General features: G+C 34.3%; 1 protein-coding gene across 1 annotated transcript; it reads right to left on the bottom strand.

Annotated features, from left to right (window-relative positions):
* Nucleotides 1-11,656: 11,656 nt before the first annotated feature.
* LOC137400825 (E3 ubiquitin-protein ligase TRIM71-like) lies at nucleotides 11,657-31,036 on the bottom strand. The gene is made up of 6 exons (XM_068087165.1): nucleotides 30,873-31,036; nucleotides 28,631-28,799; nucleotides 27,800-27,980; nucleotides 16,801-17,003; nucleotides 16,445-16,718; nucleotides 11,657-11,985 (listed from the first exon to the last, which is right to left on the bottom strand). Exons 1-6 carry the CDS (start codon nucleotides 31,034-31,036, stop codon nucleotides 11,657-11,659), a joined length of 1,320 nt encoding a protein of 439 aa, XP_067943266.1.
* Nucleotides 31,037-72,089: the final 41,053 nt, after the last annotated feature.

Below are 72,089 nucleotides of genomic sequence, written 5' to 3' on the forward strand. Positions count from 1 at the left end.
CTTTAGAGAAACAAACCTTCAGGAGAAATGATGTAGATAGTGTTTCTTGTAGAACTGACATAAATGAATCCATCTGCGTCAGAGGTAACAGTGCGAGGATATAATCCTTCACAAGTCCAGATGGTGATAAGCTGATCATCTTCTATTCTGTATCTAGTAAGAGTACCTAAACTCCAGACCGGTGCTAGCAGGTCTCCATCTGGTAAAAAGTGCACGTCAAATGGCGATATACTAGGGGTTAGAAGTCTTGTTGATTTAGTAGAGAAGTTGTAGACTACTAGTTTCTTCTCATCAGGGTTAGTAGCAGCTAAGTAGTCTTTACTAACAGCAGCTAATGGTGGTGTATTACCCGAATAGTTAAAAGAAAACAGTCTCTCTCTCTTGCTAACATCAGAAAGGCATTGATAAAGAGTCCTTGTATGCCCGTTACGCTCCAGAATGTAAAGGCTGTTATTGTATGTCTGAACAGATGCTACTAGTAAGCTTACACCTCTGGTACTAAGCTTGATCATCTCTGAAGAGCCTTCATTCAGACATTTCACACCATCAGAACATCCCAGAAGAAGTTTTTCATTTCCTAGATAAGCAGCTGAGTAACATCTACTGTTAGTAGAGTGTTCAGATATAAAAGTCAGTGATGTGGGAGTAGCAACTAACTTTGGCTGCTGAACAGGTTGTTTACCTATAAAAATAAATAAATCAATGGTATCAGAGGTATCCTTATATCATGAGTCTATTGCTTTTTTTAATCTGTAGCTTGAATGAGAAGTATTTTCAGTGCTATATAGTACTATGAATTCGAAAAATCAAACTCACGGTATAAGATTTAAATATAACTCTACTTTGATTTTTAACTTTTATGTTAGGGCAGACATTTTTTTTGGATAAATTCAATTAATTAAAAGTCTTGCAAGTTTAAAATGGCCATTTTCTATCATATGTAGGCCCTAATATGTAATGTGTGTGTATGTAAGTGTGTGTGCATGTGTGCAAGAGTGTGTGTGAGTGTGTGCGTGTGGTTGTGCGCGTGCGTTTGTCTGTGTAAACTTGTAAATGCATGCAATTGGGGACTCACACCAGAATTTAACAGACAAATTGGAGACGTTCGGAAATTGGGGATGTCCCCAATCTTTTAAACCCTTTTTTCCTATAGAAAACTAAAAAATAAATAGTTTAATCCAACTCCCGACAAAATCTGAGCATTGTCCCCAATTGCCTGCATTTGTACGAGAACATCTGTGAGTGTGGGTGTGTGAAAAAATATGTAAGCTCCCAAAAAGTTTGGTAAATTCTCACACACATTTGACCTGTTTCCATTTGTTAGTGGGCAACTATTTGCGGAGTTTTCTTCTCATAGAAACCTTTTACCTAACAATTGGGGACATATATTTTATTGGGGAGCTAATTTCTATCTTATAAAGACTCACAATATTTGTGAGTTTCTACAAGAATGAAATTACAAGAGATGAAAACTCACATTATTTGTGAGTGAAAACTCACAATACTTGTGAGTTTTTATCTATACTGTAGCTTCGGAAGCAAATTGAGAGTTTATACTATTTTTGAACTTGTGTTTAGCTAATGGCTATATCTGCTCTTCTGCATTACAAATGTATTTTATAGTTTAGTATTTGCAAAGTTTTTTTACAATATGTCTTTGGTCAGCAGTTATACAAGCTCAGCAGACACTTGAAAGTGTGTTTCGTTTGCTTCCTTCAATAGTTCAGGCCTTTAATAATCCTTGAGAACTCTTGTACTTTTTCAAATATTTTCACATATGCATTCTTCTTTACTTACTGGCTTTTATTTTTAGTATGGTTGTAGTTTATTTGTAATTAAAAAAAATTGCGCTTTATTATTCAAAAGATTTGTGTGAATTCATTATGTAAATTTGTTACATAAGTTATAGCTGCATAAAACTTCAGGTTAATTTCACATAGTCTTAAGCATAAGATCTCTGTACATGTACTTTATTGACTTCAAATCTTGATCCACTGAATGTCTTTGCAAGAACTTTACTACATCATCCTTCCTTGATATTTTTAGACCAAAAAAAATATAAAAATAAAGCATGTAGCTTCCAATGCTTTTTCTAACTCGTCTACATTTTCTTATATTTATGAACAATAATGGTTGAAATTCTGATTTAAAATATATTTAAAAAGTTAACTTGAATGTTTGATAGTTTTGGTTCAAAACATTTAAAACAAAAATTATTAAACCAAGTTCAAGTGTCTCTGCAAATTTCTAATCTGAGATCTGTATATTGTTAGAATTCAATCAAATCTTCTGTTCTTTTTTTTCAGACCAGCTGTCCACCATTGAACTCTTTTACTATGTAATATTCTTTCATAAGCTCCACTAAAAAACTTTAGTTTGACAAAGATTGACAAAGTAGTATATTTTTAGAGGATGAAATAGCTAGATGGAAAATTCTGCCATACATTTATCGCTCCTCATTGAAAATAGTTAGAGTATTTTTTAGAAAATATATATATTTCATCAAGTTTATATTGAGTATGTTGACAATACCAATCTTTTTATCTAAAGCTTGATCGTAATTTATCTCCTATGTCTCTATGCTTGCTTTTCATGTGTGGCTTGAAAACAATGGACTTCAAGTTTAATCAATTCAGACTTCAGTTAACCAGTTTCTAGTTTAATCAATTGCGGTTATCAATGTGTAAAACTAAGCAGCAGTGTCAACATATAATGAATATATTTAATTTTTCTGGCTTTTGGATTTTTTAAAAAGTGCTTGTCATCACCTCACTCATTCTTTTTACTTTTGTTTATAATAGTTAACTCATGTTTACACAATGTAAATATGCTGATGACTGGCATTGCTAGTGGTATAAAATGATATATGGCAACAAAATTAATTCAGTAACGTAACTAAATTTGATGATGGTTTATGCCAATAGCTTGGCATGAATGCAAAACAACCTTACATTCAGCTGTATTCTCAGTTCTGCAAAGTGGAAGGACTTGAGAGTTAATAGAAAACTCTGTGGAAATTTTTACCTTGGTGATAAAAGCATTACTGGTTGGAAAATCAAAAATGTAGATAAGACATCAGTTTGCCACTAATGCTGTTTACAACTTACAAACTATACTCGCAAAGATCAGCATTGATCCTCGGAAGCAATTGGCTCTATTGTATTTATATCCAAATATAATCACCTAACACCGAGTTATCCCACGAACACACGAGCGGAGCGGAAGTGTGGGAGTTTTTATGATAAATGCATGCGCAGACAACTTACGAAAATTATTCATCAACAATGAGACGAACCCTCGTCAAGAAATTTCATCAACAAATTTAAGCATCGGAATGTAAAGTCGTTAAAGTATAATAACGATACAAAACACATTTAAACCTATTTAAATATGTTACCAAGGCTTTGTAAACCTTCGATAATATCTTAAAACTTACCCATCTGATCGGATTATACACAAATAGACAGATTAATTTCAACGAAAATCACCACAAAACACTTGAAAAGCTTGATTTAATAAAAGTTAAGACCGGAAATTAAAACGCCGAGGGACAGATAATAGAACGATGAAGTATGAAGATGTCTTGCGCATTTCACGAAAAAATAACGTGCACTTTTCACCAGTCTATAGCATTGTCGAATTGCCGAAGGTTTTGGCCATTAACATAGGAGTACAGAAATCGTTTCATTTTTGCTGATTTCAATTTTTTCATTTTCATTTGCCAACACATTTAAATACTTTCCTATTCTAACTGATGTCCAACGCAGTATAAGTAAAGGCAAGCAAATGACGATGATATTTTTTAACGTTTCTTATGAGATTATTACAATAATTAACTATAAGTTTGGATGACTACAGAACAATGACTACGTAGTACAGACTTTCTAAAGATCTAACGCAGTGTAAGTAAAGGCATGACGATGATATTTTTTTAACGGTTCTAATGAGATTATTGCAATTATTAATTATAAGTTTGGATGACTACAGGACAATGACTACGTAGTACAGATTTTCTAAAAATCTATATAAATATCACAACTTCGTGATATTGTTAGCTATGCCGTTTTGAAATGTAAACAAAATTGTGCATTGGTTTTTTATTATTACTATATAAATAATATTGGTTATTCTAATAATATCAATGCATTTTACTTCTAATATTGGCCAATATTGCATTTCTTTTTTTGCAGGAGGAGAGATATAAACATATAATCTTTTCCTTTCATTATTACTATTTGTTGTATATAATAACACCCAGTACATTACAGCTACCATTGCAGTTATCCTATTTGACTGCTAATATTGCATTTCTCAACCATCAGTACCCTTTCTTTTTTCCAATATCACTTTGGTCGTGGGCTGTATGACAGAGGAATTTCTAGTCTTTTGTACATCATACACGTGTAGAATTAATAGTTTCTAAAAGTAAATTAAAAAAATGTCATAATATGTATGTTTATTACTCAACAGAGAATTCATAGACAACTATGGAACTTTTGAATTGAGTTTGAAGTAGAAATGAAGTCATGCATAACTTTTACTAGCATAATTATGAAAGTGTGCACATGAGATTGAACATGAAATTGTCCACCGAGCACATGAAATTGGCAAAAAATTAAGTATACAAAAAAGCAAAGTGTTTTTGCATACTCGCAAACAATAAAAAGAATATTTGGGGTGTAAAATGGGTGTGAAATACTGAACGTAAACAATCGCCAACATGGATGATTTTTTTAAATGTTTATTACTACTTAGTTCATGGGAGGGCAATAGATTAAAATTTTTTTAACTTTATTGTAGTATTCATCATATTCAATTTTAGCTGGATTTCAATAGTATATATATTTAAGAACCTAATACGCTTCAATGAATGCATGAAACTTCGTTTGTTATACAATACAAAACCAAATGCGCTTAGCTAACGTGTCAGCGAATAAACAATGCATAATGAAAATCTATATATCTATATATAAATCTCAGTGCCTTTTTGTCTTATTGTATGTCCATTTATAACAAGTATGCATTGTTTTAACATAACAATGCATAACTTACATGACTCTTGCATAAGCTTGATTGATATACTAAGCAAGAATATTGCAATCAGTAGAGAGCTGTAGTAGGTCTGAAACAGGCACAGTATGAATTACACAAATACATAAACAGTACACAGAAATAAATGCAGTACGCAAAAATAAAAAACACCTTCATTTAAAACCGTCATTTTTATTACCCATGCAAAATCAGGCAGTCTGCTAGTTTTATATAAAGCAGGAGAGGCTGCTACCTATTTGTAAAAAATCACAACAATAAAAAATCTAAAGAAGTTAGACCAATTTAAATAAAAAAAACTTTTTATAACTAAATCACAAAATGAAACCAAAACTCTGGATGATCACCAAAAAATTCCAAATAGTAGATCCCTGATCAAAATTTTTCAAAATCACACTGGAAAAATTGTTAGCGATTTCTTGTTAACTGTTTTTTTAATTATTCTTGACAAAGTTATTACTTGCGCTGTTTTAATTAAAAAAGTTCACAAGCAAATGTTGGTTTTTTGCTATTTTTAATTTTGTTCAATAAACTTTGCAAATATTTTTATAGATTGCATTGTAACAAACTAATTTTAGATATCAATAGCGATAGTGCATAAATTTACTTATGGTGCTATTGTTATTGTGATTGCTAATTTGGAGTAAAAAGTTTTATGAGAATTACTCTATAGCTGGCCATTGACTACTTCTGTTGGAAAGCTTACCTACAGTTTTAATGTTTGGCAAACCGTCTCATTTTACTTTTTGTTGCTCATAGTTGCTCGTTTTTTTTTCTAATTATTTTGAAAAACTCTCACAGCATTGGTAAAATTTTCGTGCAATTTGAGATTTGTTTGAGCCAACACGTTATCACTTCTCAATCTTTGCCTGTCATACATTTAGCCTGTAGTGTCTTGCTTATGATTATGTAATATCGAAGAAGCAGCAGTTAAATATGGAGAACACAGAAACTTATTCAGTACTGCTGGTCATCTGCAATAACAAGATTATAACATTTGATGCTGCATACACCAAATCAAAGACAAATAAGATGTTTACTTCCATAAAATTTGTGCTCAATAGCATATAGGGCTACAATTTACAAATATTCAATTAGTTTATTATTTTGCGTTTGATCCATTCTATAATATTCTATTTGGCACAAGGCTTTATGGTTAACTAAAAACCAAGCAGATGCAGCGAGTGAGACATGTTTTTAATAAAATGGTAGCTTGTAAATTTCAGACACTGCAAATATATTGTCAAAAATCTACCTAGGCGCGAGATTTTGAACTTCCTTTGCAATATCACCCGGTTAGCCTCAAAGAGGAAAAACTATATTTGCTTTGCATTAATGATACTCATGCTCACGTTCATTTTAAATCACATGGTTTGTACTATGCCAATCTTTTTAAGAAAATGCGTACTTATTTGCCAATCTAAATAGTTTTCGAAATGCATCAAATTACTGCTCAGTCGCCGAAGAGTAATGTCATATGTCTTAAATGGAGAAAATAAAGTGAACCACCTGTAATGATTATGACGGATCATATTTTCAAAGTATTACATCTGAATTGACGTTGCACACAAAGATCACTGTTATCATAAACCATACAGACGTAGAACAAAATTGTCAAATATTTCACATGGAAACATCCTATTTGACATTGGCAAGTACTTTTTATAGATTGCATTGTAGCAAACTAATTTTAGATATCAACAGTGATAGTGCAATAAGTTGCTTATGGTTCTATTGTTATTGTGATTGCTAATTTGAACTAAACAGTTTTATCAGAATTATTTTATAACTGGCCATTGACAACTTCTATTGTAAATCTTATCTACAGTTTCAATGTTTGGGAAACCCATCTAATTATACTTTGTGTACTCATAGTTGCTCTTTTTTTCAATAACTACGTTAAAATTTTGATGCTGTTTGTGATTTGTCTGAGTCAACATGTTATGGCTTCTCAATCTTTGCCTGTCATACATTTAGCCTGTTACAGTAGTGTCTTGCTTATGATTATGTTATATCGAAGAAGCAGGAGTTAAATATAGACAACAAAGAAATTATTCAGTACTGCTGGTCATCTGAAATAACAAAATTATAACATTTGATGCTTTATACACCAAATCAAAAAAAATTCAGATGTTTACTCCCATAAAGTTTGCGCTCGGTAGCATATACAATTTACAAATATTCGATGAATTTATTATTTTATGTCTACTTCGCTCTACAGTATTCTGTTCTGTGCAAAGCTTTATGGTTAGCTAAAATTCAAGCAGATTCAGCGAGTGAAACATGTTGTAAATACTATGGTGGCTTTCAAATTCCCCAGACACTGCAAATAATTTTCAAGAATCTACCCAGGTGCCAGGTTTTAAACTTTATTTGCAACATCACCTAGTTAGCCTCAAACAGGAAATATTACATTTGTTTTGGATTAACGATAGTCATGCTCACGTTCATTTCAGATTACATATTTTTCACTATGCCCATTTTTTAAGAAAATGCGTACATATTTGCCTATCTAAACAGCTTTCACAATGCATCAAATCACTGCACAGTTGCCAAAGAGTTATCACATGCGTCTTAAATAGAAAAAATAAAATGAACAAAAGCTAATGATCAAGACAAATCATATTTTTAAAATATTTCATCTAAATTGATGTTGTTCCCATAGACTACTATTATCATACCCTATACTGACATGAGCAATATTGTCAAATATGTTATTTGTAAACATCATGAAAGCAACACGTAATATGGAACACAAGTTAATTCTTTAATCAGACTATCGAATTTACAAAGAGTTGAACAGTTATATTTTAAAACAAATATGAAGGGTCTTCCTTATGAACTTTTTTTCAATTTCTTGAAAGAAATTTAGTATTTTGACAATTTATATGTAATTCAACCATGAGCAACTTATACCAGAAGAAAATTATGATAGACAATAGAATTATATCACCCCTAACCATGGAAGGTTTGAAGTCATGTATTTACTGATTTGCTTTAGTTTTTAATTTAAATTGCAATTGGAAAAATCTTGTAAACCCAAAATACATGATTCTCAAAGTTGATTGTTTGACTAACACACTCACAAAGTTTTTTTCTTTTGCATCACATTAGATAGTTCTGTTGATGAACCGGCTTGCACAGTAAAAGCTCTAATAGTGAGTGATTACTTATTGCAAAGTTATTTTCTAGTGCCGTTGTTTTTCTAATAATTTTTTTTAACATAAATTGTTTTGGTATACTTTCAATGTTGTTAAGAGAATCTCCTGAACCAAGTAGATATTATTCCTTTCCACTTATTTTCTGCTACACATTAAGCAGCAAGGGTCCAGGTAATCATGATGCAACATCAAACAGCCACAAGATCAATTAATAGAACAAAGGAAATTACGCAATACGGTTACTTGCAGGCAATAATAAGATTATATGGTTTGCGACTTTTACACAGTCTCTCATAAGGAGAAGAAATTTTTTCTCTTAAGATATGCACTCCATAACATACAAAATTGAAAAATATTTAATATTTTAATTACAATGCTAATTTTATATGAAGCAGGAGAGGCTGATAATTGATTATAAAATTCACAATAATAAATGATTATAAAATTCACAATAATAAAAAGTCTGAAGGCATGATACCAATTTGCAAAAATACTTTTGACAATTTAGACACAAAATTAAACAAAAACTTCTGTTGAGCACCAATAATGACCAACTGGTAGATCCATTGTTGAAAATTCGCAAAAGCACACTTGCAAAATTGCCAGCAAATCCTTGTTAACTGTTTTTTATTACTGCTGACAAATTTATTACTTTCGCTCTTTTAATTAAGGAAGGTCACGAGCCAAACTTTCTGTTTTGTCAAATTTTTAAATTTGTTTAAACACTACACAAGTATTTTTAGAAAATGCATTGTACCAAAATAATTTTAGATATCAACAGCAATAGTGCAATAACTTACTTATTGTTCTATTGTGATCGCTAATTTGAACTAAACATTTTTTTAAGAATTACTCTTTAGCTGGCCGTTGACTAATTTTGTTAGAAAGTGACCTCTAGTTTTAATGATTGGAAAACTCATCTCACTTTACTTTGCGTAACTCATAGCCACTCATTTTTATTAATAATTGCTTTGAAAAAGTCTTGCAGCATTGGTAAACTTTAGGCGTTGTTTGAGATTTTTCTGAGCCAACGTGTTTATCATTGTTGAAACTTTGCCTGTCATACATTGAGCATGTCGTGTTCTGCTTATGATTATGTAATATTGAAGAAGGACCAATTAAACTTAGGGAACAAAGAAACTTATTCAATACTGCAATCAGTAAAATTCAGCACTGCTCATGCACAGTGACAAGATTATAACATTTTCTGCTTGTACACTAAATCAAAGACAAATAAGATCCTAAACTCTCATAAAGTTTGTGCTCAATAGAATATACACTTTACAAATATTAAATGAACTTATCATTTTCTGTATACGCCGTTCTATAATATTCTATTCAGTGCGCGACTTTATGGTTAGCTAAAAACCAAGCAGACTCAGTGAGTGAGACATGTTGTTAATAAAATGGTAGCTTGTAAATCTCACAGACACTGCAAATAATTTGTCGAAAATCTACCTAGGCACAAGATTTTAAACTTTATTTGCAACATCACATGGTTAGCCTCAAACAGCAAATATTATAATTGTTTTGCGTTAATGATAGTTATGCTCACTTTAATTTTAGAGCACACGGTTTCCACTATGCCCATTTCTCTAAGGAGATGCGTACATATTTGCCTATCTAAATAGCTTTCACAGTGCGTCAAATTACTTCACAGTTGCCAAAGTGTTATGACTTATGTCTTGAATCAGAAAAATAAAGTGAACAACAGTTAACAATTGGGACGAATCACCTCTTCAAAATATTTCACATTATTTGATGTTGCTCAAAAAGATTACTATTATCATAAACTATACTGACGTAGTAAAATATTGTCGAAGGTTTCACGTTGAAACGTTAGGCTTAAAATTGAATTAAATGTGACCTCTCATGTGAAAATCAACCAAAATGAGGGATTTTCAGATTTTGAGTTAGTAATACAGCCAGATGCAGAATTTTGTGAAAAATTTAAAGCATTCTGAATTTTTGAGTTAGCTTAAGTTAGTTTATGAGATATTGCAAATTTTTGGAAGGCATGTCAGCCAAAACTCAAAATCTGAAACGGAGAAAATCGCGAATAAAGACGCGACGCACAGAAATAGGTTGTTTACGTTAGGTTCTCCTTGGATACGGCCATTTGTATTTCACTGACTGTGATGAAACTTGGTCTCTAGGGGAAGTAAGCATGTTGAAACAGCTGATGTACAACATTTTAAGGTCAGGACAACAGAAGACTGGGTAACCCTGCTCTCAAATTGAAAAAAATTAGACATTGTTACGCATCCGTACTTTACACTAACTGCACATTAGGAATAAGATGAGAAGCTCCTAGGTATATCACCACTAACTGATAGGCTTCAGGATTTAATATCACATCTGAAATCCATACTGAGGTTTATTTTGCCAAAACAGTGAGTGTAAAAACACAAGGGGTATCAGACCCAAAACCACGATTACATTCCTACACACATCTGACTCAGAAAAAGGCTAAAATTCATGTGATGGTCACATTTTACGCCTTTTGCCATAAGGCTTTGAGCAAACTAAACCCTCAGTGCCAAGACGGCAAAATTCTCGAGTGTTAGTATGCAAGTTTTCTTGGCGGTCATAGTCTAAATCTTCAGGTTTTATCACATTCGGCAGTCCTTTGATACCTTCGAGTCTTACATCATACATCATGGCAGGGGGAGTCTAGCTACGTCTGAACTTTTACTTTTCCTAAACAAAACAAAAACATGGCTGTGCATCAAAGTGACCCTGGTAGCATGGTTAGCAAACAGTACACACAACAATCTATGATAATAACCTGTCATCGTACCGGGGTAAGCTTGGCTGAATGAAAACTTGTGAAAGCTCTTAATTCCTTTAATTTAGAATTAAACTCTTCAATTTTTTAAATTAAAATTAAATTCTTTTAATTTAGAATTTCCTTCAATTCTTAATTAATTTAGAAAAAATCTATAGAGTGAGCTGATGATGTGATTGGCAACGGATTCTGACTCTGAGACACTTTTACGAGTAATAGACTTAGTGGCCTAGTGATCATGTGACGAAGAGATTGATTGCTCATGAAATAGGGTTAATGTCCGGAGGCAAAAAATAGACACACAAGCATTGACACATTGAATAAATTATGTGGCAACTGGCAATCAATTATGAGTGAAAACACACCTAACTCAGGCCAGTGAGTACGACAGATCACTGATTCATGTATTGTATGATGTGATTTTATGTGACTCAGGGAGGCATACAATGGGCCAGCAACTAGTAGGCTACTACACCTATACTATTACTACCAAAAATAAACAGGGTAGATCAGAAAAAATTCAATAAGACTCACCATGATATTTAAAGTTGCATCTTGACCTTTTTCTGATCTTCTCCTTATGCTCGAAAGGTTTTGTGGCGGTCCCAACATCCACACAAGTAGAAATTCGGCCCATGATAACCAAATCTAACTCTGTCTATGAAATTCCTTTATTGTAAGTCAGCTGACTGAAAATCAGAGTTCTATCAAATTTGTTGATGCAGTCACACTTGCAACTGAAGCTAATAGGTTCATCAGACACCATAGGATGAGTTGGTAAGCTGGCAGCAGATGATTCTGAGTCAATAACCGGAGTACTATACGAGTGAATAACAGTTAATCCTTCGGTAGGTTCAACATCGTCTTCTGCATCGTCATTTAAATCGGACATCTGAGCTTGCAGGTCATCAGTAACGTAAAAATCTGGATCTTTAGACATTGTTTCTCCATATTCAGCATCGATTTCATTGTACAATGTACCAAGTTCTTCAGATTCATCAGATTAAAAAAGTTTGTCAAAGTTTTAGAATCTTCACGAGTCGCCATTTTGGTGATGTCACGATCGCATAGCAACGACTTCGATCGCAAAATTTCGGCATAAGGAGCCAATAAAATCATTTTTTGACTTCAGAAATGAATTCCTCACACCCTGATTGGTCTAGGGTAAAATAATAAACAAAGTAGCCATGTGCTCCCCAATAAACCTACTGCAAACTTTGAAGCTCCATTACTAACGATAGTGAATGCCGACTTTTGGTCAATTTTCACACGAGAGGTCACAAATATTTAAAGAATTTAATAGTTACTGTCTGTTTAAAAACTTCAAGATGAGTTGAAGCCAAACAGGCATAGCAAGTGGAATGTGTTTGAAGTCATAGGTTGTATTCTGTCTCCCAGATCCTGCAGATAATCTGGCAAATACCTACTTACTTGTCTTTTACTGTACACAGGATATATTATATTTGTATTGCATAAATGTTATGGTCTTGTGTACATGTGCCAATTATAGGCTCAATAATTTCTATCATGCTAATATTGGAAAGAAAATAAATATATATTAATACACCTATTAATATACATACAAGAATTGGTAAAAATCCCAAACTTATGGGTTAAATGTCATACACACCCAAGTGTGTATGACATGGTAAGTGTGCACTTACAATAATTGATCAATTTTTTAAGCTAATCGTTCAAATATAACAGAAACTCGCTTTGATATTTGTGCCATCAAATTAGAAAGATTTTACCGCAGCACAGATGCTTTGAAAGCCACTAAATGATTAGTGACTGTAAGTGAACTTACAAGAATTTGTAATGTCATATGCACATGTGATATTAGTTCTGTCATCAAATTGAGACATCTTGGCACGATGGCTTTTACATGGCTAAAATCTGCACATTCTTTTATATTAATTGGTTAATGTGACCATACAAATGTTTAAAATAGCGTAAACATGTCTGAGATATTTGGCTGTCAAATAACGGCCATCTTACAGCAACGGTTTTTAGATTGTTCATGACTGTGAGTTCACATATAATAATTGTTCTATGTCCCCAAGTTAATGGTTAAAATATCATACACACCTGTGAGAATAATTTTACCATCAAATTGGGGACATATTGTTCCAATGGTGTTGGCATATTTTATGACTGACTGTGTTCTTTTGTTATAATTGGTCAATGCGCTCGGGAAACTTCTTAAGAAGCATATTCATCGGGGTGATATTTTGGCATTAAATCTGGAACATCTTGCAGCAATGGTATTAAGAATGATCATGACTGTGATGTCAAATAAAATAATCAGTCAATGTTCCCAAATCAATGGTTAAAATATCATACACACCTGTGAGAATAATTTTACCATCAAGTTGGGGACATTTTGTTGCAATGGTGTTGACATATTTTATGACGGACTGTGTTTTTTTTGTTATAATTTGTCAATGTGCTCGGGAAACTTCTTAAGAAGCATATTCATTGGGGTTGATATTTTGGCATTAAATTTGGAACATCTTGCAGCGATGGTATTAGGAATATTCATACACACCTGTGATAATTTTTCTACAACCAATATGGGGATATCTTTTCACAATAATATTCCTACTAATTGGTTAAACAAATTGGTTACAAACTTGCTGATTAAAATACCAAACATTCCTTTGTGCTCATATTGGTCTATAATATATAGTTGATGGTGAAAAGTGCAGACTCCTTATTAGACTAGCATTGAGAAAGTTTATGATATCGTGTGCACTTGTAATAGTTGGTCAATTGTACCTAAATAATGAATATACTTGTATACTAACACAAACACACTTTTCTTTAATGTTTATATCATACATCAGGAAAATTGTATGACAACATATTTGAGACTGTTTTTGACGGTTTGCAGTTCCAATAACTGGCCAATTATTTCAAAAAACATTGACTGTAGAATCATACATAATTTTGATGACAAAGGCGCCTTCAAATTGAACAGGGCTTATTTCAATGGTACTGAGATAGCTCTAATCAGTGTTTGCAGTGATAGTAATTATTTTACATTCCCAAGCTAATGGTTAAAATATTTTGCATACTTTTGGTCACATCTGCACTAAATATTGAGTCAATATTGTTATAAAACAGTTAAATAGATTACAATTGAATTTATGGTTGTTGCAAAGATGGGCAACACGATATATATTTAAGAAAATGTAATAGAAGGCAATTTTTTGGTACAGGTAACACGTTTTATTAAACATAATTATATTTTCTATAAGGTAAATGTTTTTTCAGGTTTACATTAGGCATATAAGAGATACTAATGTTTTATTTCCAAAGCTTGATTCTAATATGTCTCCGCCTATGCTTTGCTTTTTACGCATAGCTTACAAACAAAGGAATTGCGCAAAAAATTAAATCAAAAGTGGTAATCATTGTGTGCAACCAAACAGAAAAGTAGAACTACAATTAGCTATATTCAAATTTATTTGGCTTCCGGATTTAAAAAAAAATACTCACAATTGCTGGCCTGGTTCTTTTTACTTTTGTTTACAAAAGTTAACTCATGATTACGCAATGTAAATTTTCTGGTGGCTGCCCTTGGTAGTGATAAAAATGAGATAGCAAAATACTTAATCGATTATAGTAATTAACTTTGTTGCCTATTCAGGGCTTAAGAGTTCAATAAAAACTATGTTAAAATGTTTACCTTGAAGATAATCGCGTTAAATGTTGAAAAGTCGTAAATCTAGATAAGACATCAGCATGCAACCCTGGCCTGGCTGTTTGCAATTCAAAACCTTAACTTGAACAGATCACTGTAAATTATGTAAAGCAATTGGTTACACTGAATTTATTACCAAACATAAAAGTCTAAGGTCAATTTAACCTTTGCGCATTATACATGTGTAGAATTAGTACTCTACATAGGTTTGATAAAGAACTATTAAACTTTTAAGTTGATATTTGCGGAAAAATGAAGTCATGGATAACTTTTACAAGTACATTTACGAAAGTGTGGGAAAAATATCACATATCGACAACTCCAAAATGGTTGAAAAAACAAAAATAAGCCAGAGTTATCTTCTCCACCCAAAAGTCCCCGTTTATTAGGTAAAAAATTCATACATGTGTGTGAGGTGAAATCCCCAAATTTAGTGTTAAATTCTCATGAGCTATAACTGAAAAATGAATAAAGTGACAGCTCTCAAAATCAGTGCATTCGTAAACCCAACAAAAAATGTTTCAATATGCTATTTTTTAAAGCTCTTAATGACAGGTGAGAATTGTCCTCAAAGTGATGGTAAAAATATCGCGTCCCCAATTGCATGCGTTTACAAGACTGTGTGTGTGTGAGTGTGTGTGTGAGTGTGTGCGTTTGCAGGTGTTTGTGCGTGTGTGTCAGCATATGCGTCAGCATGCGTGCCACATGGATGTAAGCATGTGGGTCAGCATGTACATGCGGGTGTGTGTTTGTGCATTGTAAAGAATAATCTTAGTCACCATATTGAACTCTTAAGAATCTACTTAGTGACAGAATTAAATGATAAATTTTGCAATTTAGAGAACTCAAATATTTCTGATGTGAGTTTTACTGTATTTAATAGAAACTTAAAAATTCGTGTTTCTTGATAAACACCAATCTCTACTTCTGTTATAAATTTTTTTCAAAATTTGAGATTTTTCACTGCTTTTCTTAAATTATATTGAGAAAGTGAAATCTATGTTTTTTTACCAAATGCAGGCTGGACTAAAAATATGTTTTGCAAATCACAACTTTTGGCATTTGTGTTGTAATTTTTGTAAACTTTAAATTATAAACATTTACACCTCGCCTGACATACTATTTACTTTTTTGAAACTGTCAAGTTTATTTGCAACAATTTAAATATATTTCTGACAAAGATACTTGTTTCTCTCTCTAACATCACTGTTTTTCTTCATCTTGGATTCGTGTGAGTTTATTACAAATGTAGTTTAGTATCTAAAACTACATAGTTCATAAGTTAGTACAGTAAGATAAACTCAGATTTGCTTTTGTAAAGCATTGTATCCATAAGCTTTTAGGTTTTACATTATCAGGAATGAACTGTAACCAGTAACAAATTAAACTGTTAATAATCAGTATGTAGGTGTAGAAGTAGATTCGAGTTTTTCTGTTTTTTAAATACACAAAATTCATTAAACACTCTCAATCCAAGTTTACAAACAAAGGGTGAACATCAACTTGGAAGAAAATCTCTGAAAAATATCTAGTTTGTTGGAGCTTCCAAAAGATAATAATAGTAGCCTGATAATAATAAGAGATAATAATAATAGCTAATAATAATAGCCTGTTAAAATTTTTTAATTGTGTAGTAGAATTAAAATGTACTTTGTATATTTTTTCATTTCCATTTTTTGTCTGCCAATACTTGAGTAACTCCACCTACCAGTGCGTATGTACTCAACTAAATTTACTCACCAGTGTTTATGAGAGCTGGAGTCTTTGTAAGTGGGCAGTCAATCATTACATCTGTGTTATTCACCAGCTCAGCTGTCATCTGCTGCCTCTGCTCCACCTTCTCAATCACATGACTCTCTCTCAACCACTTCCGTACTTCTGAACATGACTTCTCCAGTCTTTCTTTCTTAGCCAACAACCCTGTGTTGTATGACTGTACTTGATCTGTCAGATCTCTCTGGTACTCATAGATCTGCTCCATTAGTTTTTCACTTTCCTCTCCAATCGCTTCGATCTGTCAACCAATCATATTCAAAACAATTTAGTATTTAAATTTTACTCTAATAATGGAGTAAACAATCGGTACCTCAAACTACCTGCTTATCACGAACTCTTTCTATCATCTGTATTCGCTTAGCACACTCAACCTCTTCCTCATCTAGAACCTTCCATATCTCTTTATCAGCCATGCAAATCTCTGTTAACTTCTCACTAGCAGACTGGAGAAGTTTGTTGAAATGAGCAGTTATTTCCTCTTTCATGGTGTTCAACGAGCTGAATGTGTGATCAGTCAAAGTGCCTGTAAAAGACAAATGGTAAAGGCGAACAGTGTTTGCATTCAAAAATGCCAGAGCATCTACAGAATAACTAGCACTGGAAAGTTCATTTGCCAAATTTTTCTGTTACAGGAAATGCCGTAAGACCTCTGCTTAAACGCCACATCTACTTGAACACCACCTCCAATTGACTGCCACCCTAAAAGAAGGGTTGAAAAATAGACCGCCAGTCTCCAATTGAACGCCACCTCCATTTGACCACCACTTTGCCATTATTTAATCTTTACGAGTCCATAAGATCAACTGATCAGTAGAAAAGTGTCTACAAAATCGTTCTACTAATCAATCGTCTATATTAATAAAAATTAATTCTTTCCTTGTCCACTTCCAAAGCTTTTTGTTCTTTTTTTGTTAAAACTTTGAAAGCAACACCTTAGCAAGAACCAATAATGATCTCAGGCTAGTAGCAGTTTTCTGTTTAATGCAGTTTTTTTATTTCAAAATAGCATACATAAAAAAACAGTTTAAATCTACAATGGTAGATGAACTTTCAAAGTAACACCATAGAAATAACTACTAACTGTCTCAGGCTAAGAGTAGTTCCTTGTTTAATGCAGTCCTAATATTCCAAAGGACATGCATAGAAAAACTGGCTCGCAAGTTTGCTAGGAAAAAACGCAGTGAGGTGAATGAGTATTTTTTTTAACTTGTGATACTTTACTACTCTAATATTTAAGGTGAGACAATGTGATTTATAATTATTCTATAAGATAATTACTATGTAATTTATTAACAAGTGGAAGAAGGAATGCTGACATTGTAATCTGTACAAACCAGTAGTTGTAGCTACTGATCTAGATGTTTGCACTGAGTTTGAAAAATAACTAAATTCCAAAACAGCCAGGCATTAACCATAAGTCTTGATCTTCTTTATCAAATAAATAAATCATGCATGTATCCACTCTAGTTTATTGATCTAAACTAACTAATTAATAATGATTTCCCTAGTAAATGTTGTCCTGGCCTTCGTTTAGCCACACGAAAAATTGGAAAACTGCTACTCACTATACACCTCGTCAAGATGAAGGTGGGCCACCACAGAAAATCACAAGATTCAATTCTGCTGTTCACTTAAACGCATCAAGACCCAAATTTAAACATGTATGCATGACTTGTGAAAAGAAAGTGCCGTACCGCTCACACAAATCAACTACTGGCAAAGCTGTCCTTCATGTGGCCAAAACTGCGTCTGCTGGTATGTTCATCTATCCTGTAAATTAACCTAAGATATGATTTCTTCAATTGCTTTGACTATGATTAAGTAATCTATAATCAGTGCCCTGTATTGTTTTGCAGTCCAACTTGCATTGGTACAGTACCGATGATAGGCATCATATCACCCTACAAGCAACTATGGCCCCTCACAACTGATTTAAACTCCTATCAACATGTTCAAGCATGGTTTCGCATAAACACTTTGCTAACTTTGTGAGCGGTGCCCACATATGCAGATGGATTGAAGAATGCTCCTACCATCAAACGGGAAGAATGTTTACTTTATAGAATTTTGATCAAGATGCGGTTGCTTTAAAGAGGCCTCTCATAACAACTGTTATGATGAGTATATCTGTGTCATGCTTGATACACAACTGCAAAAGTGATGAAAATGTTGATCAGTCTTGCCTCGACTAAATCAATTAAAAAGATTGTTCACCACTTACCTATGGTACTTCGGAAACTTTTATGTAAAGGGGCAAGCAGAGAGCTCTGTACCTCTGACTGTAGATTTTGAATATTACAGCCCTGGTTCCCAGAAAGCAACTGAGTTAGAAAGCTTTTCAGAAAACCAGTTCATATCTATGGCAGACATGATCAAACTACTGTAAATGCAGTGACTCCAAGCTATTGATGATGTGAGACCATCCTTGTGGATGCCATGGCCCTTATCCAAACCCTACCCGCCAGTGCATTCCTTCAACATTCCGTAAACTTGCTGATACCATTTTTGATGCGCTTATTGCTCATGCTAAGAAGTACAAGGCTGCTTGTGTGGATTTTGTGATTGACAACTATTGCAATAATAGAATCATGGAGAGTGAGTGAAGGAAAAGGTGATAAGAAACTACAAACTAATCTTAATTTTAGTAATAAAGCTGTGAAGGTATCAAACTAAAAAGTCTCTGTAAAGTCTCGAAACAACGAAGAGATTGTTGCATTCATTGTTTCATACTGGAAGACTACAGTCAAGCATGATACCCTGATACTTAATATTAACCCTCATGTTCAACCCACCATTATTATAAAGGCAATTACAAGGAAGCAGACAGGTCTCTCGTGCTGCATGCATTTCATGTTGCTGATGACTATAATTCACAGGCGGCGATCAAATATTTTGACATAGGCAATGCTATCATGGCACTTGCCCATGAAAAAAACATGAATTGCTGATTCCGTTTTTCTTAATGGAGGGAGAGACGAAAATTAGCTATCATATGTCAGTGCAATGGCTACTAAGTTTGGAGACCATCTACAAATGCAAAAATCTCATAGGTTTGCATGGTTTCTGTAGCTGTGATGCCGTTTCATCCAATGCAGGCCAAGAGAAAAAAAGAGTCACGGGAAACTTATCAAAACAGAAGTCGACCTTCAGCGGGCAATGAAAGGACTCTAAGAATCAGTTAAGTTTTGGGGCAACTTTATTCTCCCTGTGAGAGTTACACATGAAGACTCTATGGCCAAGAAGATAGCACCCAGGAGAATGGCACAGAACTCAACTGACTAAAGTACAGACAGGTTTTTTGTGTCCCGGTCTGGGGCAAGTCCGTCTCTCCCTCCTTGCCTTTAATAGCTAAAAAAACATGTGCCTTGTGCCAATTATGTAACAACTACCTTCATGTATATGGAAAGCGGCAACAACACAACTTGCCAATGCACCATTTCCTTCTTTATATGGGTACTTTGATACTGGGTGAGAAAAAATATGAGTATGCAGTAAGGTGTCATACCAGAATCATCGCCCCACCTGATGTTCTACAAGTAGTCTATGTGGGCATAAAAAATCCAGCTGCCGAGGGGACTGATGCACCGGTATCATGGCAAAGCTGCCTTAGACAGAGCTTTGCAAAGCTCTGCGTAAAGCAAAGCTGCCTTACAGCTTTGTACATACGTGCACTGAAACAAAACTGAAGCAGCAGTAGCAGATGATGCCGATGGTGAGGACAATGACAAAATGACTAAGAGCTCAACATATTAAACAAATAGTCAGGATATGCGATATTTTAAAATATTCCGGCTCGTTTTGTAAGACTGTTGATTTTAGTTACCAATAATACTATTGATAATAATACTAATCACTGTGTTTACAGTACTTGCAGAGTTCGCATTATTTTTTATAACTTATCAGTGTCCGGGTGCAAACACAATTATAGTATTTTGAACTTTTTGTCGTAAAATAAAGCTATTAAACCATATATATATATATATATATGTATATATATATATACATATATGTATATACCCTAGGACACTTATGTATTCGCGTCATCTAACTTTCGCATTTTCGCGGAGTCATTCATCTCGCGAAAATTTCATGAGCGAAACTAAACTATCATAACGAACGAGCGAAAACGCGAAATTAAATAGCTTTGTTCATTGATATCCACAATAACATCGTCATATTAGAAATGCAGGTAACCTTTGTGTGTGGTTGGGCTCATTGGGCAATTTCTGCTAAACTCATTATAGCTAATTCACCGACTGAGCAGCGTGGCAAAGCAAATTGAGATAACAAGTTCTTTTGGAAAAGCAGGCCTGTATTCCCTGGTTGCAAATTGGGGCAGCTATTGTTAGGCGAATAGTTATGAGCATCTCTGGGGTAGGAGGGGCGGTATCAGTCCCCTCAACAGGTTCTTTCAAGTAGGGCCTCAACCGGGCATCTCACGTAAAATTTTAAAAGATTTTATCGAAAAATATAAATTTTTTTTCTATTATTTGATATTTTTTTGTTTTAGGTGATGTGACTGCTAGGACGTTTTCAGATTAAAATAGGCTAAACTTAACCGCAGTTGAAACGCTCAGAAAAAAGACAACTTTTTTGCTTTTGAGCGTTTCAACAAAGATCAATTTTGCCGATTTTATTTTTAGTTCATCCTAAGGTTTTTACGCTTTCGTTGGGCCATTGCCAAACAGATGTTTGGTAAAACTTGACCTTTTGCAAACCTTTATAAAAGTCGTTAACAAAAATATTTTGCCAGTCATGACAATAATGACGTCCAAGAACTATTAAAAGTTAACGTTTATCTCTATGGCTTGGAATAAAGTGATATTCTACAGCGATAAAAACCGATCCCGTAGCCGTTAGGCAAATAACTGTTTGAGTTAATGATGTTGAGGTCGAGTTATCTAAAGCACTTTATCATTATGTGGGAACGGACCAAACAAATCCGTTTGAGTTAACCAAGTGTTTGTGATAAAATTTTACATTTTATCCGAGGGCGAGTTCTTAGAGTTTGACTATACTTGGCCGCCAAAAATTTCCTAAAAATTTGGGGCGGTTCACCCGGCCAGCCGCCCCGGAGAATACTGACCTGCGGAAAAGCCAAGACAAATGAGGAAGATGATGATATTAGTTTAGTCACTGAATTTGTAACTGATGAGGGTGAAAATCTGGTAATGAAAGTCATAAAATTAAATAATTATTGTAGCGATGAATTTTATTATCAACCAAAAACAATAACAACCTTGAGCCATGGCCACCGCGTGCTATAAATACTTGAGATATAATATTGGTGCCACATTAGTCACGGCAGCAAGGGCAAGGACCTAGACGTCATTGATAGTCCAAGAAACAAATAGCAGCAAGCGATCAAGTTGCATTGTCGATCTCGCCCACAAATTTCTACCCGCGGTTCACAAATACAAACTGGTCCGAAATGGAAAATGTTTTTTACTATAGAGCTGGACCTGAGAAATCCAGTTATGTTTGTTCTATTGCATTTATTTTCACATCACTATATTTTCGCACTCATCAGATCCGCGAAATTAAGTTGCAGCGAAATTTTACTCTGTGTGCTACTCACGAAACTAAATACTAGCGAAATATAAGTGTCCTAGGGTATATATATTCTATTATATATATATATTCTAACTTTCAAACTACGTATGATGAGATAATTGTTTTGTGCAGCTGAAATAAATAAAAATAAAAAATAAAAACAACTAAAGGTTTTCAAACTTTGTTGAACAGCTGTAAATTTAAAACTTCATATCATGAGGAAAAGGTTTTGCGCAGGATAACTAAAATAAAAATAAATAAAACAACTGTAAATGTTTTCAAACCACTGTAAATTTAAAATTTCATAACTTTCCGTGACGTATATATTTTAATAACGTACAGAAGAACCTCAATTCTTGAACAGAATCCCTTCCAGCAGGTTGTTTGAAAATCGAGTTGTTCGAGATCCCAACCAATATTTTCCTATTACGATGAATGTAAGTAAATTTTAATCCATTCCACGACAAATAAAAAATATAAAATTCTTTGGACCGAAGATTGATTTGTATTTAACATATATATATAACAAAATTTTCCATACTAACTTTCAAACTGCATATCATGAGAGAAGAGTATTGTGTAGTTGAAATAAATTAAAAGAGAAAATAAAAACAACTGTAAAGGTTTTCAAACTTTGTCAAACAACTGTAACTTTCAAACTTCATATCAAGAGGAAAAAGGTTTTGTGTGGGACAACTAAATTGAAAATAAATAAAACAACTAAAAGTTTTCAAACTACTGTGAATTTAAAATTTCATAACTTTCAACGACGTATATCTTTTAATAACGAACAGTGAAACTTCGGTTCGAAAATCGAGTTGTTCGAAATGCGAAACAATTTTTCCCATTAGAACCAGTGTAAGAAAATTTTTATCCATTCCAATGCGAGAAAACAACTTCGGTAGAGTATTTTACATTTTACACTATGAACTGTATAACTGTATACTGCAAACTATAAATAAAAGCGGGTAGCTATAGATCGTGTTCAATTTTAATAAAAGGTTTTCTATTTATGATGATGGAAAAAAAAACAAAAGTAAACATTCCTATGTTTGCTCTTAAAACATCAAAAACATGAAAGGTTAAGATGCAATGACAAAAATTTAAATTTCAAAAATTGATAATGAAACAGCAAAAAATTGCAACAGATCAGCTACATAAAAAATCGTAGAAAAAGGAAAACATGAACAGCAACGGCACGTTTACTTCACCTCTTTGAAGAAGAATCCTCCTCCAAAACAATTCAGGGTAACTCGACTGGAGGGGTTATCTCTCTAGCAAATTTCTTTGGTAAATCTCTTTGTCCCAGATGGTTCGTCCCTTTTTGTAAACGATTTATGAAGGGTAAATTGCTTCTCCGTTTGTTAACAAATGTTTCCATGCTGTTTTCAAAGCTGTTCCAACTCCAATGTGCATGCTCTAAAATTTATGTTCGAGGCCCGAGACGATCAAATCTCAAAATCTTTGGTTGAAAACTGAGTTGGTTGAGAACCGAATCGTCTAAGAGCCAAGGTTCCACTGTATATAATCAGTGCACAAATCGCCAAATTTTAAGTTTGAGATAATGTATTGTCGACATCGTGGAGTCGAATAGATAAAAAAACGAATAAGCATCGCGTCGCATATACTTACATCCCAAAATATTTCTGAACAGAAGCATCATAACTCGTGGACGCAAGGCTAAAATACGGTAAATCCTCATGCTCAAGCCACAAACAGATGACTCACAAAGAAAAAATAACCCTCCAACCAGCCGTCTGTGGTATCTAGCCGCCCTTATTAACAAGCTGCATATGCCTACCGACCGCGGCTAATGACTGAGGTTTTGTCGTCCTTGACCCCTTCAGGAGTGAGAGTGTTGAGACAGGTTTTGCTATACCCTGTCCTCTTGAATAAGAAAACAGGCTACATCAGTACATATGAAAATAATTTTCTTTTACTTCCAAGTTCGAATTAAAATTCCTGAACCCTTGCATCAAGAACTTACTTGCCATGTCTCAGCTAAATTTTTATTGTGTTGTTAGAGGGCTTATAGGCTACACTGCAGGTTTTTTCTGAAGGTTTAGCACTAGTGGACATGATTGTATCAAGGTAATGAGTTCAGTCTTGCTGCTGACAACGATGTGAAATAACTGAACGCCTGTGGCTTGCTGCAATTTGTTTGATGTGGTGAGTTTTGCACTCAGTTTGGTCCATAGTTTTTGCTTCGATGTCAGCAGGTATTAATAAGCTTCCAACTACTTGTATCTCACTTTTGTGTCACGAATTCATCTCGACTTAAAGCAATAAATTCTTCTTTAGTCTAAAGTATTCCATAAACATGACCTTGAAAATAAACGAGTAGGTCGTCAAAACCCCCCGTACATGAAAGTGAATGGGATTCTTTGGTTATAGCGCAGTAGCTGAGCAAAGACTGCATTTATCGAGAAACTGCCCTGAGGCCTGCGTAAGTTTTAAAACAATGGCCTTTAGCTGAGGTATATGACCTTGAACCAGAAGCCGCGCGGCTTGAGCATGATGACTTACGGTAATTAGCATGCACATGGTGTATGCGATATGTGAAAACGTATCAGATCACTATGCCGTTGTAGCTGAGTTGTAGAGCGTCAGGATCAGAAACTTGTCAATGCCATTTTTGTGAGTTCATATTCATCAGAATGCGAAATTTCATTATCATAATTTTAATAGCTATAGCTAGAATTCAGAGAGACATACGACATAAAACATACTTTGAGAAATATATATATATATATAGGTATGCATATATATATATATATATATATATATACATATTCTAGGCCATTGTATGCTAAATGGTACCATCAAATATATAGAAGAAGGGTACAAGTACTTGGAGATTATGCAAAGCAACATTAACCACGAAGCCGAGGTACGTCACAAAGCCATTGCCGAATACAAGAAACGCCTTCGGCAGGTCTTACGGAGCCAGCACAATGCCAAGAACCAAGTCATGGCAATAAATACCTACGCACTGCCAGTAATAAGATATCCAGCAAGCATAATAAAGTGGACTGAGGAAGCCATCAAAGAGACAGATACAGCAACTCGTAAACTGCTGACCATGCATGGAGCACTCCACCCAAAATCTGATACTACTAGATTGTATCTCGATAGGAAAGATGGTGGTAGGGGACTCAAAAGTGTGCAGCAGACAGTGAAAGAGGAGGAGCAAAGCATCAAAGCATATGCAGCCTCCATGGCCACTTTAGATAAGTTGCTAGCTGAATTTCAATCGGCTGCTCTTACAGCGGACCTACGCCGTGACGATGAAGAAATTGACTGGCACACGAAACCTCTTCATGGTGCTTACCACCAACAAATATCTAAGGTTGGCAATCTTCACCAGACATATATGTGGCTGAACACAGGAAACCTAACGGCCAATACAGAGTCGATAATCATGGCAGCCCAGGAGCAAGTGCTCCCAACAAGGCAACTCCAAACAAAAATCTATCATACTAGAGACGATTCTAGATGCCGACTGTGCAAAGATGCACCTGAGACCATCCAACACATCATCAGTGGATGCAAACAGCTAGCAGGAAACGCATACACTGAGCGGCATAATCATGTCGCAGGTGTTGTGTATAGAAGTCTATGTGATGAGTATGACCTTAATAAACCACAACACTGGTGGGAAGCTCCTGGTAAGGTCAATGAAAATGACCGCGCTAAGATCCTCTGGGACTTCTACATCCGAACTGACAAGCATGTCCTAGCAAACCAACCAGATATAGTGGTGGTAGACAAGGAGAACAAGAGGGCTTCTATAATATATATAGCAGTACCCAATGACTACAATATAGCCAGCAAAGAAAAAGAAAAGGTAGAGAAATATCTCCCTCTTGGAGAAGAAATTGAAAAATGCTGGAATGTAAGAACAACTGTAATCCCAGTAGTCATTCGGGCACTGGGCGCAATAACACCGGCGCATAAAATGTGGCTTGCCCAAATACCAACAGCAATCAACTCAGGTGAGTTGCAGAAAAGTGCGCTATTGGGAACAGCTAAGATCTTGAGGCGAGTGCTCAAACTCCCAGGTCTCTGGTAGGAGACCCGAGTTAGAGCAGAATTTACCACCTATACGGGGTATTCGGAGTGAGGAAACAATTTATATATAAATATATATACATATGCATACCTACATGTACATATATAGCTTATATATATACTAGCATATATAAACTATATACACCTACATGTTATATACCTATATATATACCTAAATAAATATATATATGTATGTATATATTTGTATATATATATATGTATATATAATGAAATTTATCATACTTAGAACAATGATATACAGCCCCCAAGGATAGCCGACGGCTATCATATGGGCGGGAGTTGCAGAAAAGTGCGCCATTGGGAACAGCTAAGATCTTGAGACGAGTGCTCAAACTCCCAGGTCTCTGGTAGGAGACCCGAGTTAGAGCAGAATTTACCACCCATACGGTGTATTCGGAGTGAGGAAACAATTTATATAATTATATATATATATATATATACATATGCATACCTACAAATATAGCTTATATATATACTAGCATATATAAACTATATACACCTACATGTTATATACCTATATATATATACCTAAATAAATATATATATATGTATGTATATATATGTATATATATATGTATATATAATGAAATTTATCATACTTAGAACAATGATATACAGCCCCCAAGGATAGCCGACGGCTATTATATGGGTGGGGTTTAATGATGAATGATGGAGCTCTGTTAGGATTGCGCTAGCCTGGGTTTCGGAGCAAACACAACTCTCGCGGGGCGATCGCGTTGTCTTGTTAGGTTTTGGAATACATGACTCGCTGTTATCGTCTCATTAGCTCATTCAGTCCGTAGACCCCGCGGTTCACAATAGCAAACCTTGAATTTCTACAATGTAGGGGTGATATCTAACCAAAATAATAGATCCATGCAAAATAAAACATTTCAAATTACCTGCTTTTAGTAATTTTAAAATTGGTAAAGGTCGTAGTATATGCTTAGCGTTGAATATAATTTACCCAAAATTACCCAAACAATGGCCTTTTTTTCCTAGTTTTTGATTAATATGTTGCCACCCCTAATATAAAATGACAAAGTCTTTCATCATTTGCACATTGTTTTACCTGGCCAATAAGATGGGACAGCAGGCAAAGCTGTGCAGTGTAGTTTTCATACTCAAAATCTACATACCAAACCGAAATTTAACTATTTTACGATTGTGACTATTAATATCACAAATGCTTGCGAATGTCAACTGACTGATCATAAGGGTGACAATATTGGGATACTATATTTATTTGACAACAAAATGAATTCAACAGATAAGTAAAATAACCACTACAGTCCATAATATTTGTGAATTTACAAGGGGCTTTATTCAGCATATTTGTTTGTTCAGGTGCCGTGTTCGAATTCATCCCAACAGAGCTCCATTATTAAACCCCACCCATATGAGAGCCGTCGGTTATTCTTGGGGGGCTGTATATCATTGCTTAAAACTAAAATTAGAGTGCTCAACATAGGATGGAGCAGTATAAATTAGAAAATTAAATAGTTTACTTATCTTTTAAGATAAGTAAGAATAAGTAAACTATTTAATTTTCTAATTTATACATATATATATATTTATTTACATTAGTACATGTAATAACATATGTATATATTTATCTATGCAAATTTGTGAGATATCTTTGCTTTATTAGTTCAAATAAAAATATGTATTTACCTTGACAGCTCCCTTCTTTTCTATCACATCTTATACAGACGGGAAGCTGGCATTTATCACATACTTCAATCACATCTCCTCCATGTTGTTTACACATGACTTTCTTGTATATCCCGGGATGCAACTGGTATGTAGATATTGATATGGTCTTATGCATTTTACTAAGCAAAGAGTTGTGAATCTGGAAAACAGAAATAAACCCTACAGCCAACATTTAATAAATAGCAAGAGGAATTGAATATGGCAGGAGAAGAACAGCATTGCTATTTGTGTTAAATTATTCAACGAATATGCTACTATTATTGTAATAGCTTATAAGGCTAACTATATAGCGTAAAGCTATTGGTAGAGGTGATAGATAAGAACATAAATATGGTGGAAGGTTAGCATTAAATTTTCAGTCTTTAGGTATTAGGCTGAATGGTATTATGTGATATCATAATTTACCGAGAATAAAGAAGATGTCAAAAATAATTGGCCTGAAAAATATCTTTAGAGTAACATGATTATTCTGTGTAGGCTGAACAACTGCAGGCATTCTTACAATGCATCCTATTCACACGATGCTAAAAAGTACAGACACATGTAACCATGTTGTAGACTGCTAATAGTAAATAGAGAGTTTTAATATTTTATTGTGATTACTACTAGTTACATGTGACAAAATAGTCAACTCGACGACATTTTGGTTCTCTTAAGAGTTGGTATTCATAATAATACCTGGTTGAACATGAAAGCGCATTGCGTCCTAAAAAATTTAGTAAATAGTTTTAACAAGCCGGCAGCAAAGACATAAATGGAGAAATTCATTGGTTATGATAAATAGAGTACCTGTTGGTGAGTGTCACATATCTTCACTGCACAGTCAATACAGTAACTGGCAGCTACCTGTCCATCACAATTGTCACAGTCACAAGTGAGTGATGTTGTAGTTATGTTATCTTTAGTATTAAGGTTAGCTTTGGGCAGCTCATCAAATTCCTCCATCTCATACTCAGTACTATAACAATTAATAAATAATAATAGAAAACAAAAAATAAATACCTGGTATTTGTAAGTGTTGATATTATTTTGAATATTTTTATCTTTGTGTTTGATAGTTGTGAAACAGTAGATTCAATGTTTGCGTAAGTTTTTGCCATATAATACACTCCACTAAACCAGCTAGTGCAAATAAGAAGAGAAAAGGATAGGTCCGACTGCAAAGTGAATATCAGAGACCTCATTACTCTGAAATATGAAGGACCTACGGCTAAGTAATCAAATCACGAAAAAATAAATTGGAACAAGAAAGATTAGCTCGATAAAAACCTTTTAAGAAAAGCTAGAGCCGGCTGCCATTAGGCTCTGATTTGAGGACAATCATGGACTACAATTTCTAAATTGTATAACAATTACATTGGCTACTCAAACAGTTCTGAATGGAAAAAAATTCAAGGATGGAAAATAAGTCGACTAATCAAAAAGAGGCGACTTATCAAAAAATCTATGCGACAAATTATAGTATACCTAATTTATTTCATAATTGTTGTAAAATACATAAATAAAATGCAATACCATTTTACTTTAATGGTGTATCAATTTCAACCTTAAATTTCTAAAATGGCCTCATGCTAATGAGTTGGTAAATAAAAATAAATGCATTTACTTACAGTAAAACCTCTAATTGAACGCCACCTCCATTTGACCGCTACTTTGACATTATTTGATCTTTATGAGCCAATAATATGAATTGATCAGTACAAAAAGTGCACACCAGTTTACATCAAGAACAATGAATTCTCTTGTTGTCCAATTCCAACGCTTTTCGCTTTTTTCCTCGCTTTTTTCCGATAAAACTTTGAAAGCAACACCATAGAATTAATTACCAACTCTCTCAAGCTAATAGTAGTTCCTTGTTTAGCGCACTCTTGATACTTCAAAGTACATGAATATAAAACAGGTTTAAATTTATGATGGTAGATGAACGACTAGTTTTAGGGTGAAGGTTGAATTTAGCGAGCAAAACGTTGACGCATCGCATTGCTAAATGCGACGTGTAAAAGTATTACTCTGCCAAAAAATTAATTATTTAGACGCTAATATTGACGATTTCAGCAGTGCAGAAAAAAAAATCAAGGTCGGAAAACATTGTGGAAGGTATTGGACAGCCAGAAGAAGCTCGCCCGATCATAACCAACAATCAGAACACAACTACATGTATCAGAGCAAACAACGCAAATATTTTTGTTTTAAAAGCGTTAATTTTTTTTCTCCATGTAATATAGGTATGGTTCAATTATGTCACCTGTTCATAAATATATAGTTTGTAGCACCTGATCGATTATCATAACATAATTCATAAATTTGCAGATCTGTAGCACATTATTTAATAGCACCCTTGCGGCTATCTTAAGAATACAATAGATTACAATAGATGCTCACAACTCCTCTTCTATTGCACATAAAAAGCAAGTTTTGGCTGCAAACTGTAGCAAACATACCAATGAGTGCAATAAGTTTTTATTCAACATTGTTAAATATATATATATATATATAAAATAAACATATGCCTTCAAATTTAGAATAAAATAAAAAATGAACGCTCCAAGAAATCGCAAACCAATAACTATAATATCATCACAGATTTATTGCAAGCAATAGATAACAACTGGTAGAGATGTATCTCAGCTTCTCAATGCATATTTTATTTAGAGATCATTGACGAGTTAGAGGTATGCTAGCAGATTTATTGCACCCAAAAGGTTCAACATCACTGTACTGGAAGAAGAGTGCAAAATATAGGCAACATTTGCTTAGCCTGAAAAAGGACTAAATTTGTCTTCCCAAAATTCTGACAGCCATTTAGAACAACAATGCCAGCCTCTATTTGAACGCCACCTCCAATTGACCACCACTAGAGAGGAAGGGTTTAAAAATAGAATGCCATGGCGTTCAATTAGCAGTTTGCAATATATTCACCTAAAATTGCTTTCACTGAGAGACGAAAACACCCAGCACCTTTCAATGCCAAACAAGTGCTAATAATATTTAGTAGTTGTAACCTCATTTTAGCAAAATATGTTCTACTTACAGACACGATCTACATCTAATATTTCCATGTACTGAATAGTCTTCTTCTAAACATGTCTTACAGAAGACATGATGACATGGGAGTTCTTTAGGATCATCCATAGAGTTGAACTGTTTATAGCAGTAACCACATCTGTAGTCTTCACTCAATTGAAGGTCAGCCATCTTGTTGGTAGTTTGTAGTTAATAATACGCTTATGGGATGGATCTATGATTAAAATATAACTATTAAGCAGTGAGTGCCGCATTTGCTGTAACTCCTGCAGATGGTTAAAAACAAAACAATAAAAATTCAAAGTAGCTGTTAAAAATATACTAGTTAATTTAACAATAACACAGTTTAAGCAGATCTAAAGACTCTTTCATGTATTACTCCAAGTATATTATGTATTATATACTCTTTTATTATGAATTACTTCAGACTTATGTATGTTGTCTCATTACATATTTGTCATTTTAAATGATGCAACAGGACCCTTAGTATAAAGAGTCAGTCATGTAGACAGTATCAATAATTGTTTAGAAAATCTCTCTATAAATGAAAAAGTTTTGTAGAAAGATCTGTTTTACCAGATGTTAGTCACTATTAAAAAAAGTGTACTGGTAACTAAAATGCATTATTGCGGTAAAAACCACACTACCAAGCTTATTACAAGCTATCCATGTTATATTTAAACTACGACATGTGTCCATTGGTATGCTAAAAAAGTTGAAGTTGGGTGTACAAATATGGAAATTACTGATAGCTCTAAACTCTGCTCATTGATATAACAGACTGTTGATTATTATAGTTTTAGACTATTCCATATCATGCCACACACTAGACCACTGCTTGTAGCATACGACTGCAATGAGTGTCAAATGTGTGTAACTAGTTTGTCTTACAGAAAAAGGCTGTTTTTACCGGTACATCATGTAGAGCAATTCTTTTAGATTATATTCGTGATAAATTAAGTTTAAAACCAAACTCCTCATTTAGGCTATTAATGCTGACTAACATATCATCATATATTACACAAAGATTCTAATAGGTTAAGAATGTTAAGAGTCAACAAGATAGCATTGAAAAACAGAGTAATATAATACAAGTGTTAGTCTCATGAAAATGATCGCTATGTAAATTCAAGTACAGTTGCGATATTATGAGAAGTATACCAAACGTCTGCCAGACACCATATTTTATACTTTAGCGTAAAAAATAACACATTCGAACGATGCCCTAATCACAGTTGCACAATGTTTCACACACTCTATATGCATATATGTATGATTTACTACTTGGTCTTGTACCTCTTGTTTTTTTATCAATCATAAAAACTTACCTATAATTATCCCATAATAAAATAAAGCATCATACGCATACACTCAGGATGAAAACTGCTCTATCAAACGATGTCCAAATATCAGTTTAACAATGCTCTGCAAATGCTCTCACATACTTTTATGATTTCCTACTTTGTGTTGTTTTTCTTGTTCATTTTATACTATGTAACGATTAGATCAGACTTCAGATGAATCTGCCCTATAATCTTCTCAAAGTACAATTAAAGATGCAAAAGGGAGATCAAATGGTCATTGATATAATCTCTCATGAAGGAATCTGAAAGGTTTGTGAGTTTGCGTTACTTGATATCTCATCATTCAAAACCTACTCGATGAACTTGTTTGATTGACTAGTTTACATATTAACAACATCAGTAAGCTCTTCTTATTTTAAGTTTGCTAGTGTGTTGTCTAATTTATATCATGGTTAATGTAAATAGTACTAAGCACACAATAGATGTTTCTTGGGAAAATATCTTTATATGCTGAACAAACTTAAGCAACTGTGGAAAAGCTGTTTGGGCTATCTAAACTTTTTAAACATAGCCAAAAATAAGTCTCAATACTTTTCATAGAGAGCTTTCAAGCGCAGGTGTAGCGAACATCACATGATTGTAAAAATTATTTTCAGATAATGTCATGGTCATAGTCCATTTAGTAGCTGGTGTCTTGTGATTGTTTGGTGTTGCAGCATGATCTTTAGATGCTGCGACAATTACAATCTTACTAGAAAATGAAGCTATTGTATTTAGTCTCACCTTGTGAATTACGAGACAGATTTTTACTGGTGTTTTAGCGCATGTCATTTTCATATTTGCTTATTACGATCTAAACTCTATTATATTTTAAATACATGTATCACTATTATTATGGATTTCTTTGATATTGCACACTGCATGTATGTCTAACACAGATTTTTGCAGATACATCACATCCAATTACATTTATCCATGAGCATATACACACTGTTTACTTTTATTCATTTTCTATTATTTAGTTTTATAATTCAAAAGTTTAAAGATATTGTATCACTTGAATACGTGCACGCTACTATGACTGATTGACAGATCCAGAGACTTGGTATTTACATAAAGTTGTAGTACTACTTAATATTTACACAGTACACAATTATTCTTATTAACAACAATTAACAGGTAATCATGTATGTATTCATACGTATGATATATTGTTAGCATTTAGGTTGTAAACGATGGATCGCTCTGACTTTGCGTATCAAGAGATTACATCAGACTATGACAGACTATATCAGAAGCTCATAACTCAATTATGGCTACCTTCTTCAAACAATACCTAAATCTGTAATAATATAAAGAATAAAAATATTAATGATGTTACTAATTGTTATGGGTGTTTTTATATTTCTATTAAAATTTGTAAAAATAACTACGTATGAGAAGGTACTTCAATGATAGAATGTTTGTCTATGCCATGCCTCAAAATACAAATATTGTGTCAGATGCTTTGTGCTTATTACAGATTGCTCAACTTGTAACTTTTACTGCTACATTCAAGTGTACACACGCCATAATTAGTATGGAAAATAATATGGAAATAAGTAATGAAAGAGGCTCATAAAGACTTTGGCACAAGTAGACCTGGTAATATTGGTTAAGGTTCAAAGAAAGCTGTATAGGTAAATATAATTACTAAATACTAATTAGCTGCACATGCTGAGCTACATGTGGCTAATTTAAAAATATTATTTGTCTACAGGCCACACCTACTTGGTAGATAAAGATGATAGCTAGCCAAAAAAACAGAGTGAAGTTACAAATCAGCAAAGTCTTTCAATGCCAGCAAAACAGCAATTTTTTTTTCAGTTTTGAAAACCAGCATAAAAACTTGTTCAAGCTTCCAACCATACTCTTCATTATTATTTAACCTCCATGTGCATACTTCTTTTTCTATTTGAAAGGATTTGTAAATGTTTAATTTTAAAACAACGGTACTACCAGCAAATATGAAAATATTTTTATAGATGTGTATTGCCGACAAGTCTACTCTACCGACTTTGTATGATTTTGCTCAAAATTTTCAAGATTGCAAATTAACAATAACCCTATGAAAACATCTTACGTTGACTACTTCGCTCGCAGTGGTGAAAGTATTCAGTTTGTAGTAAAGTACAATACTTGATTTACTGGTTTCCCTATTTTTTGAATATGCATTTTGCAATAAAAATATCTTATTACCTCTGATATTGTTACTTCTTAGACGCGCTAGTTTCTATCGTTCTGTACGAAGCCCAAAAGCGAAACTGGAATAGACTTTCCAACCCATCAAGCCTTAAATCGCAATCATTGTTACATTGGGATGATGTTAATCATGAAGTACTGAAATCAGACACAACCTAAGGCTCAATAAAGCAATGTCTACAGCAAGGTCGTCACGAAAATACCATAGAACAACTCAAACAAGAAACAAGTTATTACATGTCCCCGGATTTTTAAGTAGCTACCGGAATCCGTTCCGATTCAGGTTCGACGCGAGGGCTATTAAACGACGAAACCAATTTTCGCATTATCGATGTTTGCTGCGAACGCGTGCGGTGTTTGCCCGTGATGTCGACTGAAATTATAGTGCATGCGACTATGAAAGGACGCTGTCTGTTAACATTAAACTCGCATAAAGAATTAGGTAATTTTATTTCATTAGTTTTTTAAGCTTAAGGCAATTCGTACTAATTATTCAGATGAAAACATTGTTTATTCGTTGACCAAGAAGGTTGTCGTAGCTTATTTTGTTCCAAATGAGCTATCTACCTTCAGTATTAGTATGAGTCCAAATCTCCTTATATATGGATAGCCTTCACTTTAGTTGTGTTTGTCGTTAGGTGCAGAGGACTCTGGTTAGCTGGTGCTATAGTGTTATTCACCATCTACGTGAGTGTCGATGCCGATAGGTGGGAGATAGTCTAGTGATGGTCAGGTTACGGTTCTACAAGGCTAATCCAATGCTATAGTTCATGTAACGATGCCTCATATACATACGCTACTGTACGTACACCTACAACCAACCCTCTAATGTCTGGGTTGGGGTTAGAATAGCAGTCTAGACGTGAGATATTATGATACAATATACATGTTGATCAATCAACTATTAGTATACAATTAAATGATGTTGCTTCTTTAGTTGCTAGACATAGAATGAATATAACTATAAAGCTACTTCTATATAAATGGATGGATTGAATAGAAGTTGTGTTCCTACTATAGTGTTGCTATGGACTGAGTAAATAATTCCCAACTCCACAATCAAATGGTAAGAATATTGTAGGCTACACGTATGCAGCATGTAAGCAATGGTTGTTGATGCATACTTGTTTCCGTTAGTGGGAGATAATATATGCTGTAGGAATGTATTGTAACCATAGAGTTATCTCCTCCTAGAGTGGTAACTACACGAGCGTTTTCGGTGCCAACAAGGAGCGTTTAGGCCACGCCCCTTTTTTTGTGCTAGTCAGTCGTAGTGATTGACTAAATCAATAACATCAGCCATGAGAAGGCTTAAACAAGGATCATGAATGTCCAGTTAAGATAGTAGTTAATGCTCATATTAAAGAAATGATGATTATAGTTTATCACTCTAATATATGCTTATTATTTAAAGCAATTCAATACCTACCAGGGATCGCTAAACATATAATTAGGGAAATGTTTACTTTTTCATATCCATTTTCATAAACATAAATATGTCCATAATTTTAGGGAAATGCATATAGAAATTTTATTTTAGAAATATGGAAATGGTATGGAAATGAAAATAATATGGAAATGAATTATTGAAATGTTATGGAAATGGAAATAATATGGAAATGAATTATGGAAATGTTATGGAAATGGAAATAATATGGAAATGAATTATGGAAATGTTATGGAAATGGAATTAATATGGAAATAAATTATTGAAATGGAAGTAATATAGAAATGAATTATGGAAATGTTATGAAAATGGAAATAATATGGAAATGAATTATGGAAATGTTATGGAAATGGAATTAATATGGAAATAAATTATGGAAATGGAGGTAATATGGAATAAATTATGTAAATGTTATGGAAATGGAAATAATATGGAAATGAATTATGGAAATGTTATGGAAATGGAATTAATATGGAAATAAATTATGGAAATGGAAGTAATATGGAATGAATTATGGAAATGGTATGGAAACGGAAATAATACGGAAATTAATTATGGAAATAAATATAATCTGTTTAGCTATGATTACAATGAAAAATTATTAAATAAATAAAGTAATAAAACAGTCTATTTTATTTTTATATAATTATAATTCAGTATAATTAAGTATAATTTATTTTTATTTAACATTTAACAACATTTGCCACTTTAACTTTCAAACTACATATCGTGAGAAGTGTTTTGTGTAATTGAAATAAATGAAGAGAAGAGAGAAAATAAAAACAACTGTAAATGTTTTCAAGCTTTTTCAAATAACTACAACTTTTAAACTTCATATCATGAAAGATGTTTTTTGTTGAAATGAATTAGGAAGAAAAATGAAACTGCAAATGTGTTTTAATGTAAATGTGAAGTAATTAGCAAGTAATGGCTAAATATAATCTGTTTAGCTATTATTAAAATAAAAAATTATTTAATAAATGAAGAAATAAAGAAGTCTATTTTATTTTTAAATAATTATAATTTAGTATAATTAAGTATAATTTATTTTTATTTAACATATAACAACATTTGCCACTCTCAATATTTGCCACTTTCAAACTTTTTGCTTGCTTACATCAAGCAAAGATGCCCACTAACTAGTGGACGTCTTTGCTTCAAGCTAGTCTATGTATTTGATTGATATGTATTGAAATCTAATATTACATGCAAGGGCTGTTTGTTAACTGTGGTGTCAATGAATCACTCTATCACCATACAATGTCAATACTTTCAGTTGATGGCAGTCGATTAGCTTCCCATCACACCAATGTTATACAACCCCAGTATGACTATCTATCTTATCTATGAGTAACCAATGATATACAGCCCCCGTGTGGGGGCTGTATATCATTGGAGTAACTGATTACATTAACTCGCTTACTTAACACTATCTATTCAGTGACTTTGCAAGGCATGTAGAAATTGAATTGCTTTAAATAATAAGCATATATTAGAGTAATAAACTATAATCATCATTTCTTTAGTATGAGCAATAATTACTATCTTATCTGTGGAATTTCATGATCATTCTCATGGCTGATGTTATTGTTCTGTCAATCACTATGATTGACTAGCACAAAAAGGGGCGTGGCTTAAACGCTGCTTGTTGGCACCGGAAACGCCCGTGTTGTTGAAGGCAGTTATCACTCTAAGGGGAGATAACTATGATTGTAACTGCTAAGTTTCCTACCTATTAACTAATTTCTTGACATTTACGTTTGTGGGAACATTGCTAATATACAGCTATTTCAAAAACATGATTTTCAGCTATAACAAGGTCATTACTTTAAATATATAGCACAATCTTAGCTAATGGCAGTGGATCGTTTTACGGCACTTTAATTTCGAGAAGCTTACTATGCTTATCATAAGTGTTAGATTTTTATGCTAATTTCAACAGTTATATTTAGATAACGTAATCGGTGAAACCAGACAAGTTTGAGTAAATTGTGAAAAGGTTTAAAATGATATTGTACTCAAAATAAAAATTGGTCCACTAGTTTTCTGAGTCATTTTTGTTTTTGAAGGCTTTTTACAGTGATTCAATATCAGTGTTGGAGACGACACGCCAAGCCTTGCCCATAAATATGTGAGGTAACCTAGCTTTTTAGGGATGGAATTTAGAGATGTTTAGTCTGACTTAGAATTATATATGTATGCGAGCTGACCAATGAAAATCGACAATACAGATGTCAAATCATCGAAGGTCAAGGTACTTTTTCATAAATTCTTTTTGAATTGCTCAGAAAACGCTTTACACAGATAACACTTTCAGTTGGCAGGAATCCAAGTACCCATGGAGGAAGATATGCATGGTTTTGTGGCTAAACTTCCTGTTAGGATGGAAGACAACAATGTTGTGAACGTGAGTAATATTATTTTTGGTTTATAGTCCGAACCTCGATGAGTTTGAAGCTGGATGAGTTTGTATATCGACAGCCGTTGGTCCGTACCCCGAAATTTGTTTCTAAATTAATAAATTATAGATTTTACATTTTTGATTTTATTTAAACTTATTCTTATATTCAAGACAATGAAAACTATTAAAATTATATTAAAAAACCTATTAAAATTTGTAATAGATGGTCATGCTCATAGATGGATAGTGGCTTGGTGGGTCATGATGGGTTCTCTTAGATTTTTATTATAATAAAAGTAAATTTATTAATATTATAATTATTATATTTTTGTATTATTTTTTTATTTATGGAAGTTTATAGTCTAACAGTCTATAGTCTTATTATTTTCTTGTGTTCATTGATTTTCTCAGTTTCCTCTCTTGAGCAGTTCATTTACAATTCCGGTATCACCATTATGATGATTATGCAAAGGCGTGCTATCAGTTTAAAACTCGCTTAGCTTTGGCCTATATACTTCATCAAATAACCAATGTAGGCCATTTCTAGTTGGTGGGTGTAAAATTTCTTCTATCACTGTGATATTGGTGGTGTACAGTACAGCATAAATTATTTGTTTTTCTGTATAAATAAACGTACAGAAGGTAAACTATTTGCATTAGTTGGAAATTGTTTTTTTCTCTCTATTTCCCATAAAGACTTGTTATGATACGAGTGGAGTATAGCATTAACAGGTGATGGAGCATCCGTAAATAAATTATTTCATGGTAGTTGCGGTAATTTAGCAATAATGCCTGATGCATTTATGATGTATGAGCATCATATATGAAGGTTAAAACCCTTACTCTACTTATTGTATGTCATGAGTGGTCTCAATTTTATTTATACATGCTCTACAGAGTATATAATAGAGAAATAGACAATGCTTAGCTTTAAAATTATATTATGGGGAGATAAAAATGAGTAACATAAAAATGTTACTATTTGGTGCAAACATAATAGATTTAAAACTCAGGTAGAATATCTACCACCTTTCTAAAAAAACTCTGTTGTACTGATCGTTTTATCTTTATACTCATCCCACAGTCTAATTAAATATGTGTGCTTTGTTTTAGATAGCTGTCTTTGCTTTCTTGTCAATATATCATTCGCAACCAGATCAGTATAGACTTTACTGAGGTGGGCCTCTCGGCTTAAAATACCTATTAGTAGATACATCTTGGGATGTTCATGGGGCAATAAGGCATTCAACCGATGGTACCATCCCTCAACATCATTGTAACATCCTGATAACCTGCCAAAATAAAGACGACAAACTTATTGGGTAAGTATTGTTATTCATCCATGATTCCTTCACATAATCTAATAACACTTGCAAATACTCATCAGCAGAATTGGCAACTCTTCTTATTAAAATTTCCAACGGGCTGTCAATATGTTTATTTGGCAACAGTGGCAGGGCAAACACTCTCTGTATAATCTTTGTTGTTGTTGACCCTGTTCCTTGTAGTTTCTTATAAGTCCAAGTTGCCCTGCATGTCTATACACTGCTTGGCAGTAATGAAAGTGGCATCCTTGTTCTCTTATACCAGGAAAACAATCTCTCATCGCCTTCCATAGACCTGAAACAAATACATTTAAATTTCTATTAACATCAGAGGAAAATGATTATAAATGTTGCCATGTTGTCATTTAGTCTAAAATTTCAAGCACCAACATATTCTGATTAAATTTTACCAACTGTTACCAATAAGATACTTTTATCAAAGTCAGCTACAAATCTTTGAACTTTTGGTGGATGGTCTTTCAAGGATGCTAATTTTAAAAGTACCTAAACAAATAAATGTTATTGTAATGTTAAAAGATTAGGCCTACATATAAACTGTATTATTGATGCTACTGGTTTAAAAACAACAATTTAAAGTTTACATATGGTCATAAATTTATAGAGTTCTTACAAACGCCATATAATATTAACCATACTGATTAATATAATAGGTTCAATAATAGAATAAGTTCAATTATATTGTAGTCATGCATTCTTTTTTTAACACCACAAAGTGGTCTTTCAAGTTTTTCACAATTTCTGCGTCCACTTGTGGGCTTTATACTTATGATTGTATTAACCTACCGCAATGTAACTTGCTTTCTTTTTTTCTGACATCAAAATGAAACATGTTGGAATTTGTTTTGTTGCAGTTCCCTGTGAAACATATACATGCATCAAAAACAATTGGACAAAGGGTTTTCTAGCCGCTTTAAAAGTCCCGTCAACGTACCAGGTGGTCGCCTTCCGCATAAGATTCAGCTGTTCATCCGATGCAAAGAACAAGTTTGTACTGCAATCAGATGATATGTCGGCCTTTAAGAATTTCTCTGGAATTTCTGTCTAAAATAGCTGTAACAAAAATGTATGATTCTTAATTGACGATTATGTTTCTTGGTAACAAACATTATAATATATACTCTCTGAGTGATATGACAATTTTTACTCAGCAATGCATGTGGAAATCACAATCAGTATAGTTATTTTGACTAGTCGTTGATGTTTACGTCATGTACCTCAAAATTCAAATCCTTTGGATGAGCAGGTCTTAGTCGCTGCCTCACTTTATTTGCTGTCCTTTTCAAACATTCTCGCTTGCTCCCTTTTGGATCACCCGCCATAAGTAGTCGATCAACTATGGTTGCTTCAATAGAAAACTTATATCTTCTTTGGCAGACTGCTTAACCTACAATATCAAGCAATAGAATAGTCTAACAAATTTACTTGTAGAATCAATTTTCCTATGTATAATACATGTATGTACATGAATGAGCTGAGCTGTGATTTATTTTAAAAATGTAGGGTATGTCACCTGCAATGCAGTATTGGTAAATTATGATTTCCTATAGTATGAGTGAGTGATAATTTTTGACAACATTCTTCAAAGACAATAATTATTGGCATTGTACAAATTTACTTCTGAAAACATTTGTCTTTTTGAAACTATATCTTTATCAGCGCCATGTCTGTGAGGAACATTTCCTTATTATGTATTCAGTTTCTTTTTGTGTTACCTTGCTTTTGCATCTTGTGACCGAACATATCTAATAAATAACCATTCCGCTATGAGTCAATCTTTCTTTATTTGCTACATAGCTAAATCCCTCTCTGCTAACAAGTAAGTCTTTTTCTTTGCAACTCCCTCCACTCAATACATAATATTTTGGTGGCATGCTTGTATCAGCCCTGCATATTTCTTCTTCACTGCAATATAATTAAATTAACTACAGTGTGTTATACTATGCTAGTATTGGTGCCAGTGTTCATAATTCACAGTGATATGTACTCCTACTTATTTATCCAGAATGATCAATATGCGAATAAATAATTAGCTTTAATTATTACACTACATAGAATTCGTGTAAGTGTAGTTAATATACAGTTTACTTGTAACACTGCGTGTTACAATTCTGTCAAAACCAGTTCATATCAAAATTTTGCACTATTAGATGTAAATGACTGTAAATAAATACCTGCGTCTTGAGGAGCGCTGCTTTCTACTTCTCTTTGTACTCCGACTACTCGAACCACTATCTGAGCTTTCACTGTGATGTCTTCTATCTCTCCGTGCCCATGTATACCCTGAACCACTATCTGAACTTTCTATCTTTCCGTGCCCTTGTATAACCTGAACCACTATCTGACTTTTCACTGCGATGTTTTCTATCTCTCCGTGCCCTTGTATTCCCTGAACCACTATCTGACCTTTCACTGTAATGTATTGTGATGGAAACGTTATGTTGCCATCCCCTTTTTCTTTATATCATTTGGAGTTGTGCTCCCTTTTTCATTTGTGTAACCACGCCCCTAAAGGAGGCTGGCCTTTGCTACCTTATTTGCATAATTGAATGTATTTAAGGCAGAGCCTCGGCTCTTTTATGTTGTTCAATATATGCCTTGCATTTGGAACCATACTCTTCTGTTACTTGCGCAATAGCAGAACCACACCGAGCACTTACTTTACTCCAAGACTCAGTCTATGGACTGTGCTTTGGGAGTAAAGCCACAGAAACACTGTCGACCCCGTCGACCTCAGGTCGACCTTGTCGAACTAGTATAGTACCACTCAGGGAGCAATTCCTGTTGTAAGGTGGTTGATGTGGACCGGTGGTGTAAGTCGACCTAGTCGCCTCCGCGTGTTGGTCACGGGCAACCCTTACACAGCCCCTGTGAAGAGTGAATGCAGACCGGTAGAGTAAGCCGACCTAGTCGCCTCTACGTGTTGGTCGCAGGATCCAACACAGTATTCTACTTTTCCGTGCCCTTGTACATGTATAACCTGAACCACTATCTGACCTTTCACTGTAATGTATTCTATCTTTCCGTGCCCTTGTACATGTATAACCTGAACCACTATCTGACCTCTCACTGTAATGTATTCTATCTTTCCGTGCCCTTGTATACCCTGAACCACTATCTGTCCTTTCACTGCGATGTCTTCTATCTCTCCCCTTGTATTCCCTGAACCACTATCTGACTTTTCACTGTGATGTCTCCTATCTCTCCGTGCCCATGTATACCCTGAACCACTATCTGAGCTTTCTATTTTTCCGTGACCTTGCATACCCTGAACCACTATCTGACCTTTCACTGTGATGTCTTCTATCTCTCCATGCCCTTGTATACCCTGAACCACTATCTGACTTTTAATGTGATGTATTCTATCCCTCCCCTTGTATACCCTGAACCACTATCTGACCTTTCACTGTGATGTCTCCTATCTTTCTGTGCCCTTGTATACCCTGAACAACTATCTGACCTTTTACTGTGATGTATTCTGTCTTTCCATGCCCTTGTATACCCTGAACTACTATCTGACCTTTCACTGTGACGTATTCTATCTCTCCATGCCCTTGTATACCCTGAACCACTATCTGACCTTTCACTGTGGTGTCTTCTATCTTTCCGTGCCCTTGTATACCTTGACCCACTATCTGACCTTTTACTGTAATGTATTCTATCTTTCCGTGCCCTTGTATACCCTGAACCACTATCTGACCTTGCACTGTGATGTCTCCTATCTTTCCGCGCCCTTGTATACCCTGAACCACTACCTGATCTTTCACTGTGATGTATTCTATCTCCCCGTGCCCTTGTATACCCTGAACCACTATCTGACCTTTCACTGTGATGTATTCTATCTCTCAGTGCCCTCGTATACCCTGAACCACTATCTGACCTTTCACTGTGACATATTCTATCTCCCCGTGCCCTTGTATACCCTGAACCACTATCTGACCTTTCACTGCAATGTTATTCTATCTCTCCATGCCCTCGTATACCCTGAACCACTATATGATCTTTCACTGTGACGTATGCTATCTTTCTGTGCCCTTGTATACCCTGAACCACTATCTGACCTTTCACTGTGATGTATTCTATCTCTCAGTGCCCTCGTATACCCTGAACCACTATCTGATCTTTCACTGTGATGTATTCTATCTCTCCGTGCCCTTGTATTCCCTGAACCACTATCTGACCTTTCACTGTGACGTATTCTATCTCCCCGTGCCCTTGTATACCCTGAACCACTATCTGACCTTTCACTGTGGTGTCTTCTATCTTTCCGTGCCCTTGTATACCCTGAACCACTATCTGACCTTTCACTGTAATGTATTCTATCTTTTTGTGCCCTTATATACCCTGAACCACTATCTGACTTTTTACTGTGATGTATTCTATCTCTCTCCTTGTATACCCTGAACCACTATCTGACCTTTCACTGTGATGTCTCCTATCTTTCTGTGCCCTTGTATACCCTGAACCACTATCTGACCTTTCACTGCGATCTTATTCTATCTCTCCATGCCCTTGTATTCCCTGAACCACTATCTGATCTAACATAAAAATGAAATAAGACCAATTTAAATCTAAAGTCTATCAGAACTACCATGGAACTTTCAAGCAAAGCAAGCAATGTTGGCAAAAAGTATAGCCTGACTTTAGCATGCCAAATCAGAGGCAAAGCATAATGATTGAATTACTCTTGTATAATATATACTTTGCTTGTATTGAATCTTTTGTTATAGATGGGATAAAGAACACATAATATGGAGAATGAAGTATGTTCTATATGTACATGTGATTACCTGGGAGATATGGTGTGCTCGGAAATTGAAGTGGCATATGATCCAAGGGGACTAATCCCTCCATTCATATTACATCATATAAAGTCATCATGGAAAAATGATGATGATGACTTTCGCTTTACTGCACTGTAAGCAGATACATGTTATTTTTCATGACAGCTGACAAGTGTATAATGTAGTGCAGGAAATAAACTTATAAAGCAGTTAAGATAAACAAATACTTACGGTTCTTGGAAAGTTTCTGGGTAGTCAAAATTTGTTGATAAGTTGGCTGAGAGATAGCTGTTAAAAGATCTGATTGGTGTCAACTGTGCCTTCTGTTTACCATATGAGTGGGCGCTAAAGTAGAAAATATTTATATACCACATTTATATCAAAGTAAATATATTTAGTAAATAACTGTGTTTTGTCATTTTCTTCCTACTGCTAAAACAGTTATGTTATGTAAACTTACTACAGCACATAACAATAATTTAAGTTTCATCACAAAAACTCAGTACATATGTAGAGTGAGAAAAGAAGGTATATAAATTAACACCCTTAACAACTTATAATATTTTCATAGTATATGAGCGATTTTTATGTAAAAGATTTATTTGCACAAAAAATATCTTGTGATCCATTTGATGCAGAACTCCCCAGCTTGTGTAGGCCTATCAGTATTTTGTCCAACCTAAATACAGAACGAATGCTGAAATAAGTAACAATAATAAATATGGTTTACTGTTAAGCTAGCAGTATGTTTTATTTGAAATCTAAACTTCAGTGAGTAGAGTTGATTTTTATTTTTAAGTGAGGGCAGAACTGGGAAAGGCATTTATTGTTTGCTGAAAATTAGTGCGTGAGAGAGCATCAGAATGAAAGATGAAATTATTGTAAAACTACAGCAAAAGCAGCATGTTTCACTCCAGCTTAGCCTGAGACAGCTTAGGCCCAACATATTATAATGCAAAGGTTTGAGATTTGGGAGATTTTCAGCTACAGACATTTTTAGTTTCTCACCTTGCCTCAAGCTCAATAGATTTTTGGTATTAGCTGGCCAAAAACTCTTCAGTATTATCTGGTACAATATCAAAGGTCGCTTCACATTCACTAGATTTTAAGGTCTCCTGAAAACAAATTGTTGCAGTACATTTTCGGAACTCAATCGTCAAGAAATATTTGAATGATATACAATTGTGTATATATTAATTTAATTATCCATTAGTTTTCATTTTCACAACTGATACTATCTTTGCAATATGCATTGATTGCATTAATAAAAAGTAATAATTCAGATACCGTAACATATTTCACCTATTCAGAATCTAGTTTTTTACCAAAATACTCAATACCCACAGTTTAAAGCTTGAGGTCTTACCTTTTTGCAATTAAAGTGAATAGTGGTTTCTTCTTTAGTAGCAGCTCTGTATGTTTGGAGACTGATTGAAGTACATGTACGATGCACCCATTTATCACAATTATCGCAAGTTAATGCTTGTTGGTGAGATCTAACTTCAAAATGACAAACAATACGGGTGAAAATATAAGCTTTTCTCTCTCGAAGATCCATGGTGAACTAATGATGTTGTATGAAAACTGAGCACTTTTATATGGTCTCAGTTTCTCTACAAAACATAATCCTTTAAATAACTGTCTCTTAATCTTTTGTAAATAGTTTGAGTAGTTTTATTCAAATTTGTAACTTATAAAATTTTTCTATGCATTCGACTGAGTAATCATATAATTACTTAGTTCTTTTGTTATGATTTCTGTTAGAATCGCTTTGATTTCAAACAGAGATGTCTCCCTCTTTATCTAGAAGGAAACATATCTCTTTATCTATGTCTCCCTCTCTAGATATGTCTCCCTTATGGACTATGCATGCTTTTATAATTCATACTATTTCAATAAGATTTTGAAACTAAGATGTCTGTTAGCCATTCTCAAACAACATTAAAGTTACATGTAGTCCTACAGCAGGAACTGAACAGTAGTGTCAAATAGCTGAAATAGCCAAGTTAATGCAAAAAATAGTGTTTTACTATAAACAATGTTTATTGGTGTAGCGACGATAAGCAACATACATTATGTTGCATCTTTTCCATAAAAGTAGTGCTACAATGTAGTTATAACAACACAATAAATGCATAAGATTAATAAGATACTGTTATACAACCTTGATGTTAGTGTGATAATAGACAACTTAAAAATAAAATCACAAATGTCAGTCTGTATTGCATTTGTACAATATTCAGTGATGGCAGGGCACGTTCTCGCATTCAGAAAGTGTTTGAGTTACAGCTGTGTGAAAACATAGAATTAAAACACTTTGAGTGGAAATTTGTAATCTTCATATTATGGTTACAATACAGATATATTAACTTGATTATACAGCTACTACTGTAACAAGTCAGTGCAATTTTTAAATACACACTCAGTTCAATATCATTTTACTTGAATGAATGTCTAGGTAGATGTCTAGACTCGGACCAACCTCTGTCGAAATTGGGACTTGTCTAGGTTCGGACTTGGTCGATGTTGGGACTGTTTTCCCCTTATTTACACCAAATTTAAAATCATGAAAAGATAGAACAATCAGATACAATTCACTGCAATCAAGCGTAATGCTGAAATGAGTTATAAAGAACAAATACGCTTGTTACGCTTGTAAATGTAAGAATGTTAAAATATATATATGTTACAAAGATATACAAGCTGCACAAAGCTAGAGTGATGTTACCACACTGTTCCTAATGAAGATTAAGAACGTAACTCTCAATCCTTAGTTCTGTCGTTCGTAGTCTGTATCGCTAGCTCTGTGCTCTTTGTTCCCATCTTAACACTGAAACACCTTTGCTTATATAGCAAGGGATCATATACATGGGCTTTCTATGCAAGCTGGTCTTTTTGAATTACAGGCTAATCTGAGAATAGCTTAACACTTATGGCCATTGGAAAAGCTCAGCTTAGTAAATCCATCACATTATTCAAGTAACGTAATCGGTAAAACTAGAGAAGTATGGGTAAAATGTGAAATGTTTTAAAAGTTGACTTGCAACCGAATTCACATTACAGTTTTTTGATATGGAAAGGCTCACCATGTCTTTCTCTGCTGTGTTGTAGGTGCAAAATATGTGAAAATGTGATTACAAGCTCTTAAAAGCTCAAAAAGAACAGCTAATCACAGCCCTCATGAAAACGCCGTAGGTTGGAATCCCTTAATTTTGATCACATACTCAACTCGACGTGTTTATTGTTTTCACACATTATGTTATTATGTGAAATAAAAAGCTCAATACTAAGTAGAGGAAGGAGAGTGGATGCAACACGGTCCAATCCTATTTGCGTTGAGCTCCGAGAACTGGCGGCAGAAATGGGCATATTTTATTGAGTTCACCATGGCACTGAAATTGGTTTTCCAATAAACTATGCTCCTCACCGACTAGACATAATTTGAGGTATATTGAGCAAACATTCAATACCTGTGGAGTCTATTGAAAGTACAATATTCAATATAGCAGGTAAATCTGATGCCTAATGCCTTAATTGAAAATCCAAATGTACGTTGTCATTAACATTGGCTATTGTTTTCACTCTTCCACTCAGCTTCTACCTGAGTTCGGGCTATCAGAAACGCAAACTCCTGAGTGAAACTTAGAAGAGTATAGACAATAGTGTAAACATTGTTTTATATAAAGCCTCACTTCCGGTGGCGGAGTGCGTTCAGAAAATTTGCATACATTTGCATCGAGCTGAATTTCTTTTTACACTTTTTAAAGCTTAGAACTAGTGCTGAAAATAAATATTGTTTGGAGAATTTTTATATCAGTCTCAACTAAAAAGAAGTTCCAATTCAATAATGGTTAAAATATTAATTATTATTTAAAAACTAATAATTATATTACATATAATTTTAGAGTGATCTTTCTAAACATCTAAGAAATTAAAAATTCTAATATGGGAGTCACAAACAAAGTAAAAAATGAAGTAGACATGTTGTGGTTAAGTAACCCTAGCTACTTTTTGAAATGGGTTTTTGAAGGGTGAAAGTTAGTGTCTCAGTAATTGTATAATACGTTATCAATTGGAGGAGTGGCATTTTCGTTGCCACAGCTAACTAGCTATGATGTCATTGCCTAAACTCTTATTCGTAAACTCAAGCTCAATATAAAACGTTTCGTAGCACTAGTTTATGACAAACACTTTGGGTTCTATCGGAAAGCCCTTATCAAATATACATGCTCGCTAATTTAGAGTTTTGTTTGACTTTACGATTATAAAAGTTTAAACAACGATGTCATAGCTGGTTAGCCGTGGTGACTGAAATGCTACGCCTCCAATTCATAACATATTACTGAGACACTAACCTTTACCTTCCAAAAACTCACTTCAAAAAGTAGCCAGGGTTACTTAACCACAACAGTTCTATTTCTCCATTCTTTACTTTGTTGGTGGTTGCCATATATTAGAAGTTTTCCTTTCCTAAATGTTAAAAAAACTCCTATTTTCTAGCACTGGTTCTAAACTTCAAAATGTGTAAAAAAATTCAGCTCAATGCAAGTGTATGCAAATTTTCTGAACGTATGCCGCCACCAAAAGTGAGGCTTTATATAAAACGATGTTTACATGATTGTCTGTACTCTTGTATGTCCTACTCAATTTTGTTTCAGCTTGGTCTAATAATCTAGTTGTAATCTAATCATATGACCCATACTTCCTGCCAAATGGCGCGAACAATTTCTGCAGCATTTTTTGACTATCACGGGTCACCAACATGCCCCTTATGTTTATCAGAAGATGGTATGCACTCCTTCGAACTAAGGTTAAAAAATTACACTAATTTTTAGGCTAGGTTTTGAGATATCAGTGCTGAAAGTGACAGCATTACAATGATAATGAAATAGACGCCTAAGGACAATAGACATGGTTTTACTGAATGCACGAAGTATAATTGGGAAAATGCTTCGACGAGTTAGGTTGCACAGAAATGAAAACAACCACATCGTGTTTAACTACGTCCCATTTGAGCCGTTTGGAGAGGGATTCCAACCTATGGCATTTTCGCGATGTCTGCTATTAACTGTTCGTTTTTGAGCTTTTAAGAGCTTGTAATTGCATTTCCACATATTTTGCACCTAGAACACAACAGAGTAAGACATGATGAACCTTTTTAACACCGAATAACTGTAATGTGAATTTCATTGCAAGTCAACTTTTAAAAAAGTGTATTCATAGTCAGCACATTATCTAGGTTTAAGTTTTCATGGAAATCGGTTTATAAACACTAAAAATCACAAAATGGTTATGCCAGAAAGTCAATATTCGCTATGTGCATTAGTTTTATATAGACTTTGCCAACACAGCGGCGAAACTTCTGTTCTGGTAGTTGTTATATGTACTGCCTGCTAAGTGTTGTAATGGGCTTATACAAACACAATGTTATTAATTGAGAGTTGCGTTTGGCTCAGGCCGCTGCCTTACCCTATCAGTATCCAGGAGTCAGGATTAGGATAAATGGAAACTTTTGACAATACTCCAACTCGTGACATTCAAATTGGTAAATCGACACTGTGACACATGTACCGCTCGATCGCCTTAAACTACTGACAAACAATTGCACAGCTCGGTTTTGTCGACACATCTTATCCTACAGGATGAATTTATTTGCGGAGTTAAGTTTCACGCAAATTGTTTTTTTCATGTATATTCGCGGACTAATTTAATGGCGAGTGAACACAATCACTCTCTATTAACAGTTTAATCTATTGCGACTAGCGATAGAGTTAACTCTACGCAAGCGCACACCGCGTGTTTCGGTTTCTATTTAGCTTACAACTCTGAGTTGATTATGCTAAGCTAAAATTTCTTGCTGCGTTCAGAGGTTTTTACGAATATTCATCAATTTAGAGGCCTTTGATGAACCAACAACTTGTGGTAAGTAATGATTTTTTTTCAAAATCATTTACTTAATTAATAACTGAATTTTGCTTTGGTTCTTCGGTAAAACGCAATATTTGTTTTTTCATCCCTACCGCTTCGTTATTTGTTTTAGTGTGAAAGAGAAAGATTTTTCATCATACACGAAGGCACAATGACTGCAAGGGTGGTAGATGTCATTCCTAGAAGATCACCAATCATTCAGGGAAGTCTTGAAATTGAGGTAGAAGTGGCCGCAGCTGCTAACGAGGAGAATGTATCTATTATAAAAGAGGAACAAAAACTCCTTTACGAGCACAAATTTTTGACCAACCAGCAGAACTTTGCCACGAGGAGAGCTCTGATGATAACTCCCTTTCTAGCCATGTAGTAACAAGAGAATCACCTTTAACATTTACTCAAGACGGTGACAGTGATATAGAGCTGCTATTACCAAAATAACTAGTCATAGAGTGCCATTACACGCTAGTATTTACTTATCAAGAGTACCAGTTTAATTTTATTGCTCTAGACAACCGCCATATGGGCTAAACTGTTTATATTTACTCAATTCATCGTTTGTAAAATCTTATTTGTATTTGAAATATTTTATTTGTACACTCAAGTTTGTAATAAATTATAATATATCTATACATGAAATAAAATATATAATATAATCATGTTTGCTGCAGCAATATCAAGGGGTTGTTGTTGATGAAGGGGTCTAGGTTGACTGGTTGCTTCTCTGCCAATATTCCTCCTTTGGTGAATATTACTATACTTGTCTCTAGTTTTCGTAATCGGAATAGGTTCTGTTTCATTCTCAATCTGCAGTAAACACAAAAAAGAAAAAAATAATAATAACTGTAAAGGAAGTACAAAAACAATAGCTGAAATATTTAATGAAAGCGATCAGCTTTTAAACAAACAAATTAACTAACGCAGTTACTTATGGAAAAATGTATCTGCACTGCAAATCAAATACATACCATAATGTCTAGATCAGAATCATAATCGTCCTCAACTTTGGTATTAGAGGTTGATGGAGTTGATTTCAATGTAAAAAAATTGTAAGAGAGATTTTTGTGATGACAATACCTTGCCGAATAACTTGTGAAAACCTTGAATAATTTTGTAAAGAACTTTGATGCAATGACAATAGTGTTAACTCGAAACTCCGGCAATGATTTTACAAAAGTTTTGAAACTCGGCTATGTTTAGTACTTCTGCCTAGCAGCTATTTTGCAATAACGCCATTCTTCATGGTATCTTGTGACAACCTTGAATGATTTTGTAAAGAAATGTGATACATTGGCAATTTGGTTAACTCTAAGCCCCGGCGATGATTTTAAAAAGGTTTTGGAACTCAGCTACGTTTAGTATTTATGCCTAGTGGCTAGTTTTTAATTTGAGGCAGTAGTTGTTCTTCTTTGTGATTAAAAAATAGAACTAATTATTCACGGAATCTAATAATTCGCGGAGTTGACTGTTCGCGAAGTCGCTAATTTTTATATCCATTGAATATTTTTATCTTAAAGGGTATGATCTATCATGATGAACTAAAGTGTCATCAAAGTTGTATATACATGTATATGTAATAGATATAACGCTTTAGGCACATCTTTTTTTCTCTTGCAAATGCGACGAAATCTATTAACATTCAAATCAAATTTGAAAAGTTGCCCGTTTTGACATTTTATGTAATGTTAAATTTTTACATAGAAAGAAGCAAAAACTTTACACAAATTCGCTACGTTATTTGGAATTTACGTTGTAGGAGGTATAGGCTATGAAAGCGTCTACTGTACTTAGCGGCACCTACAACTTTGTTAGTAGGTGCCGCTTTGTGGATACTTTTTCACTGATCACTTGCTGTTATGTGTTTGTAAAAATTAAGGATGTTAACTAGTAGTGGTCGAATGGAAGTGGCTTTCAAATAGAAGCGGCGCTTAAATAGAAGTGGCGTTCAATTAGAAGTGGCGGTCAAATTAAGGTTTTTTAGTAAATGGCTTACCACTAAACTCCTCACCCTGCTCCAACTTGCTCTCGCATAACGCATTTACTACAGCAAATAATTTCTGCTGCCTCAACTCAGCCATGCCAAAAAAGTTCGCTTTTAGTCCTATCACCAACTAAACCTTCGCTTCCATAATTCTATGTTTACTTTCCCAATGAACTACCACCATTCCAACTACATTCAACTCACTACCATCAGCATTTTCTAAAGCTGTTGATGGCTTCCTGAACCGTATGTGTGACCTATTGGCTGTTCTTACAGTTACTATTGACACCTCAGGACCAGTATCGAATGTAAACTCAATGAACTGCATTCACTCCCAAAAAATGCACAATATTCCGGCCTAGTCATTGGCCTTTACCAAATTGATTTTTAGAGCCAGAAAATCTTGCACTCCTGCCCCTGCTATTTTCATCAATTTTTATCACTCTTATCCATCTCTCGCTTTTCATACAGACTGTCTTTCTCCTTACTAGGAGTCCTGCTTTTATACCTGTCTACACTGTTATCCTTGGGTCTACTCCGCTTATCCTTTTCATCACGAGGGCTGTCTCTGTCCCAATTCATCTCTACTGCTATCTTGACTGAAGTACTTCCCATCACTGCTGTTATAGCTACCTCCTTGCGTACTGCTGCTGCCTCGACTTCTGTAACAACTCACTTCTATTCTCCTATTCATACGGTCTACTGATAAATGACTTAATTGCTCACAAGAATAGCATTTACTTGTGTGATAACTCCACCTCTCATGACCACTATGCTTGCAATAGTAGCGAAATGTATCTACTATGTACTCTATTACCTGCTCTATATCTAGAGACATACTGCTCTTTGTTATCATCTCTATACCTCCAGCTGCCTCTGTCCTCACTATATTCTCGACTCCTTGCCTCATACCTAATAACATCTCGATCATCACTGTCATCTCCATAATACTTTCTACTATCTCTATAACTACTTCAATAAGAATATATACCTCTTGAATCATACCATCAATCGCTACCTCTTGGTTACTGTGCCTACCTGCTTTCCTCTGGCACTTAGGCTAGCATCTTCTTCATCTCACTTATCAAGTCATCACCACTCTTCGCTCTCAAGAACCTGTTCAAGTTGTTTGTCATCTCACAAGCCCTCAATGCCTCAATCAACATATCCGATGTCAAGTCTACAATATTCATCAAACCTCTACTCACTACCTCACAGCTTCGACAACTTGCCTCCCTAATAATTCACTTACACCTGTATGCCGGGTAAAAAATGCTATTAATTATTAAAACTAACTTGCCACCAGTACCAGCACTACTTTGTTACCGATCTAAAAAAATCAAAGCTTTATCAGCTGCGCCATGTTGTATAAACAAGTGTATATACTCACATCGGATTGTAGCAAATAAGAAAAGTCCGTCTTTTTTTCACTTCCTTATATACTACTCACTACTGCCTAATACTACTTAACCCGATAGCTTTATCCACTTGCTTTATTTACTAGTTTTATCCACTCACTGTAACTGCCGCAACCACCAGCAATTGCTTTGAGCTCAGATGCCAATATATACAGAGTCCCACAAATCCCATCATACAACACTGTTGGTAAACCTGTTGTTCTCATGCACCAAACTACTAAGTGTTTTAACTTTTAAATATATAACAAGTAGGTTCAAGCATTACAGCTGCTCACCTATACTGTATTGATCAGACTATAAACTGTATCAAACTATTTCGCACAACATTTTTGAATGGATCTATTTTCATATATATTAAACCAACCCGATTATAAGACACACAAAAATAAGGCACATTAATTGGTTAAGTTGGATTTTATTCACATTATTACCAATAATTTTTTAATATTAACCAAAAATTTTGCTCCTTTAAAAAAAATTCCGCTTTCACATCTCATCCAATTCTAGCCTTTTTGTGTTGGAACCTAATAGTTGGGCAATGACGGTATCAAGCAAGTTCTTTTGCTGTCATATGATCCAGCTTCATTGCTGCTTCTTGGCTGTTCGTTGATGATTCTGGCTTTCATCGAAACTCAGATGACAATTAAAACTGATTCCTTAGTCTAATCACTGGCACTCCATTTGCAGGTAGTGGTGTAAGTTTTAAGTGGTGTAGCTAGCTCAACAATGCCAACCCGTCTTCAGAGAAGTGTGCTTACTTTCTGTCACCTATTGTTCTCATCCTACTTGCAAGGTAGCCTCAAATACCCTTTTAACACAGTAATTATGATTAGACAATCATGGGAGTAGGTTTGTTGCCTACCAACGCTGTTTTGAAACATTTAGACTGGTTTAACACAGTGTGAAAATTTACTGCTTGTAGTTAGGGTGCATCAGAGTATAAAACGCATTGGCAATTTTTTTCCAGTTCTATTCCATATAGAGTGTACCTCCTAATACGTAAAATCCAGGTAGAGTAAAATATTTATGCAAAGGTTTTTGCTTCGTACTACTTAAAATTGTTATATAACGTAAAGTGCCACATCGGGGCAAGTTCTTAAATTGGTAATGTAAATACTTAAATGGTAACAAATCTCAAAAATAGGTAGCTGCGCAATTGTTCATAAATACTTGAAGGTGATACATTGGCGCAGGTGTTACAGCGTCAGTCTACTAATTTGAATGTCCCGAGTGAAAGTATTGTGGAAAGCTATCTTTCATCTTAACCTTGACTTTTAGATACAGTTAGATAATTAAAAGGTAGACACCACTCATTTTATAGTAAAATATATTTTTGTTTTGCTTTATTATAGACGAGTAGGCCTAAACTGTTTGTTATCAGTTATACTTTGTGGAATAGACTTTACTGTCAAAACAATAAACAGAACATTGTAAATGAGCCTCTTATTGTAAAACTGTCTCAATCATAGTCTATTGAATTGAACCAGTGAAATTTAACAGAAAAAAGTGACAATTGTTGATCCAAACTAATAATACTGCGGTCACGGTATCGCCAAAAAATCGAATCTCTAAGTTTAGTTTGTCTTTTTGGCATGGCCAAAGGGGTGTTTGGAAAGATCTTGGAACAGATTAGGCAATTTATGTGTATTTTACAGCTAGTATAGCGTAAAATCTTTGTAACGTAAATGTTCTTGGAACGAATTATTTACATCGTGGGAGCATCTACTGTATAAGGGTTTTGCATGAGATTTTAGTCCAAAAATAGGATAACTTTATTATCCGTGCATAGCCTAACTATAGCATTCACTAGCCATAAGTCAAAAGCTTGATATTCGGTGTCTAGTAGCTTGGTCATTCTCGAACTTCGAACTCATTCTCGTCATTGGAAACTCGAGAAAACATTTCCAAAGAGGTATTTGGAGCAGTTACTGATGTAGTGTACAATAGTACTGCATTTCCAAGACTTCCTAATTCAAGATCTGAATGCGAGCCAAAAAACTGACTACAGCAGACTCCCCTTAACTACACTGTATTTAGTGACTTATTTATTCTGGTGGTTATAAAATCATGCCAGAGGAATAAGTTACAAGATACGGTTGTGTATTATGACATAATGTTGTATTGAACACCTGGTTATGGTCTATAGTTGAAACAGAAAGTTATTAAGTATAAAACATGATTTCTATTTTAAATATATATAATTCTATATAAGTAGTATGTAGAGAGCAGATCTACACACGTTTGCACTTAAAGTGAGATTTTGGGTACATTTTAGCCCGAGAACCTCGGAGAATGGTGTTGTCTGATGGAAAGTTTGGGGGGGTAGGTGTGTGAGTGTTGGGAGCTAAGGTTATGAAGTTTGAGAGGAATTGTGGGAAGGATGCGGTGCTGGTCGAGAGGAATTGTGGGAAGGATGACGTGAAGAGGGCGATGGTTTCGGGTTTCGATGCGATGGGTTTGGGGTTCGGGTGTCGACGAGTTGAGCGATCGATCGTCGAATGGTTGGGGTTGGGTTGGCGACCGGTGGGGTGAACGGTGTTATGTCGTTTCGGTTGAATGAACGCTGATGTTGGACGAGTTCGGGCGTGTCTATTCGTGGAATCGGTTAAGTCTCCCTTCGTTATAAAACTCTTTAAAGATGAGTAATAAGAAAGGGGAAAGTCGAATGATTTATTCATTATGAAAAATTTCGTTCAACTAGAAGGAATATAAAAATATATAAAATTATGGAAACTATTCATAAGGATAATTCTAAAGTTTACAAATCTTGTGAAGAAGAAAAAGATAATACAGATGGATTAGTTGAAGATGCTGTATTATTTCATAAACATTTTGATAACATCACTAAATCTACATCAAAACCGCTTCGACAAAGTTTGCTTCAATTTTTTGGACCGGTTTTAATATTACTTGCAATAACTGTAGCTTCATCTTTGATTGAATATTTTTTTATTCGGATTACAGGAGAAAAGATGAATGCTACTGTGAACTATGTAGAAGTATTTTTTCAAAATCTTATGAATAATGAAAGTGTGATTTTTGAAAACATCTCCTCATCATTATAATTAGTTGAAATGAAAACTTCAATGTTAGTAATTATCAAAACATGGAGAAAGACGGACTACAATCAATTGATGTGAGGTTACATTCTCCTTTCACATCTATGATAACAGGACCAACAGGATCAGGAAAAACTCAACTCGTTAAACGGTTGATTGAACAATCTCAATTAATATCTACCCCTTCTCCAATCGAAATTATATATTGCTATGGAATATGGCAGGAAGCTTTTGAGGATATGAAAGGAGTGGAATTTCATGAAGGATTGAAAGATCCGAGTACTTTTCCCAAAGATGGAGAAAATAGATGGATGATCATTGATGATCTAATGGAGGAATTATCATCAAATATCAAGATGGCTAACAATTTGTATACTCGAGAAAGTCACCATCTAAATATTAGTATTTTTACTATTCCACAAAACTTATTCTTTGGTAAACTTAGAACAATTTCGTTGAATAGTCACTATTTTTTTATAGGAAAAAACCCCAGGGATTCTACATCAATCACATTTTTAGGAAAACAAGTTTTTCCTGGACAAGTTAAATATTTTCAGGAATCCTACCGAGATGCAACATCTTCACCATATTCCTTCATGAGACTGGACCTCCGACAAGAAACCGATGATACAATGAGAATTATGGGAAATTTCCCTCCTGTTGACTCTACGCCTATGATTATTTATAAGCCTAATTAAGCAATCGATTTTGATTGGTATTCCATAATTAAATAAAACAAGTATATATTCCAAGTTCTCTTTAAATATTCACCATACTACTTCTGTATCTTCCTCTGAGTGATTACTATAACATCACTAAAATTATCACATAGATATGGCTGAAACAAAAAGAATTCAACGAAATTTACTAACTTTATTAACTCTAGTTGGTGATTCTATTTCTTCTCAACATTCAATTATTAAAAATGCTAAAACGGATTTAATTTTAGCAATTATTGATTGTGTGAAATTACTCATTAAAAGAAAAGAACGACTAACTGATGCTCAGTATAAAGCTTTGAGTCGACAAAGTACGAACATCGCTCGACTGATTAGTCCTAAAACATCGAATTTGGAAAAGAAACAACTTTTGCAAAAAGGAGGGTTTTTATCGGCTTTACTAGGTCCGATCGCGGGTGCTATACTCCCAGGATTAGTTGAACCATTGCTCGGAGGATTGTTTAAACCACGAAAAAGAAGATAATTAAGTTATCATGGATAATTCTCCACTTTCTAAGAGAATGAAAAAAAACAGAGTAATTCTGCAAATACTGAACAGTCTTACAGATGAACTTGCAAGTTCTGCTTTACCTCATATGAAAAAAGAAGTAATTAGAACATTACTTGAAATTGTTAAAAATATTATATATGGGAATGTACATTTAACAAAAAATCAATACCATTCTCTGAGTCAACATAAAAAGGAGTTGATGAATATTATCGATGAAAACAAACCTCTTAAATATAAACGAAAGATTTTGCAAAACGGAAGAGGATTATTGAAACGGAGTATAAAGCCATCCCTCAACTTGTATTAATCATTCAGCAGGAAGATGAGCTTTCCTAAGTACACAAAAAAATTTTTTTTGGTTTCGGAAGACGAGTACAAAAGAAACCAATTTAAAAGTCAACAGGATTCAAAAATTATCAATGATGGCTATAGTTCGTCACTTCGTTTTAATCCAATAGAAAATCCAAGAGTAAGTAAGGTTAAGGAGACCAGAGATAGGATGCGTCAAATTAATAACGATAACACTATTTCAGACTATAACAAAGTTAATTTGTATGCAGCTGAACTTCAAAATTTTTTAGATGAAATGAAATCAATTCGGAGTTATCCAATTCAACAGTCTCCGACTATTCGAAAACCGATTTCAATGATGTCACAAACACCTTCAGCACCTCAAAATTCAAAAGAAACTCTAAAGAAAGACACACCTGAATTACCCGAAGATAATTCGTCTCATGACTCTACAGTTTTAAAAGAATCGCCAAAATAAGAAGACACATTATCACCACCGAAGTTAAACGAAGAAGAACCATCGTCAAAATCTTCTAGATCTTATTCCATTTCTTTAATAGTTGAAGACTTTGGTTCGAAACAAGATCAAACTAAAGCGAAAAAACTTCTGGAAAAATTGGAAAAGTCTGGAAATTATGATTCTTTAACCGGGAAAATAACAGGATCTACAGGAGAGATTAAACCTGAGAACTTACGAAATCTTCTTGAAAGAAAATTTCGTGTTAAAGATAGATCAATTGTATCTTCTCCCTTTTCTCCAAGTTCATTTGAGAAACAATTTAACCTATTTGAAAAAATTATCAAGGAGTCGAACTCGAATTTATCAAATAAATCAAAATCCAACTCGAATAGATCGTCTTCACGAAAACCTTATGTAGGAACAAGAGGAAAATGGACGACTTACTAAATGAATTCTATTATACCCCGGATCTAACATCTTCATTAGGTGGAGCACGAAAACTGATTGAAGCACTTCGGAGAAAAGAAAGCGAACAAGAAGTTAGAGATTGGTTAAGTGGTGAAGATGCTTATACGTTACACAAACAAATAAAAACGAAATTTAGAAGAAGACCTACAATTGTTGCAGGAGTTGGTGAACAATTACAGGCTGATTTAATGGATGTTAGATCTCATCGAGCTGAAAATGATGGAATTACATTTTTACTTACATTGATTGATGTTTTTTCAAGAAAAGCATGGGTAGAACCTCTTGTTAACAAATCAGGTATATTGGTAGCAAAAGTCTTAAAAAAAGTATTGGATGGAACTAATTATAAAGTTTTTCAAACAGACAAAGGAAAAGAGTTTAATAATCGAGATGTCAAAAAAGTTTTGAAAGAAAATAAAGTAAAATGGTTTACATCTGAGAATGAGACAATTAAAGCTTCCATCATAGAACGATTCAACAAAACATTACGGATGAAGATGTATAGATTCATGACATATTCGGATGAACGAAGATATATTGATGTTTTACCACAAATGGTAAAAGCATATAACAATACTATTCACACAACATTAGGAATAAAACCGAATGATGTAAATTATGAAAATCAAGAAAGAATCTGGAATAGGATTTATGAAAATGGAGAATATAGTTCTGACAGTACTCCCAAATTCAATATTGATGATTACGTTCGTATTAGTAAAGCTAGAACAGCTTTCGAAAGAGGTTTCACAATAAATTGGACGGTTGAAGTTTTTCAAATTACAGAAGTACTTGATTTTGAAAGACCGATTATCTATAAATTACGTGATTTGGCAAACGAACCGGTTGATGGAACTTTTTATGAAGATGAACTACAGAAAGTAAAAAAACCCACATTTTTTCGAATCGAGAAAATTCTCAAATCTCGGAAACGAGGAAGAACAAAGGAAATACTCGTTAAATGGATGGGATATCCTGATTCATTCAATAGCTGGGTCAATGAAAGAGATTTTGTTAAATAAAAGAGGATGATAAGGAATTGAACTTCATTGAAAGAATTGAAAATGTCGGAGTTCGTAACTCTTCCTTCTGATGCTAGTTTTAGTGACTTTCCTAAAAATACTAATTCAAACTTTACAGTTAGACTAGCCAGATATGTAGATTTTACAGAAGGACAATGGGAAGTTGCTCTAAAAGATATATCGTTTTTAAATAATTGGCCAAATGTAGTAGAAGGGATAATAAGCATCACAAAAACGGAACTTAATGGGAGATTTCGTCGTTTCGACATAAAAATTGGAAATGGAAGATACGAAGATATAGATGAAGTAATTCAACGAGCTCATGATGTTCTAAACTCCTTCAATTTCCATCCAACTATAGAATTCGAATACGACAAAATATCCAACAAATCTATGTTGTATGTAAGAGATTCGAGTGTTCAGGTTTCGTTTTCACAAGATTTCGCAAATATCTTAGGATTAGATCCGAAGATAACTTATAATGTGGGAAAACACGGAAACATCACATCTCCGGATATCAACTATGGATTTACATCATTATACGTATATTCATCAATTGTAAGTAACAGACTCGTTGGAGATGCAAATGTACGATTGTTACGAGTTGTCCCAGTAAGTGGAAAGAAGTTCTCTCGAGTTTATACAGAATTCAGTCAAGCGCATTACGTTGAAGTAGATAAAATTTCTACTGATGTGATAGAGACCCTTATAACAAGTGATGATGGAGAAAAAGTACCATTTGATGGAGGGAAGGTTATACTAACGGTTCATTTCAGAAAGAAACAATGAATTCCATATTAATTCCAAATACTCCAGAAGACTCAAAAAACTTTTACATTCAATATTACACGTCTAATCAAACAGGAAATGGCGGATTGACACCATATAAAGGAAAAAGAGTGGTGGGAAATGGACGACTATCAGGAATATTTAAAAAATTAGCAAAAGCTGTTGCGCCTCTAGCAAAAAAAACGGCTATCTCATTAGGGAAAAAAGGGTTAGATGCTGCATCCAATTATCTTAATAACATGGTAGAGAGACCAAAAGAAGAAGAAGAAGAAACAGATGAAGTAGTAATTCCAAGAGTTAGAAAACCTGGGAAAAGAAAATTAAATAACCGTAGCAAACCTGCAAAACGACGGAGAAAAGCCACTCCAAATATTTTTTAAAATTTGAAATGTTTTATATATTATCTCAATATTTTTAGTTCATTTCATTGACATACATCAATAGTGAAAGATGAGTTCTGGAGAGATTGGTTCAACAGGTTTAAAAATAACGGGTTCTCCTTTTACGATAAACGAAAGTTTGGGTATATTTGATGTTCCGGGCACACATAGTTTGCTGGAGCACGGATATTATAGTGAATTAGGTCCGTCACGACTCAGTGAATATGGACCAATTGAAATTGAAATACCTGGAGATGTAGATCACTATATCGATTTAAGTAATTCATATTTGCAAATCGAAGGAAAAGTAGTCAAGGACGATGGTTCCAATTTAGACAATACTGTTGGTAACGTAAATGTTGTACCAGGGGATGCGTTTTTTCATTCGCTAATCAAAACAGCAACATTCAAAATTAATGGATCCGTTGTTGAACATTCAAGTGATTATCCTATGAGATCGTTCATAGAAACCCTTCTCAATAATAGCAGAGAAGCAAAACAATACCAATTAAAAGCAGAAGGATGGTTTCAAGATGATAATCTTGCAAAAGATGGTGCGGATTTCGATAATACTGCGTCTACAGCAAGAAAGAATCTTATTAGAGGATCAAACACATTTGAGTTTTTTGGACGACTCCATCTTAGCATTTTTCAACAGGAAAGATATCTCATTCCAGGATTGAATTGTAAATTAGAACTAGACCGAAGTAAACCAAGTTATTGTCTGATGGCAACAGGATCTGCTCCTGGAGGAGGGGGAAAAGTAAAGTTGACGAAATGTGTACTTCATCTTCGAAAATTAAAAATCAACCAAACAATTCAGCTTTTACATAACGAAAAACTACTCAATGGTGTTAATGCAAAGTATCCTCTTTCTCGGGTATACACCAGATCTTATAATGTGAATACTGGATTAACCCATACTCAAATTAAAATTGCTGATAACACACTTAGACCAAATTTAATACTTGTTTCACTTTCATCACACGATGGAGAAAATGGATCATACAATCGTAATCCTTTCAAATTTGGTCATTACGATGTGAGTCATGTAGAACTACAAATTGATGGACTACCTTTTGGAAAACGATATACTCCAAATTTTGAAAATAGAATGTATACTCGACCATATGTACAACTTCTAAATGCAATGGGAAAAGATCTTTCTTCTGAAGGAAGTGGAATTGGACTGACTGAATATGAAACTGGACTTGCAATATACGCTTTCGATTTGACAGGAGATCTCTCATCCGAAGGTTTTCATTTAATGAGACATGTTTCACTAACAATCGATATCGGTTTTCGGACTGCAACACCAGAAAATGTCTATCTTAATACATATATACAAAAAGATGGAATGATGGAAATCGCTTCTGACTTTAGCGTTCGACTCAGTGGTGGAAGCATATTCTAAGGATGAATACAGCAAATATTTTCGATGTTCTTTCCCAAGATCACATGACTAATAATCATTTTTTTGCTGTCTGTGCAAGAAATGAATTTAAAGAACAATTTTTATCGAATGAAGGAATATATATTTTTAACACACACTATTCTTATCAACCAGGAGAACACTGGATAGGAGTTATTCGAACAAAATCCGAAATTAATTATTTCGATTCAACAGGACGAGATCCTTCAACATATCCAGATGTCGCTCAAATCTTAAAACTTTCTGGAATAAAGTTAATTAAATGGAATGATGTTCTACTCCAAGGATTTCTTTCACCAACATGTGGAGATTACTGTCTTCTCTTTGCAATATTTTGGAGCAGAGGATTTTCAATAGAAGATTTTCTAACAGTTATGCTAAAAATTTCTGAAACAGATACACGAGATCATGTAGTTCGAAAAACTATACTAGATAGATATGATTGGAATGGAAAAATTAGTAAAAGTCTTAATAACGAAGAAAATGAAGGTGTTGACAATGTACATATTCAAGGAACTTCCCAAATTGTTAAATTACGAGAAGAACTGACATAAATTTTTTCTATATTTTACAATTGAATATACATATATACTTTATATCGAAATAAACTTGGTGACAAATACAACCGAATATTATTTACTTTTTTGATATAAGTTTTATATATTGATATACTCACGCTGAGTTGGAGCTATCCTCAAAATAATCCACATATTAATCCATGTATGCCCCTTTACTAGTTCATCATCTTCATCTATTTACTGGTCGAGAGACTGTTATGGAATGGTTAAGCCAAACCAAACAGGAGAATTCCATAGGTAAACCTAGGAAAACAATCAGGTCAAATGCCAAGGCGCTTGTCCACACAACAGCCTGAACACAGCGACACTCAACGAACTTAATCGCGAGTAGCCGGCTAACAGAATTCTAGCTGAAGCATACAAGCCTTATGGTATCAACGCTCGATCGACCCAAATTCTCAAGTCTGTATATAAGTAGGCATCAAGAGATGGTTAAGGAGGCAGAATATTCCATCAGTTCATGCAACGCTTATATAATGAATTGAAGAATGATGGGTGTGTCCAAAGGAATTAATGAGGTGAAAATAGTAAACAGATTTTCGTGAAATTGAATTTCGCGAAAGTTGACTATATAATATATAATGTGAAATTTCGCGAAATCCAATTTCGCGAAATCCAATTTCGCGAAATTCACTTTCGCGAAATTCAATTTCGCGAAAGTTGACTATATAATATATATGATGTGAAATTTCGCGAAATCCAATTTCGCGAAAGTTGACTATATAACATATATGATGTAAAATTTCGCTAAATCCATTTTCGCGAAATTCACTTTCGCGAAATTCAATTTCGCGAAAGTTGACTATATAATATATATAATGTGAAATTTCGCGAAATCCAATTTCGCGAAATTCACTTTCGCGAAATTCAATTTCGCGAAAGTTGACTATATAATATATATGATGTGAAATTTCGCGAAATCTAATTTCGCGAAAGTTGACTATATAACATATATGATGTAAAATTTCGCTAAATCCATTTTCGCGAAATTCACTTTCGCGAAATTCAATTTCGCGAAAGTTGACTATATAATATATATAATGTGAAATTTCGCGAAAGTTGACTATATAATATATATAATGTGAAATTTCGCGAAATCCAATTTCGCGAAATTGAATTTCGCGAAATTTAATTTCGCGAAAGTTGACTATATAATATATATAATGTGAAATTTCGCGAAATTCACTTTCGCGAAATTCAATTTCGCGAAAGTTGACTATATAATATATATGTGTAATTTCGCGAAATTCATTTTCGTGAAATTGTAAGCATAGAGGAATGTTTTGTAATCTATTTATAAATTTTCATTAAACTCACTCAAGCGTTTTACAGACGTTCAACTATATAAAGCAATCGAGAACGAATCATTATTATCATAACACTCTTCATAAGCTAACAGAATTCTGAGAAGGGTAAAATGTCAGAATGGAAATGTACAATTAGTTGTCTTCAAATTTGGGCTACACCATGGGAATATTGTACACACGGACTACTTTCCTGTACATGTGGATATGTATATGATGGATTAGCACAATGTGTACATTGGTAAGTACATTTTGAAATTTTAAATTCTAAAGTTTTATATGAATATATAATTATTCATTTTATATACATCATCTTTTCTCAATTTTCAATGAATTTTCAAAAAAAATTAAACAGGTATCAAGAAGATGGTAAGTAAACTGATGAAAAAAACAACTCGAAAGAAACAAACTCTCAAAATAGTGAAACGGAGTTGCAATTGGATTTACCATTGGATTATCCTATAGATGGATTACCTTCCTGTAAATGTGGACAAGACGTATACGGTGGCTTAGCTCAATGTATATTTTGGTAAGTAGATTTTGAGAATTTTAAATCCAAAGATATATAGTTATCCATTTATTTCATCCTTTCTCAATCCTCAATGTTTTATATATTTAAACAGTAATGATGCAAAACAAAAAGAAGTTGATGAGAAAAGCGAGTCAAGCATCACATACTTCTATCTCGATAAGAAAGAATTACAATATTCTGAAGTGACAAGCTCTTCAACTCCACAGAAAACTGGCAATTAGTATTTATAAGAAGAGATTTTTTTTTTTTTTTTGAATGAATATATATGCAAATCAATAGAACCTTTAGAAATAAAATCTTCATCTCCAAAGATGGAGAATTTATATTTTATTGTATATTTTAAGATACTATTATTAAAATAAAATCAATACAATATTCACATATCATTTTCATTGAGGAATAAAAATTTAGAAAAGCATGAAAATTAGATTACAACTTTAGCAGCAGCATGTGATTATGATAAAAAATTTCGACATCCTGTAATTTGTCTACAGAAAAACTTTCATTTCCATACTCTCTTTCTTTATTACTTGGATTATATAATCTTAAGGCTCTTGGTATGAATAAGATATCAGTTATATTTTCCTTAAGATTTTCAGATGATGTCTGAGTTGTCATTCTGCTCACTAGAATAGTGGTAACGTCCGTAGTTGCAATGTTGGTAGGAATTGTGGAAATGTGTGTAGTTCTGATGGTGGATCTTTCTACAGAAAAACTTTCATTTCCATATTCTCTTTCTTCATTATTCGGATTATATAATCTTGAGGTTGTTGGTACAAATGGGATATTAGTTATATTTTCCTTAAGATTTTCAGATGATGGAAGAGTTGTGATTCCACTTGCTAGAATGATGGTATCGAGTGTAGTTGTGGTGGTAGTAGGAATTGTACTAGCGAGTGTAGTTGTGGTGGTGGTAGGAATTCTGGATGTGTGTGTAGTTCTGATGGTGGATCGAGTAATGGAAGTATTAATTGGTGCTGTAAATCTACCATTATTTTCTTCGAAATGTGGATGATGACAAACAAACTTAATAGGCAATGCTCTCCTTCCACAAAACCTTGAACGAGCTGAGTTGCCTACAAAATATCTCGCTAACCGTGAAGATGGATTAGCCCATTGAACAAGTCGTTCAGTAATTCCCAACCTTTGAATAATTTCATAACTAGCTATACCATAAGTACAATCCGAGGGGTTATGTTCTAATTGAATTATATTTCGTAAAAATTCACCGTTAACCGAAAAAAATCCAAAACTAATAAATAGTATTGGAGAAATTTGAATTATATCATCTAGTTTTCTATAAAGACTCTTCATGTCTTCTCAAAAAATTTTTTTCATAATGAATAAATCATTCGACTTTCCCCTTTCTTATTACTCATCTTTAAAGAGTTTTATAACGAAGGGAGATTTAACCGATTCCACGAATAGACACGCCCGAACTCGTCCAACATCAGCGTTCATTCAACCAAAACGACATAACACCGTTCACCCCACCGGTCGCCAACCCAACCCCAACCATTCGACGATCGATCGCTCAACTCGTCGACACCCGAACCCCAAACCCATCGCATCGAAACCCGAAACCATCGCCCTCTTCACGTCATCCTTCCCACAATTCCTCTCGACCAGCACCGCATCCTTCCCACAATTCCTCTCAAACTTCATAACCTTAGCTCCCAACACTCACACACCTACCCCCCCAAACTTTCCATCAGACAACACCATTCTCCGAGGTTCTCGGGCTAAAATGTACCCAAAATCTCACTTTAAGTGCAAACGTGTGTAGATCTGCTCTCTACATACTACTTATATAAATTATATTTCCGATTTTAAATTCACTTTTTTTAATTCTATATAGAATTGGATTTTTACCAAACAAACCTTAATAACTACTTTTCATGATCTTCAGAGAGCAAACTGTCTCATATTTCTCATGCAGAGCTCCAACAAAATTTGTGAATAAGAACAAATATAAAGAGCAGTTAAATCTGGTGAGACCTTACCAATTACCCTTGTCTTATCTTGGCTTGGTCTAGTGGGATTAGAACTGGGTCAACATCTAGATTAGCTCAAATAAAACTCAACACTCAACTCAGATTAACTCAACACTGTTTTATCAGGTTATTGCTTATCAATTACCATTGTCTTACCTCATTTTAATCTAACCAGATTAGACCTGAGTTAACATTCTAAATTAGCTCAACTGAAATACGTATTTTCTTTGTATAATACATGAAACCTTTGGGATATTCATTTACATATTATTGAACACTGTATACCATTGGCATAGTTTTATTTTTTACAACTATCGTAAAACCTGTATTTGAAAGCCATCTTTATTTGAACACTACCTCTATTTGAGCGCAATATGGAGAAGGGATGAAAAATAAAGCGCTGCCCTATATTTGAATTTCACCTCTACCTGAACGCAATTTCTATTTGAACGCCATTTCTATTTGACCAATACTATTTAACATTCTTAAAATTTACAAACCCATAATAGCAAGTGATCAGTAGAAGTGTCCACAAAACTGTACTAGTAATGACTTGATTACAAGAATTAATTCGTTTGTTGTTTATGTTCGTATCGAAGTCCATTTTCCAACTCCAGTCTTTATATTTTTTTGTTAGGAACTTTGACTGCTACACCATAAAAATAATTAGTAACTATTCAGGCTAAGAGTAGTTCCTTTCTTAAAATGATCTTGATACTTTGGTGCACATGAGAAACAGTTTGCACCTTTACTATGTAAAATGGCTACTGCTATTTTGAGGCTAACATTTTGTGGCTATATTAGTTACATACAGTTTTTCTTTATTTGCCCTAGAATTTTTTGGTCAAAGTAGCATAAAGTAGAATGTTTAGCTTTTCTAAAAAACCGTTAAAGCGCTAAAATCGACTAGCTCAGCTGTGCAGAAAAAGAGTTGAGGTCAGAAGAGACTGAGATGTAATGAACAGCCAGAAGAATATGAAATAGTTTCAAACGAAGGCACCAATCAGAATGCAACTGGCCAAGAAAACTACATGTATGCATGTAGTTTTCTTGGCAACTTTTTTTTTTTGCCTTAAAAATATTGTTATTTGTTTTAAAATGTGAATATCTGTCGCTGTATTTATTATAATTATGGCTTGTCACTTGTTTTTGAACATATATTTGTTGCATTTAATGAATTATTATTATTACAAAAATTATGAATTTGCATATTTATAGCATCTTATTTGATAGCATGCTCGCAATAATCTGAATTCAGCTTAAAATGGATCAACAGTCGTAACTCCTGTTCTATTGCACAGTAAAAGCCAGTTTCCGCTGTGAACTGCAACAAACGTATTGATGGGTGCAATGAGCTTTTATGCAACATTGTTAAATAAAGTTTTACAATGAAGATAGGTTATGGTTGATTGTGATACAAAAAAAGAATTTTACAACACTCACTATTATCAACTAGTTTATTTTGAGCCATGAAATGAAGAGAAACGTGTGCTTGATGAATAGGATGCTACTGTAAATATTTTTATGAGTTTTTAAAATTGTACGAATTTTTATGGTTTGCGCAAATAATGGTAAAATACTGTTTTTTTTCATTTGATGACATTTGCTTTGGGTTGCCCAACTGTTTTTACTAATGTTCATCTGAATATCATTGTATAATGAGCACATAAACATATTTAATAGATGTTTAAAAATTTTGGATCGTTGGAAAAATTGCCCAAAGTTACTGACACACATTGACAAGGACAGCCAGGGTTCAAAGGGTTAAATTTATTTTCTCAACATTCCGACAAAGTGGTTAAAAAATACAACGCCACCCTTTATTTGCGCGTCACCTCTAATAAAGCGCCGAACTAAAGGATGCGTTGACAAACAATGCCCGTGGCATTCAAATGAGGGTTTTAGGGTATATCGGTAAAAGTTGTGACAACTTTTAATTTTCTATTAGTTTCACAATAATTCTTGTGAAGACATGTGTAACACAGGTTTTATTTAATATATATTCAATTTTTGTAAAAATTATAATCGAACCATTCCATTGCTATGAGTAGTACAGTGAAACATGGATAACTCGCCCTCGGATATAGCGAACACATAGTTAACTCGAATGGATTTGCTTGGTCCGTTCCCACGCAGTGATAAATGGCTCTATATAACTCGAACTCAACACTGTTAATTCGAACTGTTTTTTGCCCAACGGCTACCGAAACGGTTGCTATTGCTTTAGAAAATCACTTTATTCCAAGCCATAGAGGTAAACCTCAACTTTTCGTAATTCATAAGCGTCGTTATTACCTCCATCGGCAAAATATTTTTGTCAACGACTTTTCTAAAGGTTTGGTGAAATTTGATTTATACTGCTATACGATGAATAGCACGGGGTAGCCGGATCACGCGCGCAAGGATTTTCACCATGCACATACAAAACAAAAACAGCATGTTGTTTTTGTTTTGTATTTGTGTGGCAAAAATTCTTGAGTGCGTGACCCGGCTAGCCCTTGATGAATATTTTTCCGACGTTGATTCTGTGTTAAATCAACGTCAGAATGTTGAATGTTTAAACATCTTAAAAATTGTTTTTATTAAACGTATACGTTGTCTTAGCTAAAAAAAACTATTCATCGTTTGACCTAAACACAGAATACGTGTGTACATTCAATAAGTATCCATTCAAAAAGCAAGAGTGATATACAATGTACCGTAAAACCTCGTAAAACTTTTAATTGAACTGCCTCGGAGTGTTGCTCTTAACGAATTCCAGGTAAAGTAAGGTAATCTTTGCATAAACTTCAAGAAAAATTTTGCAAAATTGATCGTGGGTAAAACGCTCAAAAGAAAAAGATGTCTTTTCTTTTGAGCATTTCAGCAACGATCAAGTTTTGCCAAAGTCAATCTAAAAAACGTCCTGGCAATAACACCACCTCAAACAACAAACCAATCTCAAGTGATAGAAAAATCTCTATACTTTTTGATAAAAACGTTTTAAACTTTACATTAGAAGCGTTTAATTTGAAACAAGCCATTTGCGCTTTTGATTTATATTATAGTTTGTATATATACATGTATCTACTAATAAATAAGTAAATATATGGACTTGTGACAGTGCTCTGATGACTTGAACGCTCTGATAATTCGAACACTTTTGCTCGGTCCCTTGAAGTTTGAGTTATCCGAGTTTCACTGTATTTACTAGTCAATATCACAAGCACTCAGTTATTACTGAGCTGAACGGTCACATTGATTAAATATACAATTTGGTAGTTATCTACTCATTCATTGCTTAATAAACATGAACCTGTAACTGTCTATATGATATCCTACGTGTGTGATATTGAAAGAAGCTTACTAATGTGTTGAGGTGCTTTGCCAATAGCAAGTTAGCACTGAACCAGGCATCCTTACTCTGTATGTATGTCTACAATTATCTGGAACCACCCAATATGTCTGAACACACAATGCAGTAATTTGCATATTAGCAGTATCTAACTGCTCTTTTCCTCAGACTTCGCCACAAGTAAAATGAAGGAACTGTGTTTCTACAACTATCATTGTGAGCTTTGATGATTATTTGATGTCTTCATCTCTATAATGACCATACCAACTGTTACATATTAGCTGTGCAGTCACGCTTTCTTTTAGCTGTGCTATAATCACATAATTGTCTAATAACCCATAGCTATGAGCTTGCTAACTAAGCCAGTTCCTTTATGTGCTTCATACATGTCAGCTGTGTTTTCTGTGATACAATACTTCTCGTGATAATACAATACAACAACTGGTGTCAGGAACGAACATTGTGGACTTACAGCCAGCATTTTTCTATTGTCTTGCTATGGATCCTAACATAAAAGCTTTGATCGATGCTATGCAGAAACAGCAACAACAGTTTCAGCAACAGAACGCTGATCTACAGAAGCAGTTTATCTCCTTGTTTGAAGCTACCAAGAGTGATAGTGCTGCATCAATACCCGTAGCTGTTGCCATACCCAAGTTTGAAGCATACGACAGGGGTAAAGAAAAATGGAACCAGTACCTTCAACGTTTTAATCAGCACTTTAATGTGTATCGGGTGGCAGATGACAGTCAGAAACGAGCATGTTTACTATCTTGGGTAGAAGCTGAGACATACGCCTTGTTGTCAAACTTATTTGGTGCAGAGGATATTACAAGCAAGTCATTTACTGAGTTGTCGGAGAAACTTAATGAACACTTTGCAGATACCATACATGTTCAGGCAGCAAGATTTGAATTTTCTCAATGTAAGATGAAGACTGGTCAGTCCTATGTTGATTGGGCTGCAGAACTTCGTGGACTCGCACGGCACTGTGCATTCATGTGCAAACGCACAGGCTGTGGCACTAGCCATGTTGATGAACAAATTCGTGACATAATCATTAAAGAGAAGCCACATGCTGATGTACGTCACCAGTGTCTACTTGATGCTGATCCCTCTCTTAATGATGTTCTTAAGAAGGCTGCAGCATTCATCAAGACAACAGACACCGATAAAATTCTCAAGGGGGAAACAACTTCTCCAGCTATTGAAGACACAGTAAACAAAATGTCAGGTCAGTACAAGCAAAGATCACGCCGAGGTCAACAAACCAATGGAAAGCAACAAGCTAATGCACAGAACACAAGTATGTTGAAGTCTTGCCCTAGCTGTTGCATTAAACATGACAGAAAAAATTGTCCCTGCAGAGCATTTGTCTGCAGGAAGTGGGAGGTCAAAGGTCACATTGGGGCTGTCTGTATGGCTAAGACAGCAGCACAAAGTCAGACAGAACAGTCTGCTAGGACAGTTGAAAACTTTGTGTTAAGTGTGCTCACTGATGCAGGTG

The sequence above is a fragment of the Watersipora subatra genome, chromosome 7 (assembly GCF_963576615.1).
Source record: "Watersipora subatra chromosome 7, tzWatSuba1.1, whole genome shotgun sequence".
Classification (NCBI taxonomy): domain Eukaryota; kingdom Metazoa; phylum Bryozoa; class Gymnolaemata; order Cheilostomatida; family Watersiporidae; genus Watersipora; species Watersipora subatra.

Excerpts from the sequence above, each read along its gene's own strand:
- LOC137400825 (XM_068087165.1), bottom strand. The coding sequence starts at position 31,036 with ATGGCTGACCTTCAATTGAGTGAAGACTACAGATGTGGTTACTGCTAT. Across the intron at positions 17,004-27,799 it reads AAAAGAAGGGAGCTGTCAAG|GCACTTTGACTGATCACACA; the intron begins GTAAATACATAT and ends TGTCTTTTACAG. Across the intron at positions 16,719-16,800 it reads AAAGAGTTCGTGATAAGCAG|ATCGAAGCGATTGGAGAGGA; the intron begins GTAGTTTGAGGT and ends ATTGGTTGACAG.